At 40.2% G+C, this 56328-nt stretch overlaps 1 protein-coding gene across 1 annotated transcript; it reads right to left on the bottom strand.

Annotated features, from left to right (window-relative positions):
• Positions 1 to 20304: 20304 nt before the first annotated feature.
• Positions 20305 to 55487, bottom strand: Ythdf2 (YTH N6-methyladenosine RNA binding protein F2). Its single transcript, XM_026391633.2, has 5 exons — positions 55260 to 55487; positions 54729 to 54753; positions 54076 to 54155; positions 48694 to 50277; positions 20305 to 21159 (listed from the first exon to the last, which is right to left on the bottom strand). The coding sequence occupies exons 1-5, from the start codon at positions 55284 to 55286 to the stop codon at positions 21136 to 21138; spliced, it is 1740 nt and encodes a 579-aa protein (XP_026247418.1). The 5' UTR covers positions 55287 to 55487; the 3' UTR covers positions 20305 to 21135.
• Positions 55488 to 56328: the final 841 nt, after the last annotated feature.

Genomic DNA, 56328 nt, shown 5'->3' with positions numbered 1-56328 from the left:
ATTTCCCCGTCTTTCCCTCCCAGTTGTGTCCCAGGCCTGGGTTCTAGAGAAGGCCTCCTCTCTCTGCAGCCTCCAAGCGCTCTCCTGAAGTCCCCCAGCCTTGGCCACCTGTGGGTCTGGAGGTCAGAGAGGACTGGAGGGCCCAGGAGAAAGCTGGGCCTCCCTCTGGTACACCAGTCTGCCTTGCCCAGCTTCCTCCCAAAGCCCAGGTTTCCTGAGGCCTCTCTCCTAGGTCAAATCTGGTTACAAAGGGCATTTCACGAGGGTTGGGTCACCAGGGAAATGAAGGTAACAAAAACCTGAAGAGTTAAATGAAGGTCTACATCCCAAGTGAGAGAAATGATTATCAACAGGATAACAATGGATGATAACAACATATCTCCTGCTGTGTGCTCTTTGGCTTCCTCTTCCCTTTCAAAGAGTTCAATTTCCCATCATGGGAGTGAACTGAATTCTATGTGACAGACACTATATACCAATACATTTATAGAATCTCATTTAACACTCGTGGAAGCTTTAGGAGATAGAGATCTTTTAGGCTCATTTAATAGTGAAATTGGGCTCCAAGAGGTCAATTAACTTGCCAAAGATTACACAGCTTATAAGGTAGACCTAGGGATCAAGACAAAACTGTCTGAGACATGCGTGGTGGCACACACCAATGATCCCGGTGACTTGGGAAGCTGAGGCAGAGGAGGGCCACGAGTTCAAAGTCAGCCTCAGCAACTTAGCGAGGCCTAAAGACTTAGACCCTATCTCAAAATAAAACATAAAAATGGGGGAGGGGGTGTCTAGGAATGTGGCTCAGTGGTTAAGCACCCCTGGGTTCAATCCCTGGTACCAAAACCAAAAAACTATCTGATTCCAAAATTCACACGTTGAGACTTGGTGGCGGGGTGAGGGGTGGGGGGCTCAGTGGTAGAGCACTTGCCCAGCATGTGCAAGGCCCTGGATTTGATCCCCAGCACCAACAGAGAAAAGAAAGAAGAAAACCTCACAGCTTAACCAATAAGATAGCCGAGCAACCAGTCTCAGTGCGCTGAACAGCTGCTCGGCTTTCTCCCCTGTCATCCCAGCTTTCAGGCACCACGAGGTTCCAAGTCACCTTTGCTCAGACACAATCCCTCTGTTCTGCCTTTCACTCCTCAGTCAGCACTAACCCTGGCTAATTCCAGGTCTGCCCACTAACCAGCCTTGCTCACAACTTGGGTAAGTCACAGGGACATTGCAGCCCAGGCAAGAAAAACTCCAATGCGAGGCCCTACAGGAAAACTTAAATGTGGACGTGCAGGGGCCTCCCCTCCAGAGCTGCTCAGACCGCCTCTCCTGCACCGGCCCATCTTTCCTGTGAACAAACGGACCCACACCCATTTCCTGGACCTTCCAGAGAAAGAAAACAAGAACAACGTCTACAACCAAAAGCCATTAACCTCACAGCTTCTCTCCCCAGAAAATTAGTCGTTGACTCCCTGTCACCCACCATATTCGCTCTGGGCTTGCTTTGCAAAAGCAGAAAGTCACACAGGTATATGGTCCAAAAGAGGCCATCTCCCTACCACGAGTCAGCTTAGCATGGAAAATGCTGACAATATTTAATATTTAAAATTAAATTTGCTTAACATACAAGTTACCATTTCAGGAGGGACTTTTGTTGTTGTTGTTTGGGGTTTTTTTTGTTTTTGTTTTTGTTTTTGGTACTGGGGATTGAACCCAGGGGTACTTAACCACTGAGCCACATCCCCAACCCTTTTTTATATTTTATTTTGAGGCAGGGTCTCACTAAGTTGCTGAGGTTGGCCACAAACTTGTGATCCTCCTTCTTGAGGCTCCTGAGGAACTGAGATTAAAGGCATAGGATTTATAAGCATAGAGGGCTTGCGTAGCATGTGGACGGAGCCCTAGGTTTAATCCTCAGCACTGCAAAAAATTGAACAAATAAGTAGAACCAGCCATTGAATTCGTAATGCAACCGAGTATGCACACAATACAAGGTTGTGAAATGATCCCATGAAGGGGCTCAGTCAGGGCCAGTTTTTCAGGAGAGATCTGTCTACCCCAGGAAGAGCCCTGGATAAGACAGAGGAGATGAGGCTTTGAGACCAGCACTGTCTCCTCCTGGATGTGTGACTTTGGCAAGTCCCTTCCCTGCACCAAGCCTCTGCTTTCACATCTAAGGTCTCTCCAGTTAAGATTCTTTGCCAGGCTATAGGACAGGCTGGAGGAGAGGGTTCCAGAAGGAAAACTCAGCTGTGAGGAGGGGGCTGTGACTGGGGCTGGGAAGCCCAGAAGGAGCTGAGGGCAGTACAAGCAGGAACAGGTGGCAGAGAGCTGGCCCTTGTCGCCCTCGTCTCATCTGCCTGGAGCTCCACCCTCGTTGCCCACTCAGTCCCTAGCACTTCGCAAACTAGCCTCAGCCCCAGAGCACCCAAAACTGCTCCCTCTCTGGCCTCCAATGACTCAGGCACTGGGGCTGGGGATGTGGCTCAAGTGGTAGCTCGCTCGCCTGGCATGCGTGCGGCCCGGGTTCGATCCTCAGCACCACATACCAACAAAGATGTTGTGTCCACCGAGAACTAAAAAATAAATATTAAAAATTCTCACTCTCTCTCCTCTCTCATTCTCTCTTAAAAAAAAAAAATGACTCAGGCACTAAAGCCCCACCTAGGTCCTCCCCTCCCTCAGTCTGTCTTTCAGGAGCAGCTGACACTGCTGCTCACGTTGTCAGCTGGCCCAGGTCCAAATTCTTGTTACATCACACAACGTCTCATGGGTACCAGATTATTTGTCTAAAAGTGCAAATAGAAACCCTCATTCCCTTGTAGAAGCCTCCGCGGGTCCTTGCTGCCTCCGGGCTCGAGGGTAAATAAATAATTTTTTTTTTAAGAGAGAGAAAGAATTTTTTAATATTTATTTTTTAGTTTTCGGCAGACACAACATCTTTGTTTGTATGTGGTGTATGTGGCCGCATGCATGCCAGGCGAGCCACATCCCCAGCCCTAAAAAATAAATATTAAAAAATTCTCTCTCTCTCTCATAAAATAAAGGTATTGTGTCCATCTACAACTATGGATATATAGAGAGAGAGGAGGCTGGAGATGTAGCTCAGTGGTTCATCGCCCCTGGGTTCAATACCTGGTACCAAAAACAAAAAGCAAACAACAAACAAATAGGTCTTGGTCATTCCCAAGCTGTAAAATAGTTATGCTCCAGAAACAAAGACCCAGCCAGGCGCAGTGATGCACACCTGTAATCCCAGCAGCAAGGGAAGCTGAGGCAGGAGGATCCTGAGTTCAAAGCCAGCCTCAGCAAAAGCACACTTAGCAACTCAGTGAGACCCTGTCTCAAAATATAAAAAGGTCTGGGGATGTGGCTCAGTGGCTTAGCACTCCTGGGTTCAATCCCTGATATGGAAAAAAAAAAAAAGAAAGAAAGAAAGAAAAGAAAAGAAACACAGACCCTACAATATAGGGCTTTATATAAGTCTTCCTTGATTCCTGCCCTAGGTCTCCAGTTTTCCTCTGAATCTGTGAGCTATCTGACAACCTCCTGGCATATTCCTTCTCTTTTTAAGTTACCCAGAATCAGTTTCTGTTGCTTGCAATCAGCACCCTGCCTAATACCCCTTCCTCCCTCCTGGGGGTGCACAAGTGTCTTATGAACAGGAAAGACCAGAAGAAATGTGATTTATCATTCCCCACTGCATCCCCCTCACCCATCGCCTCCCATCATCCAGCCGCCTCCAACAGAAGACAGCTAGCAAAACAACTCCCAATCACATTAGCCAAAGAGAATGAAGGGCCAGAAGAGCTAGCAATAAGGCCCAAAATAGAACACTCATGTTACACTTGATAATTACCTCCCTGACCATGACTTTTGCAATTATATAATCCCAAACATTTTTTTTTCTTTTTTTTTTTTTTTCTGTTTTGCATTGTAAACAGCAAATAATCTCCAAAACCACTTACTAATGATTCCTGACTCCATTAAGGGAACTTTAAATGCTTTGTTTAGATCCTCTGTCACTGAGCCACCAAGTGAGAGCCCATTTCCCCCCTGCAGTTCCTTCTCCACCACGAGGCCTGCTCAGTTCTCTGAAGAGGAGGCCTGCTCAGTTCTCTGAAGGGAGAAACTGCTCCTTCTGGAAACTCCTCTGGCGTTTGTTTTTTCCTAACACAATTTACATAAGGTACAAAAAGTTTAAGTATACTATTAGATGAATATTGGGGGGGGGGGTCCTGGGGATTGAACCCAAGGGTGCTGAGCTACCTCCCCACCCTTTTTATTTTTTTAATTTTTTTATTTTGAAACAAGATCTCATTAAGTTGCTTAGCGCCTTAATAAATTGCTGAGGCTGGTCTCAAACTTGTGATCCTCCAGCCTCAGCCTCCCCAATTGCTGGGATTACACGCGTGCACCACTGTGCAGCACCATGCCCAGTGTGTTGGATGAATTTTTGAAATATTTTGCATATACCCAGGTGTCCACTAATCAGATCAAGGCAGAGAAGGTTTCCAACAAACCCAGCAGGAATCATTCTTGTTTTGCCAGTTCTAGAATTTGATAAAAAGGCATCATGCAGTGGTTACTCTTTTTTGCTTTGGGCTTCTTTAATTCAACAAGGTTTTGAGTCCTTTGGATTTTTTTTTTTTTTTTTTTGGCGGGGCAGTGGGGGGCTGAAGGTATCAGGAATTGAACTCAGGGGCACTCGACCCACATCCCCCAATCCTATTTTGTATTTTATTTAGAGACAGGGTCTCACTGAGTTGCTTAACGCCTCAGTTTTTGCTGAGGCTGGCTTTGAACCCGAGATCTTCCTGTCTCAGCCTCCGGAGGCACTGGGATTACAGACCTGCACCACTGCGTCCAGTGCTTTTTTTTTTTTTTTAATGAAAGTTTTCTTAAGCCCTTTATCACTTTGCATGTGAAATCTTCCTTACTTGTGTATAAGTCTTCTCTACTGGACTTGGCAACCTGGTTCACGTTGGACCCTTCATAAATTAGAAGCTCAATAAATAGTTCCATAAAAATGAATGCACCTTGGGGCTGGGGATGTGGCTCAAGCGGTAGCGCTCGCCTGGCATGCGTGCGGCCCGGGTTCGATCCTCAGCACCACATACAAACAAAGATGTTGTGTCTGCTGAAAACTATAAAATAGATATTTCAAAAATTATCTCTCTCTCTCTCTCTCTTTCTCTTAAAAAAAAATGAATTCTTCTTGGGGCTAGAGATATAGCTCAGTTGGTAGAGTGCTTGCCTCGAATGTACAAGGAAGGCCCTGGGTTCAATCCCCACACCAAAAAAAATAAATAAATAAATAAATAAAATTTACCAATGAGGGTTTAAACTGCTGATTGAACTTCTCTCTCTTCCCCCTCATCATCCTTGTCACATGCTGAACATGAACATCTATTGAGCACTTATTAAAGTACCAGGCGCTCAGAGATGAGCTTCTTCTTTCTTTTTTTTAAATATTTATTCTTAAGTTTTAGGTGGACACAATATCTTTATTTTACATTTATGTGGTGCTGAGGATCGAACCCAGTGCCTCATGCATGCTAGGCGAGCACTCTACCACTGAGCCACAATCCCAGCCCCTAGCTATTTTTTTTATACACATAAATTCCACATACTGCTTACAACAGTCCCATGATGCACATATGGTTCTGTCCTTATTCTCTCTCTCTCTTCCTCCCCACTCTCCCTCCCTCCCTCCCTCCCCTCCTCTGTTTTCTTTTTGTAGTACTGGGAATCAAACCCAAGCCTCATGCATGCTAAGCAAGCATTCTACCACTTGAACTACATACCCAGCCCTTTTAAAAATATTTTTCAACTTTTTGAGACAGCATCTTGCTAAGTTGCTGAGGCTGTCCTCAAACTTGAGGTTCTCCTGCCTCAGGCTCTCATGTTGCTGGGACTATAAGCAAGCACCACATGAACCCAGTTTTGTCCTGTTTTCTACCTGAAGAATCAGAGACTGAGAGATATTATTCCCCAGTCAGTTTACTAAGAAGTGACAGAATCAGACCATGGTCTTTCTCTCAGAACCCAAACTCCTAACCACTGGCCTATACTGCCTTGCAGTTAGAAAAGAAACTAATATGAATGGCCCAAGGGTTCTTTGTAACAGAGACAGCTTACCAACTCCTCAGTGACCCAGCAATGCATGTATTATCATGCCTGACTTCACAGGTAGAAAGGGTAAGGGTCAGAAACATTGAATGACCTGGGCCCACAACTAGGAAGTGAAGACTGGAAAACAAGACTCTCTTTCAGCTTCAAGCCCATAGTCTTAGAGTGACACACTTGGGCTTCCTTTCTGTAGGAAGAGCAGAGTTCTGAAAGGGCTTTAGCAGCAGATCTTCATGCAAGCTGTCAGGAAGATGTCGTGGGTCATCGGTCTCCTTTAAAGCATGGCAGAAGATTGTGCAAGATTTTGACTAGGGTGGCTATATGTGTGCTAGCATTTAAGATGTCATCCCAGAGGGGTGCAGTGGTACACACCTGTAATCTCAGTGACTAGGGAGGTTAAGGCAGGAGGTTTACAAGTTTGAGGCCAATCTCAGCAACTCAGCAAGGCCATAAGCAACTTACCAAGACTCTGTCTCAAAATAAAATATAAAAAGGGTTGCGGGTGTGGTTCAGTGGTTAAGCACTCCTGGGCTCAATCCCCAGTACCAAGAAGAAGAAGGAGAAGGAAAAAAAAATTTATATATATATATATATATACATATATACATATGTATATATGTATATATATATATATACATATATACATATATATATATGTATATATACATATATATATATATATGAAATCTTCAAATGTTCTAGAAAAGCAGATCCAAGTGAAAAGGTACATGCTTTCATTCCTCATTCCACAGTATGTATAAGTTCACGACATGAGCTGAGCAACGTGCCAGGCACCAATGACCAGAGTAGACCTGGTTTTTGGTCTTATGGAAAACTCTGGTTCAGAAAGGGATTTAGACCTGATTCATGAAGGGAGGTTGAGGAGCATGGGAATTCATGACAGAACATCCTAACTGAGCTTGAGAGGTCTGGGGGACATTTCAGAGACATTCAATTTTGACTTGCATGAGGAGCAGGAGGAGTTAGTAGATGAGGGGCATAGAGTGTGTGTGTTAGAGAAGGGAGTTCAGGCAGAGGGAGCAGCAAGAAGACCCTGAGCCAGGAAGAGAGACCCCTGGGGGCTCCTGGAGGACACAGACATTTGCTTTATTCACACCCTAGCACCTCTTACTGCACCTGGCTCATGTGAGGCACTCCTAAATACCTTGATGCCTGCATGAGAGAATGAATGAGTGAATGAATGCTTTAATAAACTTCAAGTTGGCTGAAGCAGAGGGGGAATAAACGAGCTTGAGATGGAACCTTGAGAGGTGGGCATCACCTAGATCATGCAGTATTGAAGGTCATGGCTAACAGCTTGGGTTTTACATAAGTGCAATGAGAGGGTATTGAAACATTACATGTTCCTATTTGCATTTTAAAAAGTCACTTTGGCTACTGAGGCGAGAATGGCCTGCAGAGGAAGTAGCTAGAGATCACAGAAGTGGAGATGGGAGCAGTACAGGTTCAGGATAATTTGAGGGGGTAGGCTGATCAGGACTTGAATCAAGAATGACTCACACAGGCTTCTGGCTTAAGCAACCAACTGGATGATGCTGCCATTCTCCACAATTGGAACCCTGGGGGTGAACAGGTTCTATAGGGAAGATGAAGAGTATTTGCATGTATTGAAATTAAGATGCCTTGAAAAACATCCAAATGAAAAAGTCTGGTAGGCTGTTGGGTATGTATGTGGGTTGGAGCTCAGAAAGAGGGGGTTATGGGGAGAGCTCTGAACTCCAAGGACTGTTGACATCCAAACAGTAACTGAAACCATGGGGCAGAAGGAGATGACCCAGAGACAAGGAAAAGAGTGAGCAGTCGCCAGAAGCTAACAAAGGAAAACAAGAAAAGAAGAGATGTGGGGCAGATTGGAGAATACAAGGTCACATACGGAGAAAGGGGAATATTTCAGGACAGAAGCAGCCCTCTAAATTAAGTAAGAATGAGAATGTCAAAGTTTACAGTGAATTTGTCAACATAGAAATGATGAGTGACATCAGTTCTTATAAAAATACAAGTGGAGACTGGGGTTGTGACTCCGTGGCAAAGAGCTTGCCTAGCATGCATGAAGCACTGGGCTCAATCCTCAGTAAAATAAAATAAATATATATATGACACACATATATATATGACACTGGTTGTGGTGGCACATGCCCAGTGACTCAGGACACTGAAGCAGGAGGATCATAAATTCAAGATCAGCCTCAGAAATTTAGCAAGGCCCTAATCAACTTGGAAAAAAAAAATTCTAGGAACATTAGCTCATTGGTAAAATATCCCTGGGTCCCATCTCTGCTTAAAAAATTAAATTAAAAACAACGAATATACATATATATGTATATACATATATGTATATACATACATATGGTTTATGTGTATATATATATATGGATACACATGTATATATGATTACTATTTGTCTCAGCAGCCTTGAGGTAGGAGACTATGTTCTAGCAACAGGACTTGTAATAAGGCTCTGGATGCCAGGGACCTTACAGGTCATTGCAATTCTTTTCCCTTTGGGATCAAGATTTCTCAACTTTTGTAAAAATAAATGTTATCTGAAAAAGGTCTCACATAGGGGTAAGAATCCTGGAAAACAAACTCTTAAAACATCAGCCAGGGGGGCTGGGGATGTGGCTCGGGGCTGGGGATGTGGCTCAAGCGGTAGCGCGCTCGCCTGGCATGCGAGCGGCCCGGGTTCGATCCTCAGCACCACATACCAACAAAGATGTTGTGTCCGCCGAGAACTAAAATAAATAAATAAATATTAAAAATTCAAAAAAAAAAAAAAAAAAAAAAAAACATCAGCCAGGGCCAGGATATAGGATTTAGCAAATAAACTATCCAGTTTCATGATTCATTCATTCAACAAGTTTATTCACCTCTACTGTCTGCCTGACACATACATCTCAATCCACTATTTCTTGGGTCCCTTCTGTATGCACTGCATTAATTGAACCAAAAGAGTTTTATTATTTTATCAAAAATGTAAATTCTCAGACTGAGAATGTAGCTCAGTGGAAGAATATTTGGTGTGTTCCAGGCTCTGAATTAAAACCTTAAAACTGCAAAAAAAAAAAAAAAAAAAGTAACTCTCAGAGTGGGGGTGTATCTCAGTGATACATGCTTGGCATGCACGAGGCCCTGACTTCAATTTCCCAACACCTTAAAAAAGAAAAAAAAGAAAGAAAGAAAGAAAGAAAGTGAACTCTCAGGGAGCAGAACTTTTTCTCTACCCTTGTATCTCCCATTAATCCCAGGATAATCCAGCCATCCTTGGAAATTTATTATATTCCTCTAATCTTCCATGAGTCCGTTCTCTCTACATTAAACCACATAAATGCTCCTCATTTTTAGGCTCAGTTCGAATGTCATCTCTTCTGTGAATTTTCCCTAAATGCCTCAAACTTAGTCCTCCATTCCCAGGGTTCCTAAGGGAACAATAGCACTTGTCTACCTCCATAGCTTTTAATTCTGTGTGGGGCTGTAGCCTTCCTGGCCCAGCTGTGTCTCTTCTGAAAATTCCTTAATATATTTGTTAAAAATCACTCCAACTCCACCCTGTCTGTTGCCTGGTCAAGATAAGGTTCTGCACCTCAGACTCAAAGGCTTGGGCTGAAATACTGTATCAGAAATGCTCTAGTGTCACCTCCTGGCCATATGGAGTATGACATCTCTTGGTTCTAGAGTTTCTCTGTTCTGAAGTCCTCTCAACTCCTGTGTTTGTTCATTCCTTCACCCATCCATGTCCCCATCCATTCTTTTGTTCATTCCATGCCAAGCTCTGAGTATACTAGTTCCTATACACAAACCCTGTTCCTGACCTCAGGGAGTTTAGAATCTGGCGCAGTCAGTATTGAAATCACACTGTTATAATCCTGAAAGTCTTGAAGCCACAGGGAAGAGAGCTTCTTTGCCTACTTCTGAACTATCTTACCCCAAAGCCGTAAAACATGTGGTCTAAAATGACTATTGTCCTCTTTTGGCTACATATGCTCTCACTTGGGGTAGGAGACTATGTTCTAGCAACAGGACATCTGTGATCAGGCCTGTCCTCTACATCTACCCATCAGAATCTCACTATGTTACCCAGGCTGGCCTTGAACTCCTGGCCTCAAATGATACTCTCCTCAGCCTCCCAAACAGGTTGGATTACAGACATGTGCCATTATGCCTGGCTTTCTTTCTTCCTTTCTTTTTTCTTTTTCACACTGGGGATTGAACCCAGGGATGCTTTACAACTGAGCTACATTCCCAGTCCTTTGTTTGTTTTTTAGTTGTACATTGACACAATACCTTTATTTTATTTATTTTATGTGGTGTTGAGGATCAAACCCAGTGCCTCACACATGCCAGGCGAGTGCTCTACCACTGAGCCACAACCCCAGCCTCCCTTTTTATTTTTTGAGTCAGGGTCTCAGTAAACTGCTGAAGCTGGCTTCAAATTTGCAATCCCTCTGTCTTGCCTCCCAAGTCCTTGGGATTACAGGCATGCTCCACTGTGCCCAGCTCTTTATTTCTTATATTCTCAAAGCCCTAAAATTGGAACCACAATGCTAGAGCTGGAAGAGATCTTCATTCATTCTTTAAGTACTTATTGAGCACTAGTTAGGTGCCAGATATTGTGTTAAATGCTAAGGAATAATAGTGAACAATAAAGGACATGGTGTATGCTCTTATGAACTTAATCATTGTCTTTAAGGAAATAGGAAACAAAGCAAGTATGCAACTTTTAAATATTTATTTTTAATAGGTGATACATTATGATTCAAAACGCAAAAGGATGTACAGTGAAAAGCTCCCCATTCCTTCTCCTAGCCACCTAGTCCCCCCTATAGAGGCAAACAATGTTACCAGTTTTCTCTGTACCCATCCAGAGATAACATTCATATACAAGCAAATATACCCCCCATTATTCAAATGGTGGTATTCTATACACTCTGTATTGTACCTTGGGTTTATTTCACAACATATTGTAGAAATTGTTCTATATCAGTACATAGATTCCTATCTTTTACAGATATAGAGTATTCCATTACATGAGTATTGCACAGTATAAAATAATGTTACATTGCTGGGCAAGGTGGTGCATGCCTATAATCCTAGCAACTCAGGAGGACAAAGCAAGAGAATCTCAAATTTGAGGCCAGCCTTAGCAATTTTAGTGAGAACCTATCTCAAAATTAAACATTTTTTTTTAAAGGACTGGGAATGTAGGTCAGTGGTAGAGTACTCCTGGGTTCAATCCTCAGTAACCAACCCCCTCCCAAAAATACATTGTGATGAATGTTATGATGCAAACAGAAAATAAGAAGCTGATTTTTACTTCTAAAAATGTATTATTAATTTTGTGGTTAGGATCAAACCCAGGGCCTCACACATACTAGGCAAGTGCTCTACAAATGAGTCACATTCCCAGCCAGGGAGGTGAATTTTAAAATAACAAGTGGACAACTTTTTTTTTTTTTTTAAAGATTCGATTTTAGGTAAGGTGGTCAGAAAAGAAGGTCAATTAAGAAATGGGCTGAAGTTGAGTCCTAAAAGGAAACAGTGGATGGCCAATGCAAGAATGAGTGTCCTGGAAGGGCTGAGAGCCCCTCACTTCCCAAGCAGACCAAACTCAAACCCAGGTGGAAAGGGGTGCCCTAGATCAGGCTAAGGAACACAGGGGGTATTCTAAATAAAACAGGAAGCCCCTGGAGGGTTCAAGAGGGAAAGGGATAGGTGCTGATTTATATTGTAAAAAAAAAAAATAAAAATTCAGGCAGTTATGTGGAAGGCAAATGAAAGGAGAAAGATCAATAAGGAAGATGATGCAGTCCCCCAGGCAGGAGATGACAACAACATGGGACGGGTGGTTGGTGGTAGCAGGGATGGAGAAACATTGACAGCGTTGGGATTTATCCTGGAAGTGGAGCTGACAGGACATGCTGATGGACTGGAGGTAGGTTCACCTGAATGATTATTTTGTCCAGAGATTCCTGGGAAAGTTGGGAATGGAACCACCATTTGACCCAGCTATTGCCCTTCTCGGACTATTCCCTGAAGACCTTAAAAGAGCGTACTACAGGGATACTGCCACATTGATGTTCATAGCAACACAATTCACAATAGCTAGACTGTGGAACCAACCCCGATGCCCCTCAATAGATGAATGGATAAAAAAAAATGTAGCATTTATACACAATGGAGTACTACGCAGCACTAAGAAATGACAAAATCATGGAATTTGCAGGGAAATGGATGGCATTAGAGCAGGTTATGCTAAATGAAGCTAGCCAATCCCTAAAAAACAAATGCCAAATGTCTTCTTTGATATAATGAGAGCAACTAAGAACAGAGCAGGGAGGAAGAGCAGGAGGAAAAGATTAACATTAAACAGAGTCATGAGGTGGGAGGGAAAGGGAGAGAAAAGGGAAATTGCATGGAAATGGAAGGAGACCCTCATTGTTATACAAAATTACATATTAGAGGTTGTGAGGTGGGCTGGGGATGTGGCTCAAGCGGTAGCGCGCTTGCCTGGCATGCGTGCAGCCCGGGTTCGATTCTCAGCACCACATGTTGTGTCCGCCGAAAACTAAAAAAAATAAATATTAAAATTCTCTCTCTTTCCCTCTCTCACTCTCTCTTTAAAAAAAAAAAAGAGGTTGTGAGGGGAATGGGAAAAAATAAGGAGAGAAATGAATTACAGTAGATGGGGTAGAGAGAGAAGATGGGAGGGGAGGAGAGGGGGGATAGTAGAGGATAGGAAAGGTAGCAGAATACAACAGTTACTATTATGGCATTATGTAAAAATGTGGATGTGTAACCAATGTGATTCTGCAATCTTTGTAATGTTTTGAATAACCAATAAAAAAAAATAAAAGAAACAGACTTGGCTAGAGTGAACAGAATTAGGTCCATCACTACCTATTGTCAGTCTGCAGCAAGGAGGACAGGCAGTGTGGGAGATAGGGGTGGAGAATATAGACAGGGAAGACCTCCCTGACAAGGTGACAATCTCTGCTGAAAAACCTAAAGGAGGCTAAGGAATGAAATGAGTGGGCACTGCAGATCTATAAGAGCATTCCAGGAAGAAGATGCAGCTGTAAGACAGATCCTCCAGGTGATCTGGTGTATCTGAAGAGTAATAGGGAGAACATGATGAGCAGAGAAGGGAACAGTGAAAGTGTGACAAGAGCAGGAATGGGGTCAGATGGTTTAAGGTCTGTGGATCATTAAAGGCTTTGGCCTCTTCTGAGATATGAGCCAGGAGGTGTGAACTGAGAAATGCTTGATCTGATGTACATCTGCACAGGTTCACTCTGTTGCAGTGTGGAGGGAGGAGACTCCAGGAGGCATATATGGAAGTAGAGACCAGCCAAGGGGCTACTGCAATCATCTAGGTGAGTGTGTGACTTGGCCAGGGTGACACATGGCCAACTAATAAGATGATCTGAGAAAATGGCTGAGTTTATTACTGATGAGAGCACACATGGAAGGGTTTTGAGTTTGGAAGCGCTGGATTGGAGGTGAGATATCCAGTGTAGAGGCTTACAGTTGAATACATAAGTTCAGGAGCTCTGATCTGTCTACATGTGAGCTGTTAGTACGAAGATGCTGTTTGTAAAGTCCCAGAACTAGATGGAATCTATGCCACCAATAGGGCAAAGAGCAGAACTGCCAATCAAGGAGACTTGAGTAGGAACAATCAGTGAAATAGGAAAATCAAGAGGAATGCTGTGCTAGAATCCAAGTAAAGGATAGAAGCATAAACATCATATGCTGCTTATAGGTCAAACAAGATGAGGACAGAGAATTGGCAATGTGGAGTAACTAGTGACCTTGAAAAAAGTGATCCCACTGAAAGGAGATGAAAACCTGATAGGAGTGGGTCCAAAAGAATGGGAAGGAGAGAAATGGCATCAATGAATAATAGCTTCTATTTGGGATTTTGTTGCAAAGAGGAATAGAGAAGTAAGCTGGGTGTGTGGAAAGTCATCAACTGAATGCAGGGGTGGGAGAGGAGGTATTGGAAACTTAAGGAAAGGGAAAGGGTATGAAATGCTTTTCTTGACATTAGGATTCAGTTAACAGGAGAAATGACTTTCTTCCTGAGGATGATGATTATCAGTTAACAATGAGACACTGGAAGCTAGGAGTGTAGCTCTGAGTGCTAAGCATGCTCAAGGCCCTGGGTTCAATCCCTAGTGCCACCCAAAAATAATTAGACAGTGGTTAAATGATTTTCTTCAGCCACTTTGAACTGCATATGTGTAGGTGGGTGGAGAATGAAATGTAATTAGGATTATGGCTCAGTAGCAGGGTGCTTGCCTAGTGTGTGCAAGGTCCTGGGTTCAATCCTCAGCACTAAGAGGAGGGGAGATAAAATGGTCAAGGAAGGCTGGGGTTGTAGCTCAGTGATTGAGCACTTGCTTTGCATGAGTGAGGCACTGGGTTCAATGCTCAGCATATTAAAAATAAATAAATATAGAAAAATTTAAAAAGGATCAAGGAGTTGAGGGTAAAGTGGAATTATGATGGAACATGAACAGCTAGGTAAGGATATAGATACCAGTGAAGGAAAATGAAATATGCTTTTTCCAAAAATGGGTGCTTTCTTCCAAGACCTTACCCAACTTGTCTTCACCTCTCTGGGCTTCTGGTAACATGGCTTTCCCTTCCTCATACTTTGTTACTTTTCAATATAGTATTCATTCTCATGATAAATATTTTATCATTTCACCAGAATTGAAGTCCCATTGAAGGCAAGTCCCATTGCCATAGTCTATGCATAGAACTGTGCCTGGCATGGACTAGCCCCCAACCCTATCGAATCCTGGTCGGCTTACTCCTCAACCACACACCCCCAGACATGTCCCATACTTCTGCATCAAAATGTCTCAAATCTCAAATAACATTCCTCTAATACCTAAGTGCCTAACTCTTCAGACTGAGAGGCTTCAGGGAAGCAAAAATCCTGAAAAGTTTGGCTTCTAATGCTCCAGAGCAAGGTTGGAAGCAAGATTTAAAAGGATATGCATCTGCCAAATTGCTTTTGATGACTGAGGGAGCCCCAGGCCCTAAGGGCTCCATTTACCCCAGGATCCCAAAAGGCTATCTATATCACATTGTCAGGAAAACTCTAGGTCCTTCAATGGTGGGCCAGAACAGAAAACTAATGGAATCATAACTAAAAAGTGTTGCAGGGGATGAGGGTTGTCCTGCATATAGCTTGGCGTTATTCCATTTTTGTAAAATAAAATTGTATGTATAAATTAAAAACACATACACATGCTGTGCACACTGATCTTATGTGTAATAAAGCAAAAGGTTTTTAAGGTTTAAAAGGATAATGAAACTTACACCAAAGTATGTGCTTTTTAAAAAACCTGAACTTCTATTTAAAAAGCATTGCTAGTTAATTTAAACCCCTGTAAAAAACTCAAGTGGCTTAAGAAGTCATTTCCTTTTTCCAATGAAGATATATATGCATAGATTTGCACAGCACTGTACACAGTTCCTTAAGGATGAAACAGTGCCTGTGAGTGGAAACTGAAGCTGTGAAGGAGGGTAGGGGTGGGGAGGAGCCATGAAGAAAAAGCCAATTAAAAAAAAAAGGATAATCTGGGTGGATGCCCCTCTTGGTCTTACAGTACTACGCATAACTCCCACAACTTCAAACTGTGTGTTCAAACTGGACTCTACAATCTTTTTCTTTCTTTCCCCCAGTGGCCATCATTAGCACAGGAGCTTAGAAAATTCAGACTGAATGGCCAAAGAGATGGAAAAAGAGAAATGTTAAACTGGACAGTGCAATAAAATAGCTTCCTCAGGATGCTGCCCCTTAAAGGGGAACTCAATTTTTTCCTTGTGCTGGACATAAACAGCCTCTATGGCCAGCAGGTGGTGCTAACAGCTTTCCAATCTTTAGCCAAGTCTCATATGTGAGCATTATTGAAAGGGCTGAAGAAAGCAATGAACCAGAGTAACCTGCTGGGTGCAAAATCCCAACAGCCAGTTTTTTGCGCAACCCACAGCTCACCTGAGGAGGTGAGAGGTGAGGGGGCGGGGAGGAGGCTTTTGCGCAGGCGCAAAAGCAATGGCAAAAGAGCCAGAGAGAAAGCAGAGAGAGAGAATGCAGCGACAGCAGGGGAATATGGACCGAACCAGGAGAAAGCAGGGAGAGGTTTGTCCTCTTCTAACAGCGGTGTCGTGCACACGCCATCCAGTTGCCAAGCAAGGCGTCAGGCGGAGCTCCAGAGAGGATCCCGGACACCAGGACCCACTGGCCTCAAGAGCATGGGACCTTCTCCAATTCACTTTGCCTCGCTGAGGATGCTTAATTCTGCAGCCACAGGCTTCCCACTTGCAAACCCAGCAGTTTTGTAATGCAGATTACATTTCCAAATAAAAGGGTAAGTTTTACTAGCTGCTCAGAAACCACTAGTGGCAAGCAATAGTGTCATTGCTTCCCAATGCAGAAAGACTGCTTTCTGACAGTTTTAAGCCCTGCACCTCTAATGAGAGGACTTCCAACGTTTGGGACCTCAGGATAAAGGTGGAAGTCAGAGCAGGATACAAACGAACCCATGTGCACTGAGCCCCGTTGTAGGTTAAATATTAGGCCAAGTAAAAGACTTAACTCCAGATATTTTCATATATAGTGCTATTTAAGGGATAAAATGAAGTGATTAAGTATTTTTATTAAGCCAATCCTCCATTTACACACTTTAAAAACTTATAGGTCACAGTGGCACAAGCCTATAATTCTAGTGATCCCAGCTACTGGGGAAAATGAGGCAAAAGGATCATAAAATGTTAAGGCATTCTGGGGTACTTGGTGAGACTCTGTCTCAAAAGAAATCAGGGCAGGGGATGATGACATCCGGTGGAAGAATGCTTGCTTAACATGCAAGGGGCCCTGGGTTCAGCTCCCAGCACTGCAAACCACCACCCAAAACTCCACCTTAACAAGACACTGCAATTTGAAGATTTAAAAAAAAAAAAAAAAAAAAAAAGCAATGGATGGATTTTAAATATTCTCCAATAAAAGGAACCAGAGTTGCTTGGGAAAATGGGGTTAGGCAGGGGAAATGCAAAACTAGCCTGAAACATCCTATAGTACTACAAAGAAAGAGTTCCAAAAAATGTAATGCCCAAAGCCCTGCGTTTGGATCCCTAGCAAGGAAGAAAAGAAGCCATGGGTCAACTTGAAAATGCTCTCATGGTTAAAGCTGGGATAATCTGAGCAACAAATGATAGCACTGACATAAATCCATACTGATATCACTGAAAAAAATTGATGAGTGACATCCTCCTTACAGAATTCTAATTGATAAATGCAAAAGGAATAGAACTATTGAATTAGGCAAACACTACAGTAATATTTGTTGCAGGCAGTAGCAATTCATAGATGCCAGAATTAGTTGGTCAAAGAATTGAGTTTCGAAGTATATCACAAGTTACTTATTAATTACAAAGGGAAAATTAATAACTTTACAGCAGAGAAATCTGGCAGACATCACTTTAATGAAGTGATTGCAGTTATCAGTACTAGTTCATATCAACATGTAATCTGATATAATTCACTGAAAAGGGCACAGTACTTTTGTAAAATAACCACCTCAATCTAATAACAAGAAATCATATGGTAAATATAGTTTGGAGGGCATTTTATAAGATAACTAACTGGCTAGTATTCTCCAAGTATGAAGAATTGTCATGGGCTACAGGAGACTAAAGACAACTAAATGCAATGTGAAATCCTAGATTGGACTGGATGCAGAACCAGGAAAGGGAGGTGGAGGTTAGTGTGACAACTGGCACAATTCAAGTAAGATCTGTATATCATTTAGTAGTACTGGTTTTGATGATTTTACTATGGTTATAAGGATGTTGACACTTGGGAAGCTTAGTGAAGAACTTCCCATATTATTTTTCCCATGAGAACTTCCCATGTTTCTCCCAAAAAATCTAATTATTTCAAAGTAAGTTTTTTTTTTTTTAAATGGAACATATTGGGAGAAGACAGAGCCAATCAAATATAGTTAAAATAAAATTGAGTACATATAAAATTTATGTATTTTGTTCATATTAGAAGTCTTAAAAATCTTTGAATTTTTGACACTGATGGTATAAGATTCAATTTCCCCTCATCTTTAACAGCTATCTTCAACGTTACAAAATTCACAAACAGCAGCAAATTCTGAACAAAGCCTTGGGAATAGTCAAAAGTTAAAAATTCCCAGTAGCAAGTCTTCAGTAAACAACCAGTTCAACTGCATTTCGGAGCCTTCACTAAACCAACTTTGGAATCAACCTCCCAAGAGTCAACAGTCTAATTTTCTTACACTACAAAAATAGAAAAGGAAAAGCCAATGTGGCTTTTGGGTTCTTTTTAATAAAGAAGTACACGATCCTGAACCCCTCACACTCAGGAGGGTGAAATGAGTGATTTTGTTAGGAGGTATAATTCCTTTTCGTCTATTCCCAAAGCCATGAGTATTTTCTACATGTAATATGAAAACAAAGACTGGGAAGCAACTACTGAACTTTTTAACATATCAAATTACAAAAAAAAAAAAGAAAGAAAAGTCTTGAATATATATATATCCAACTTGAATTCAACATAGGAAAATCTAAGTAAAATTACTTTTTAAGTTTTCTTTTCTCTGGATTATTTTCCTGCTTGAAAGCAAAATACTAAACAAGCCCAAGGGAACCCTGTAGAAGTTCCACAAGTTAAGGCTAAAAGTGGAAATAGTGAGTGTTGCTCTCCCCTCAGCCGCCCCATTCTGAGGATTCAACACACCCAGGGACTTGGTCAGGGGCTTACCACTAAGCTATACCCTCAGCCCTTTATTTCAAGATAGTGCCTTGCTGAGTTGCTGACACTGATATCAAATCTGTAATACCCCTGCCTCAGCCTCCTCCCCAGTCACTGGGATTATAAGCATGCAGCACACACCCAGCCCATTTCTTACTGGGAAATCTGGCAAATTCAAACTAATGAAAAACCACAAGGATTTCCGTAATTTTGGGGCGGGGAGAAATGTTACTTCAAAAAGCTTGACAGGAATATCCAGAATATTATACTGTGTCCCTGATATGAAAAGTTGTTGCCTGCTAAGTGTTAACTACAATGTTAATTAAAAATCAGCATTGACTTACTTCATTTGCACCCTTGACAATGTAGAAGAGGATAAGTGAGTCACTTAAGGGCAAAAGTGTCGACAAGTATTAAGACCCATTTTCAGAGTTCTCTTAGTACAGATGTTTTTAAACAAACTACCTCTCCAACTTTTTTTTTTTTTTTTTTTGGTGTTGGGGATCAAACCCAGGATTCAGATATGCCAGCAAGTGCTCTCCTCTTCAGCCACATTCCCAACCCCTGAATTGGGACATATTAAGAGCTAAAAAATCTTTAAGGCACAGAAGCCCTTCAAATCTAGGTGAAAAAACAAGAATGAATTAAGTGTTGTATGGTTATAAGTCAATCCAAAGACTTGGGGTTCACTGGAATTTCATTTTTTTAGGACATGAATCCATGTGGAATACTGTCTAAATAAAACATACTTTGGTTTTCTTTTGCCCCCAGAGATGCTTTACCACTTGAGTTATATCCCCAGTCCTATTTATTCATTCATTTATTTAAGTACTGGGGATTGAACTCAGGGGCACTTTACCACTCAGCTACATCCCTAGCCCTTTCAAGAAATGTCTCCATAAGTCACTAAGACTGACTCAAACTTGAACTTGTGACCCTCCTCCTCAGAATCCCAAGTTACTGCAATTACAGGCATGCACCACCAAGCAATAACCCATATTTTAGATTAAACACTTATATCCTTGGATACTGGGTGCTACCACCTCCCCTACTATCACTGGCCAGAGTTTTGTGGAGTTAGTAGTGCCTGGCACCTAATAAACACAGGTATCTGTTGAATGAATGATTTACCAGTGGCTCTATCTTCTCTGGAAAGTATCCAGAAATAAAGCATTATGAATATTGACCCACCATGCTTTGCAGGGGTCATGGTTATATAGCCCTAGGTACAAAGCAAACCTGAACTATTTCCTCAACACAAACTTTCTAAATTAGTTGCTATCTTGCCTCTTAGAACTCCTTATACTCTAAATCTTTCACAACATATAGCAGATTCAAATAATACTAAATGGTACTAAAAGTGATGCTCAACAGGATCTCACGTTTATTGAGAAGTGATTAATGGTAAAAAGAAAGGCAATGCCCTTTCCTCATTGGCTGAACAAGAAACTGAAGAAACATTCACTACACGTTTTACAATATTTTTCTCTTCCAAAATGCATTTCTGAAAACGAGTTTTTACCACTGTTCTTAGCTTTGAAATCAAATTAATCCTGACTTAATCAGTATAATGTACAAGAACAGAACATTTCTTAGGACTCCTAGTACTTTACTTTGAGTAACAAAGGGTCAGAGAAAATGAACCACCCTTAAAGACACAACCTTGGGTAACACTGTTAAATTTCTCCTAGACAAAAATTCTTCATAAAAAATGTTCTTCCAGTTCGGAAGGGAAAAATCAAATTCCCACTTTCTGGGGTGGACACCCAACCTTTGCAACTCAAGTGTTCTCCAAGTGCAAATGTCAAAATGGGAGGAGGAAAGGGTTTAAAAATTAGAGAAAACTGTATGCACTTACGGACTTAAAAATCCGAAAAACATAGTAAAAGACAAAAAAACCAAAGCATTATGCTCTGAAATCACAACCGAAGCCAAAATAAAAGGGACATTTTTCACCTAAACTACCTAGAGGAATTTTTTGTTTACTTTTTTTCTTTTTTTTCTTTTTTTTTTTTTTTCATTTTCCAGTTAAGTCCTATGTCTTTTGTGAAATTCCAATACTTAAACTGCAAGTCTGCAATCGTCTCTGAAGTCAATGAAATTAAGAAAAAAGTCCTAATTCTCTTGAAGGTCAATTTTCCTCTTAGGATATGCAGATGCAACCGTTGCTGCAGTCTGTTCAGAACTGCTTTCTATTTTCCACGACCTTGACGTTCCTATGAAGATAAGAAAAGAATGAAATGATTAGTTAAAACTTATCTGAACATACTTTAAAGTTTATTTCCACAAATAAACTGGCTTTTATTTCTTTTCTGTACAAAGAATTGAACCCAGGGCACTTAAACCACTGAGCCACATCCAACCCTTTTTGAGACAGGGTCTCCCTAAGTTGCCTAGGCTGTCCTTGAATTTGTGATCCTCCTGCCTCAGCCTCCAGAGATGCTGAGATTACAGGCATGTGTTACCACATCCAGCAAACTGACTTATATTTCTTCGATTTTAAACAGATAGCAACACCCAAGCATCCCAATTAATAAAAATTACTTCTCTTTGACTTTACAGTCCATTTTAAAAAAATTCTTTTGTTGTTGTTGGACACAATACCTTTATTTTACTTATTTATTTTTATGTGGTGCTGAGGATTGAACCCAGGGCCTCGCACGCGCTAGGAGAGTGCTCTACCACTGAGCCAAAACCCCAGCCCATTAAAGTCCTATTTTATGACTAAACAGATTCACTTTATTATTATACTTATTTTAGGCTAATTATTAGCCTAACTTCATTCTAATGTAACTTCATCCTAATGGAAGTAACTTCAAATATACACCAGTGGTCTGAAAAGGGAAGCACCATACACAGGACACACAAAATTCTATGCATACTAGAGTCAGATCAACCTACATGGAAATCCTACACTAATCCCAGGGACCTGAACATATTCATGAACTACAAATTTCTTTTCTATAATGTAAAGATAAATACCTCACAGGGTTGTGAAACATTGATGAACAGACTATATAAAGATCTAACTCCATGGTAGGACAAGAAAACCACCCTCATTCCCCCAGGGAGAGCTTAAATAAATTCACTTAGGGATGGGTTTTTAAAAAACTATTATATTTGCGTTTTCCTTGAAAAAAAAAAAACTAAAGGCTTATTTTATTACTCAGAGTTTTTATGAGTCCTTCATAAATTTCATCTAAAAGCCATCTATTGTACACATTACATCACAGTACACTTTTTAAAAAATGAATGGGGCTGGGATTGTAGTTCAGTGGTAGAGCACTTGCCTAGCATGTGTGAGGCACTGGGTTAAAAATAAATAAAGGTATTATGTCCATCTACAACAACAATAGCAACAACAAAAATGAATTGGGAAAAAAAGCCCACAAGCGGAAAATAGGAGTTCACAGACCTTAATTTATACATTTGCTCCCATTTACCCAGAAGTAACTATGATTTGACTGTCAGTTGCTATTCTTTTTTGGTAAAAATCATACTATGACTTAAGTTTCCAAGATCTAGGCACTGTACATATATATTACAGCAATCTTCATAATGACCCTACTTGGACTGTTATTTTTCCTGTTTATTTTTAGCGTGTGAGGGCAATGCTAGGGAATAAACCCAGGAGTACCTTACCGCTGAGCTGTATCCCCAGTCCTTTCCTTTTTTTGTTGTTTTGGTACTAGGAATTTAACCCAGGGGTATTCAACCACGAAACCACAACGCCAGCTGTTTTTTACGTTTTATTTTGAGGCAGGATCTCACTAAATTGCTTAGGGCCTCGCTAAGTCATTAAGGCTGGCCTTGAATTTGCAATCCTCCATCCTTAGTCTCCTGAGTTGGCCTGGTGGTGTGTACGCCAACAAACCTAACACTTTTACCTTTTTTTTTGTGGGGGGGAGAGGGCACGGTTGTAGATGGACACAATACCTTTAGTGGTGCTGAGGATCAAACCCAGTGCTTCACATATGCTAGGCAAGCGCTCTACCACTGAGCCACAACTGCAGCCCACTTTTCATTTTTTGAGAGGAAGGGTCTTGCTAAAATTGATGGGGATGATCTCAATCTTATAATCTTCCTGCCTCACTCTTCCAAACCCTTGGGATTACAGGCCTGTGCCACCACACCCTGCTTATTTTTTATTTCAGAGACAAGAAAATCTAAAACTCAAAGAAATTACTTGCCCAAGGACAAAAAGGAACCAAAATCCATAACCAGGACAACAAGGCTACCAAATCCATGATCTTTCTACATCATTATTACAAATATTTACACAAAAATTAACAAAGAATGAGTCTGTAATGAACTGACTACTACTCTTATTCTATTAATGTTAAAAGGGGGGAAAAAGCAAATTGCTTATTCAGAAAAATAAGTTATGTTTTTGTGATGTCCCACACTTCACATATCCAGATTTCAGAGAAACCAAGATCTGGGATATTATTTTTAAAAGAAATTGCTTTGAAAATATTAGTAATTCACTCATATTCTCCAGTCTGTGGGAATCAATTATCATTCAAATAACAAAATTAATTCAGTCCCACCTAAAAGAATTGAAAAGTTTTGATGTTCCTGGGCAGGAGTATTCATTTTTTCCCCTTTCCTTCCCATATATTCCCCCCCCCAAGTTTCAATAAAGGATATATTATTTATAATAAGAAAATCTGTTATAAAACAATCTTTGGAGTTGGTCAAACTTTCAACAGCACTTTACTTAAAACAAATTCATCTACCTAATTTTATCTTTCATAAACTACAAAGACCTACCACTTACCTAGCCTCTTCTATTACTGCCAACATCTATACACCTTAGGCTTCAAGTATGTTTCTTCATTAAGTCACATCATTATATTTTATTTTGGGGGACTAGGAATTGAACCCCGGGTACGCTTAACCACTGAGCCACATCCCCAGCCCTTTTTATTTTTTGAGACAGGGTCTCACTAAGCTTAGCTTAGGGCCTTACTAAATTGCTTAGGCTGGCTCTGAACTTGCAATCCTCCTGCCTCAGCCTCCTGGGTTTACTGGCATGTGCCATCACATCCAGCTCATTCCTATTGCTTTTTAAAAATGTGGTGATAATGGCCATAATGGTTATGGCTCAGCGGTAGAGCACTCACCTAGCATGTGCGACATCCTGGGTTCAATCCTCAGAACCACAAGAAATAAAAATAAAGCTATTGTGTCCAACTACAACTAAAAAATAAATATTTTTTAAAAATGTGGTGATACTGCAGATTGACCCCAAAGCCTTGAACATGATAGGAAAGTGCCCTAGCCTTGAATCTGTGATTCTCCTACCTCAGCTTCCAGAGTAGCTGAGATTGCAGGCATGGAACACCTGACAATTCCTCAATTTTTACTGCTTTTATTTTCTTTAAGCAAAGACTGTCTTGCTTCTCTCCTTATGTTCTTCAAGGTAAAGTTTCAATCTCTCTTTTCCCTTCTTTTGAGACTTCTTTAAACACTGCAGCTTTCAACATCCTCCTAAATCTGCATCCCCAACTGAAACTGAAATTGCACTGCCATGTTTCATGGGAGGTAGCCACAACTACATCAAAAGCTCCCAGGAAGGGGCCAAGAGTTTAGTTCAGTGGTACCACTTGCCTACCATGTATAAAGTCATAAATTCAATTCTTGGCACCACAAAAAAGCCTCCTAGAAAGCAAAACCCTGGTCTACAAGAAAACCTCACTAACTACTTGTAAGTTTAGCAGAAGATTTAATTGTTAAATAAAATTGTGCCTTGTGCTGGGGGTGTGCCTTGTGTTCAGTGGTAAAACATTTGCCTGGCATGCATGAGGCCCTGGGTTTGATCCCCAGAATAATGAAAAACAAAATTCAGAGCAGTAACTCAGTGGCAGAGCACTTACCTATAGCAGGTAAGGCCGAGTTCAATTCTCAGCACTGCACCCCCACACACACACACACCTTGAAATTGTGCCTTTTTTATTATTTTTTATTGGGTCTTTCTTCTTCATTCTTTTTGGTACCTTTATTATTTTTTTTAATGTGGTGCTGAGGTTTGAACTCAGTGCCTCACACATGCAAGGCAAGCACTCTACCACTGAGCCACAATCCCAGTCCCGAAATTGTGCCTTCTTAATTCAATCTCAAAAATACAGATTAAATTTGCCCCAAATTTTAATGCTAAATTAGAAAACCTAAAACTTTATAATACTGTCTTACAAAGTCCTAAGAAATACATTAAGTTCACCAGTATGCTTTTAATAACAGCATTTAAAATACTTAGTCTCAAGACAGACTTATTGGCACATGTCTATAATCCCAAGCTACTCTGGAGGCTGAGGAAAGAGGATCACAAATTTGAGATCACTCTAGGCAACTTAGAAAGACCATCTCAAAATAAAACAGGCTGGGAATGTAGCTCAGTGATAGTCCCCTAGGTTCAATCCCCAGTACTGCAAAAATATAAAAAGCAAAGTAATTAACATTCATCTCCTTGAAGAATGTAAGGATAGTTAAGCATTCACATCAAATCATCTTGAAAAGTAAATGAATTTAGAATCAGTAAAATAACTGTAAACTTTTCACAATATATTAAGAATGAAATAAGATTTTTTTATTTTTTTTAATATTTATTTTTTAGTTTTCGGCGGACATAACATCTTTGTTTCTTTGTGGTACTAAGGATCGAACCCGGGCCGCACGCATGCCAGGTGAGCGTGCTACCGCTTGAGCCACATCCCCAGCCCCAAGATTTTTTTTAAATATTGTTTTTATTTTTAAGAAAAGCAGATTGGGGCTGGGGATGTGGCTCAAGCGGTAGCGCGCTCGCCTGGCATGCGTGTGGCTCGGGTTCGATCCTCAGCACCACATACCAACAAAGATGTTGTGTCCGCCGAGAACTAAAAAATAAATATTAAAAATTCTCTCTCTCTATCTCTCTCTCTCCTCTCTCACTCTCTCAAAAAAGAAAAAAAAAAAAAAAGAAAAGCAGATTGAGGGGCTGGGGTTGTAACTCAGCTGTACAATACTTGACTAGCACGTGCAAGACCCCACATAAAAATAAATAAAATATAGACATGGTGTTCATCTACAACTAAAAAAACAATATTAAAAAAAAAGCAAACTGAAAAGAGCAAGAATCAATAGGATCCTATTCGAGGGGCCTTCCACTGGCTAAATCTATAATGTAAGTAAACACTTATCACAGTATTATCTGAATCAGTCAAGAATTATCAATAAATGCTAAAACAAAAGGGTGAAACTTTAAGGAGATACAAGTATTTATACAGTCTCAAAATATTTTCCCATCTATTAAAGGAAAAAATATAAAAACTACAGTGGAGAGTTCTATGGATGATACACAAGTGATCAAAGTTAACATTAACAATGACATAAACAGACATTTTGCACTTCTTTACTGATCTAAGGACAATGTCTCTTGAAGTCACTGAAGATTAAAAGACTGAAGAGACATGAAATAAAATGATTCTAAACTAAAATGTATATTACAAAAAAAAAAAAAACTGGCTGGGATTGTGGCTCAGAGGTAGAGACCTTGCCCAACACACATGAGGCACTGGGTTCAATCCTCAGCACCACATAAAAATAAAGTTATTATGTCCACCTATTCCTATAACTGTTATTTAAAAAAAGCCGGGAGTGGTGGCGCATGTCTGTGATCCCAGTGGCTCAGTAGGCTGAGACAGGAAGATTCAAGGCCAGGTTCAGCAACACTGAGGCACTAAGCAACTCAGTGAGAACCTGTCTCTAAATAAAAATAGAAAATAGGGCTGGGGATGTGACTCAGTGGTTGAGTACTCCCAAGTTCAATTTCTGGTACAAAAAAAAAAAAAAACCTCAATAAAACTGGAAGCCATATGCCATAGTGAATGCTAGTAGTTCCAGCTACTCAGGAAGCAGAGGCAGAAGGGTTGCTTGAGACCACGAGCTCCAAGCAAGACCAGCTCAAAAGAACAAAACATGTACAAACACAACACCACAACTGGAAAAAGTGCTAAGAAGCCAGTCATGAGTGTGCACGCCTGTAATCCAAGCAATTTAGGAGGCTGAAACAGGAGGATCACCAGTTCAAAGCCAGCCCCTGCAACTTAGGGAGGCCCTAAGCAACCTCATATGGTTGTCCATTTTTTTTCCCTAAATTTTTCTAGTTGTAGATGAGCACAATACCTTTATTTTGTTTGCTTATTTTTATATGGTGTCAGGGATGGAATCCAGTGCCTCACTCATGCTAGGCAAGGGGCCTAGTTGTCCTTTTCATGGAGAGAACATATCATACACAAAATAAAAAATATCATACAATGTATCATCATCATAGTCACTATGCAGAAGAGCTGTTAAACTTATTCCTCCAGTCTATCTGTAATTATGTATCCTTTGATCAATTTCTCTACCCAATTTTTTGGGGGGGTTACTGGAGACTGAATCTAGGGGTGCTTTACCACTGAACTATATCCCCAGCCAGTTTTGTTTTATGCTTTTTTTTTTTTTTTTGAGATAGTCTCTCTCCAACTCTCCTAAGCCTCAAACTTTAAATTCTCCTGCTTCAGCTTCCTGTATTGCTGGGATTACAGGCATATGCCACCATGCCCGCCCTAATCTTTAAATAAAGATAAATTTAAAGACATTGTACAGCGTTTGCCTAGCTTAATGTGTGGCCCTAGGTTCAATCCCCAGTATCCCTAAGAGGGAGGGGCATTTAAACAAGGAAAATACATTTTTAACACTCAACCTCTGTGCCTATGGCTTAATAACAAGTAATGCCTACTCCTCAAACTACTCACTCCACCTCAGCCCCTTCTTATTTTAAGCCTGATCATAGGGCTGGGGATATGGTTCAATGGTAGAGTGCTTGTTTAGCATGCACAAGGCCTTAGGTTCAACCTTCAGCATTCCCCTGCCTTCCTACCCCAAGAAAAACAAACTTGGTCTCTAGAGAAAATACCATAAAAACCACAATGTGGTAATGTTACTTCAAATTTATACATATAAAAAGCCGATGCCCTTCATTCTAAGTGCATACCTTCTAAGCCCTTCAGTGGATCCCTGAAATGATAGTACTGAGCCCAGTATATAATGTATTTTACCATACACATACAAACCTATGAGAAAGTTTAATTTCTAAATTAGGCACAGTAATAGGCATGAAAACAACTAAAAATAATCATAATAATTCAATATAACAGAAGCTATGTGAATGTGTTCTCTCTAGAATTTTCCTTTTAATGCTTTAAGAACACAGTTGATAACTAATTAGACAAATTAAAAAATAAAGTAAAAAAAAAAAGAGCACAGGTAAATGAAACTGCAGAAAGCAAAGTCACAGATAAGAGAGGAAAACAAGAACCTCTTAGAAATCTGAAAGCTGCCCCCCCACCACCACCAAAGTACTAGGGACTGAACCCAGGAGGCACTCTATCATTGATTTCCATCACAAGCTCTTTTTTCAGAGAGGGTCTTGCTAAGTTGCTCAGGGTGGCCTCAAATTTACAATCCTCCTGCAGTCTCCAGAATAGCTAGAATTACAGGAATTCACCAGTGCCTGACTGAAACTTGAAAGGTTTTAATGTCAATGTATAAAGTTTATACATTTGGTTTTCCTCTATTTAGTCTAATATCCTTTCTTCTTTCTCCTACAATCCCTCTTCCTCCACTTTTTTCCTTTGCAGTGCTGGAACCCAGGGCATTGAGCATGCTAGGCAAGCACTCTACCAGTAAATTATCCCCCACTCTTCCTTCCACTTTTAAATGGACCGTAAAACTGAAGCATATTAATTTATTTCATTTTCTTTTGGGGAGTACTGGGGATTGAACCCAGGATTTCCCACATGTGAGGTAGTGGGAAAAGTACTCTACCAACGAATTACAGCTCTAGTCCTATTTACCTGCCTATCTATTTATCTATTGGTACTAGGAATTGAACCCAGGGACGCTTAGCCACTGAGGCACATCCCCAGTCCTTTTTATTTTATGGCTGAGTCTAAGTTCCTTAGGGTCTCACTACATTGTTGAGGCTGGCCTTGAAATTGCAACCCTCCTGCCTCAGCCTCCCAAATCACTGGGATTACAAGCACATGTCACCGTACCCAGCTCCCTATCCCTTTTTAAAAATACTTTTGGTTACAAAGTCTATTCTTTCATCCCCTCCTGTTTTTCTAGGTGCAGACCAGACGTTCAGTTGGACTTAAGTTCTTGAAACTGAAGAAGCAACAGGATGATGTATACACATTAATTAATTACGTTCCCTACCATCTAATTCTTTTCCAAGATTGCTCATTTGTAGCTCAAATCCAATATACATTTCACTGAAAGGGAAATAAAGGCTGAAAATATTCAGTACCTGAATAAAACTGGCAAGTAATTTCTAAAATGAGAATAAAGGACAAGTTAGGATTTTGTTTTGTTTTCTTTTAGTATAACTAAAAACTAAGTTTTGAAAACACTTATTTCCAAACCAAATGAAATTGTGTGCTAGGCTCTCCACTAAGAGCTGCATTTGAACTGAAACTAATTTCACAACAAAATAATTTCTCAAAACAGTTTGAGAAATTATTACTTTTACTTGTACTATGACTGTATTAGACAATTGTTTTTAATAGTATGTCAAACCCCAACCCACTCCCAGCCCAAGGATACTCTGTAGTTGATAGGTAAATTTATAAGAATGAAGCAATCATTAGAATATACTTTCCATATACGTGAAAATGTTTTTCACTTCAACTCCACTTCTGAATTTTTTCAATCTCACCATCCACAATAATTTCATTAATTACTTCTCAGTTGAACATCGTGAACTCTGCCACATACTTTCTCTGTGCACTCTCCAGTCCTAATATTCCCAGTAGCACTATTAATATCATGTAAAAGTTTTTAAAGAAACTGATGACTGGGCTGGGGTTGTGGCTCAGAGGTAGAGTGCTCGCCTACCATGTGTGAAGCACTGAGTTCGATCCTCAGCACCATATCAAATTAAAGATATTGAATCTACCTATAACTTAAAAAAAAAAAAAAAACTGATGATTAATCCAAACAAACATGTAGAGGGGCATGTGTATGCCCAAATCCTTCATAAAAAGATCTATGTGCAAATACATCTACATTTAACCATCCTAACAATCCAATCCTACCACTCCACACTTTTTTTTTTTTTTTGGCAGGGGGTGGTACTGAGGATTGAACCCAGGGGCACTTAATCACTGAGATATATCCCTAATACCCCTCCGCTTTGGAGATAATGTCTAAATTGCCAAGGCTGGTCTCGAATTTTACAATCCTCCTGTTTCATTGTCCAAATCACTGGTATTACATGTGTACCACAATGCCCAGGCTATAATCTTTTTTAAAAGGACCCATCATACATAATATACTTAAAGGGTCCTCTCCCCACATTCCAAAATTGACCACCTTCTTAAAGCCCCCCAACATTTTTTTTTTTTTAGTACGGGAGATTGAACACAGGGGCACTCAACCACTGAGCCATACACATTCCCAGTCCTATTTTGTATTTTACTTAGAGAGAGGGTCTCACTGAGTACCTTGATTTCGCTGAGGCTGGCTTGGAACTCACAATCCTCTTGCCTTAGCCTCTCAAACCACTGGGATTACAGGCATGCGTCACAAGGCCCACCAGGCCCAGCTAAAAGCCTTTTTCCCCCGAACCCTTTTTTCTTTTTAAAAGTACTGGGAATTGAACACAGGGGGGCTAAGTTGCTTTAGGCCTCACTAAATGGCTGAAGCTTGCCTTAAATTTAAGATTCTTCTTGCCTCAGCCTCCAAAATTCTTGGGATTACAGGTGTGAACCACCATGCCCAGCTTAAAAATCAGCTGTTAACATCACAGTTTGAGCAATTGCAGAATGGCTAGTGACTGTTAAATCTTCTAGTTTAAAATCATCTGACAACTCTAAAAATAGTTAACATGTTTAGCTGAATATTCTAGCACATACCTGTAATCCCAGCTACTCAGGAGGTTAGGGCAGGAAGTCTGAAAGTTCTAGACCAGGAAGTCTGAAAGTTCTAGACCAGCCTGAACAACTTAGTGAGACACTGCTTCAAAATAATAAATAAAAAGGGTCAAGGATATACATCTGTGGTAGAGAACCTAACGAGTTCAATCCCCAATACTGCAGGAAAAAAAAAAAAGATCCTCCTGCCTCAGCCTTCTGAGGAGCAAGGACTGTAGGTGACCAGCTTTAATAATAATTGCTAATCCTATAAGAAATATGTAGGATGCTTACTAGGTAAAATGTAAAATAGTAATTTATTAACTCTTAATGTAAGGCCTGTTTTGTTTTCTTTCCATGTCAGGAATGGAATGAAGACTTCAGACACACTAGGGAAGTGCTCTACTAGTGAGTTATACCTCCAGCCTGGTATCAATATATCTTTTTCTTTTTTAAAAAAATAATTTTTAGTTTTAGGTGGACAGTATCTTTTTTTTTTTTTTTTTGAGAGAGAGAGAGAGAGAGAGAGAGGGAATTTTTTTTCATATTTATTTTTTAGTTTTCAGCAGACACAACATCTTTGTTTGTATGTGGTGCTGAGGCCGCACGCATGCCAGGCAAGGGTGCTACCGCTTGAGCCACATCCCCAGCCCCAATATATTTCTTTCAAACTTTACATATAGCTCAAAAGTTATCTTAAATCTCTAATATTTTTTGAAATTAGTACTCCAAAGCTCTTCTCCAGGTCCATCCTGCTCCCTTCCTCACCCCTTTCTGAGGTCCACTGACCCCAAACAAACTAACTTTTGCCATATATCACTTTGAATTACCCAAGAACTTGTCTGGACGTCAATGCTAGCTATGCCATTAAAGGGAAGTAACCTTGCAGCTTGTGTACAAAATTGAATAAACTTTCCAATTCGATTTTATAGCCTCTCAATGTACATTATCCAGACCATTTGAATTCTTGACGCCCGTAATTAACCACAACCCTTACAACTTTCAGCAAATGGTCATGGAAGTTATAAACAGTAGATCCAATTTGCTCCATTTGGATCTTGTGATGGGAGATTAAAGTACTTCAATAAAGGTTCAAGTTTCAATTAATTATGTTCTCATATGACCACAAAGATCAGACTGGCTTCAGGTACAGAAGATAAGAACCACTGTTTTGTTTGTTTTCTTTTTTTAACCCTATCCTTTGTGATACTAGGGACTGAACCCAAGAGATACTACCACCAGGCTATATCACCAGTCCTTTATTATTTATTTAGAGACAGGGTCTCACTAAATTGCTCAGATTGGCATCAAACTCGCCATCCTCCAGCTTTAGCCTCCCAAGTAGCTGGGATTACAGGCAAATATGGCCACCATGCCTGGGTCCATTAGCTATATTAAGTGGTAAATGTAAAGGAGCATGACAAAAGAGCAAACAGCTTTGGAGCAAAAAAATTCAATCCTACTTGCTAGGAAAGAATCATGAGAAAGTTATTCTTTTTTTAATCTCAGTTTCCTAATTAGACAAAACAATCTTTTTTTTTTTTTTTTTTTTTGGATGATATCGCGATTGAACACATACTCCAGAGCATGCTGGGCAAACATTCTACCACTGAACTATAATTTGACCTGTTTTACAGGATAATTACAAGAAAATGAAGATATATGAGAAGTGCCTTTATACTGATACCCAACAAATATCTAAATAAGGGTAAATACTTCAAGTGTAAAGAGGGAAAAGGCAAGGTAAATACTATATAAAGTATTATATATTAAAAAGACTATATCATAATCAACTGTTTAGGTAAAGATGAGATTTAAAAAAATACCAAAACAATGAGTGGTTTATCAGAAGTGTTGTGCCCTTTAATTTTTTACTTTTTATAATTGGCAATATTTTATAATGACAAATAAAATTTACAATATAATATTTATATAATAAAAGTTCTAAGGGGCAGTGGTGCACATCCAAAATCTCAGCTACTCTGGAGGCTGACAGGATTACAAGTTATTGAAGATCTGCCTCAATAATAGTGAAAACCTGTCTCAAACTTAAAAATTAAAAGGGCTCTGGATGTAACTCATTGATAGAACTTTTGTTTTGGAGTGCTGGGGATGCCCTATGTGCTATCCATACCTTACCAAAAAAATTCACACAGGGGCAAAATGTTGTATTAGCATATTTTTCCTGAATCACAGGGCTAAAATCTGCATTTGCAGATGGCCCACTACTATCTCTTCAAGAAGCACCAATAATTATCTTAAATACAGCTGGCACCAGTATCAATGGAGGATTGGTTGCAGAACTCTCCACATGTAACAAAATCCAAGGATGCTCAAGTCCTTTATAGAAAATGGTGCAGTATTTGTAAACAACCTATGCAATCCTCTCATATGGTCAAGTATTATGGTGCACACCTAGTAATCCCAGCGACTAGAAAGGCTGAGGCATGAGGAGTTCAAGTTCAAGGAAAACTTTAGCAAATTAGCAAGTTCCTATCTCAAAATTAAAAATAAAAATGGGGCTAGTTCAAAGCCAGCCTTGGCAATTTAATAAAGCCCTAAGCATTTTAGGGAGACCCTGTCTCAAGTTAAAAATAAAAAGGGCTAGGGCTGGGGATGTGGCTCAAGCGGTAGCACGCTCGCCTGGCATGCGTGCGACCCGGGTTCGATCCTCAGCACCACATACAAACAAAGATGTTGTGTCCGACGAGAACTAAAATAAATAAACATTTTTAAAAATAAATAAAATAAAAAGGGCTAGAGATAAGGCTCAGGGGGTTAAGTGCCCCCACGTTCAACTCCTGGTACCAAAAAAATAAAATAAAATGGTGCTGGGGATGTGGCTCAGTAGTTAAGCACCTCTGGGTTAAATCCCCTCCAACAACAACAAAAAAACTCACATATGGTGCCCCTGACCACAAGGCCTGGCACATGCTAGGCAAGCACTACCATGACCCAAGCCCCCCTCCATAATACTTTATTATCTCTAGATTGCTTATGTCACTCAACAGAATGCAAATTCTGTATAAATGGTTGTTACATATACTATACTGTTTTAAGAAAATGACAAAAAAAAATCTAATACATATTCAGTACAGAAGATTTCCTTCACCCCATCTCCATTACTGGGGACTGAAACAAAGGTGAACTCCATCCCTAGGGTGTTTTGTTTTGGGGTTTTTTGTGGGTTTTTTTGTTGTTGTTTTTTTGTTGTTGTTTTTTTTGGGTTTTTTTTTGTTTTTTTGATAGGGTCTTGCTAAGTTGCCAAAGCTAGCCTTGAACTTGTAATCCTCCTGCTTCAGCCTCCCAAGTAACCGGAATTGCAGGTGTGTGCTGGTGGGCCCAGCTCCCATATATCTCTGATCCAGAGTTGGTTAAAATTACTGAAGCAGAATCCTTGGATACAGCAAGGCTGTAAGTGCAAATGAGTTGGAAAGATGCGCAACTGCCTGTATTTTCCTTCGTCTTTCCACTCTTTCCCCACCCATTCTTCCAGACCCAATTACAATTAAGTCTTCCATAAAAAATTCCTAATGATTGTAGCCCTAACTGGTCTTGCTATTCTCTTCTGCTCTCGGTGTCATATTATAAATTAGTACTCTAATATACATGGTTTCATTTGGTATGTCATGATTCCTTGCTATCTTCTATAACTACTTGAATCAGTTCAACTAGCAACTATTTATTTAACAAGAATGAAAAACATTAGAGTGCTATTTGAACTAGTTTTGCTTGCACTGGAATTGTGTCCAGTAGGTGGTGGCGGTATACAAATTTAAACCGCTACCTACTTCAAAGGAGAAAGCCGGAAAGAATTATCTGAGCTGCCACACTCAACCTTTCTCCTTGCTCATTTACAAACTTACAGAATTCAATAGTGAATTTACAAAAGCAGAAAAGAGATCACCTTTGTTTGCCCTAATTCAGGAACAGAACTTTTTCTTCTGTACGTGAAACTTTTCAAGAGATACAAGAAAGTAAATTTATCTCACTGTCCCTTACACTACAGCATTCATTCAAACTGCTGAAGCCTTTCTCTTCTTCTCTTCTAGCAGTAAATCTTCACCCCTAACACATCCTTGCCCCAACTAAACATCACAACATACCTTGAAGAAATGCTGAACTTGCAGAATCCTCACTTGATTTCAAAACAAACTCCCCACCTCTCAGATCAACTTTCAGGCACCATTCCTCCCACCCCAAACTTCGTGTCATCTAGTGTTTTTTAAACTATGCTTCATGGAGATGATTCAAGAATCAAGCTGTGTAAAATTCGTCCTTGTAAGTATTGTTGGGGTGGGAAAAATCCATTACTAATCCAAGACTAGAAAGTTTTAAAACTGATATGAAAATAGGCCAGGCATGGTGAACAACACATAATCTCAATGGGGAGGCTGAAGCAAAAGGACCTCAAGTTCAAGCAACTTAATGAGACCCTGTCTCAAAATTTTAAAAAGGGCTAGGATATATATAGCTCAGTGAGTTCAAAACCCAGTACAACAAAAACAACGCAGTACAAAAAAAAAAAAAAAAAAAACTGCTAACAGAAATAAAGTTACTTTTGACAAAAGTAGAATGTCTCATATCTAAGTGGTTCTTAGTTCAATATATTCTGAGTACAGGTTAAATTATTCTAGCATTGCCAATTAGCTCTTGCCCTACAAATGTTAAGTTTAGAAAAATAGCAGTTCTTTCTGGATCAATCTTTAGCCTTTTCAAGCTTATAATTCAGTGGTAGAACACTTGCCTAGCATTCTAAAGATCCTGGGTTTGATCCCCAGCATTGGAAAACAAAGCAAAGATATATATCAGTTGTACCTGAAACATTGTTACATAGACTAAATTATGCAAATTGTCCATACTAGTGAAACAAAAAGTAGTCTTACTTCTCTCATTAAGGCTTCAAACAGATGGTGGAAAGATCCAGCACATAGGGAAGAGTTGGAAGGATACACAAACAACAAATGCTACTGAATGAAGTGTAGAGATCAAACCTTCACATCCCTAACAGCAAAACAATCTTACTTTGGCATCTGTAACCTCTGTGCAGTCTTCTGAATACGCTGAGTATACATCCATGTTCTTTCTTAAGTTCAGACTACTCCCTCTCATCTTTCATTTGTTTCCTCTTTAACCTATCCTTTGAATTTTATTTCTGGGGATTCTCTCTATCGCCTCATGATGACTCTGGAACCATTCTATATATTTAAAACACCAGCTCTGCTTTCTTTCTTTCTTTCTTCTTCTTTTTTTTCTTTTCCTTCTAGTGCTGAAGTTCAAACCTAGAGCCTCCAAAATGCCAGGCAAGCATTCTACCACTGAGCCACATCCCAGCCCTAACAGCTCTGCTTTCTGAATTTGTGCGACTTTATAAAAAAATTATTCACTCTTTTCCCTGCTTTAGTGTTAATCTATAAAATTGAGAAAGTTGTACCTATTTCACAAGAACACAAGGATGAAAACTTACATAAAATGCATAGTATTCCAGTTAGTATTCTACATGAACTATTCAGTATTGTTACTCATCATTTTCATTATCAATATTCTTTTTTTTTAAGGGAGAGAGAATATTTATTTATTTATTTATTTTTAGGGAGAGAGAATATTTATTTAGTTTTTCGGCAGACACAAGATCTTTGTTTGTATGTGGTGCTGAGGATTGAACCCGGGCTGCACACATGCCAGGCAAGCGCGCTACTACTTGAGCCACATCCCCAGCCCCCATTATCAATATTCTTGAATCATCATGGAATAAATGTTCTATGCCTTTTCCTACACAGCCAAAAACTTCCAAATTCCCATAAGATCTCTCTCTTCCAAGCTCCAAATCCCCATCCTTAACATATATATCGTTACTGTTCCTGTCCCACAGGCAACCAATACTTCTTTCAAGAAGCCAATACAAAGGCTGGGAATGGTGGCACAGCCAATAATCCCAGCAACAGGTAGCTAAGAAAAGAATTCCCAAGTTTGAGGCCAGCCTCAGCAACTTAGTAAGACCCTGTCCAAAAATAAAAAATGCAATGGTTCAATCCCAGGTACCAATAAAAATAAGTAAACAAACAAGGCTGGAATGCAGGTCAGTAATAAAGCATTTGTCTAGCATATGCAAGGCCCTGGGTTCAATTCCTACTGGGGGTGGGGGTGGGGGTGGGGGTGGGGGTGGGGGTGTGCCACAACATTTCCAAATCCTAACCCTAAACTGCTGCTTTTCCCATATTCTCTTTAAAAAAAAAAAAAGTTAAATTTGAAGAATGTGATTAGACATATTTCCTAACTTCTCATTCCCATTATCTTGCTTCAGGTTTTTGCCTTTTTTCCTTCCAGAACATTATTAATGTGTCTTACTCTGAACCACCCATTTACCTATCTTCATTTTATGTATTTAATTTAAGTTTCAACAAGCTGCTAACTTGAATTTCAACTTCCTTATCTATAAGTAAGTGATACTGCCTCCAAGGGGTGGAGGATTAAACAAAAACAATGAAAATGCCTAGCAGGATGCCAAAGTCAATGTACAAGAAGTATTTCAATCTTCCCAGCTTCCAAACTGTCACTCCCTAATTAACTACCTCCTTTACAATCCAATTAAAACAAAAGCATATGAAAAAAAATCCAAACCTTTCATATACTGGGCCTAAGCAACCTCTCCCATTTTAAATTTTAACACTTATTCTACATCATATTAAACTTATCATTCCAAACATGTCACAAGTATTTATAAGACTATCTATAAGCTATTTATAAGACTATTTTTTTTCTTTTTTGGGTACTGATGGAACCCAGAGGTACTCTACCACTGAGCAACATTCCAAGCCACCACCCCCCTTTTCTTTTGGTTCCAGAGATTGAACTCAGAAGCACTGAACCACTGAACTACACATATCCTCATCCCTATCTTGTATTTTATTTAGAGACAGGGTCTCACCGAGTTGCTTAGTACCTCGCTTTTGCTGAGGCTGGCTTTGAACTCACAATCCTCCTGCTTCAGCCTCCCCAGCTGCTGGGATTACACCGTATGTGCCACCACACTCGGCTCTTAATTCAATCTTTTGGGTACCTTCTATTAAAGTGGAAAATGATTTCCCAAATGCTGTAAGAGCAGTTCCTCAAATTACTATTATCATATATATATTTTTAGTACCAGGGATTAAATCTGGGACGTTTAACCACAGAGCCACATCCCCAGCCATTTCTTTAAAATATATTTTTCTTAGTTATAGTTTGACAAAATACCTTTTTATTTTGTTTATTATTATGTGGTGCTGAGGATCAAACCTGGCACCTCACATGGGCTAGGCTGAGGATCAAACCTGGCACCTACATGGGCTAGGCGAGGTTTCTACCACTGAGCCACAACCCCAGCCACCCCCCCTTTTTTTTAACACTTTAGAGACAGGGTCTAAATTGCCTAGGGCCTCGATAATCTGCTGCTGTGTCTGACTTTAAACTCTCAATCCTCCAGTCTCAACCTCCAAAGCCACTCTGATTACAGATACACTTACACCTGACCATTACTTTTTTTTTTTTTTTTAAAGAAGACAGACCTTCTCAGGTATTGTGGCACACACACCCATATAATCCCAGAAGACTGAGGTAGGAAGATCACAAATTCAAAGCCAGCCTCAGTAATTTAGCAAGACCCTATCTCAAAATTGAGGGGGAACAAGACGACCATGGATATAACTCTAGCTCAGTAGTAAAGCACTTGCCTAACAAATTTTTGTTCAGAAAAAAATGTAATAATTACAGACTTAAATATTATCTGCATTAATATTTTCTCCATCCTGCACTCCACCTTTTTTTTTTGGGGGGGGGGTGTACAGTTCTGGGGATTGAACTCAAGGCTTCATAGGTAAGCACTTTACAACTGAGTTACATCCTGATATTCCCAGTCCTTTTCATTTTATTTGAGACAGGGTCTTGCAAAGCTACCCAAACTCGTCTCCAACTTGCCCTTCTCCTGCCTAAGACTGCCTTTACTAGGATCACCCCCCACCTTGGTGAATATTTTTTCCTAATGCAATGATACTTAATTTTATGTAATTTAACTATAAACTGAATATTACAAACTTATAATGTAATTTAACATAATGTATTTAAACTCCTTTCAATACAACGTACTTAATTATAACTTATTTACTTATGACTATACTTTGAACCAGCTCCTAAGTTTTTTTTTTAAAGAGAGAGAGAGAATTTTTTTAATATTTATTTTTTTTTAGTTTTCGGCGACACAACATCTTTGTTTGAATGTGGTGCTGAGGATCGAACCCGGGCCGCACGCATGCCAGGCGAGCGCGCTACCGCTTGAGCCACATCCCCAGCCCTCCTAAGATTCTTGAAAGCTAAACAGCTAGCTTGCAACCATCCAATTCTAAAACATCACTGAAAACTTACGTCTAGCTAGCTGTGAGATATTAAATAAATAACTTCTTCTGATTCTCCTCCATCAGAAATCAGAGAATGATAGTATTAGATTAAAAAAAAACCTAAATTTCTGGTTCCGGTTTACTTAGTGGCAGGGATTAAATCAAGTGCCTTGTGTCATGTACTCTACCAGAACTACACCCCTAGTCCCAAAATAACTTTTGTGTGCACAATGTGCCCAGCACTGTGCTACTACCTGAGTGCTTTTTACTCTTTTTATTACTTATTCTGCATGACCTCCTCTGTAAATCTTAACTTCCCCCCAAATTTATCACTCTCCTCCACAAATTCAAAAATCTCTTCATTCTCCTATTACAGCTCTTATGTCATATTTTATCCATTTCATTGGTCTTAATATTTGCCTGCTCCTAAGGCAAAGAGGATGCCTTGTTTATCTCTTCTATCCTAGCAATTAATACAAACACTTGTGGAAAGATGGATACAAAGGGCATGGTTCTACAAGATTCAAATTCAACATCATCTATTGTCTTGTAGTCTTCATTTAAGGAGGCTGCAGAGAAGACCATTTTATCTGCCAAAAAAGAAAGATGATGAGGAAATCAAAGAATTTCCTCAACCCTTTTATCAGGGAGACAAGTTTATCTACAAAACAGCAGCAGAGCCTCAGAATTTTACAAAAAATGCTCAGTTTACCATTGTAATTAAAACAGAAGCCCCCCTAAGTATGTATAATTGCTACATATCATTTAAAAACAAAAATACAGAGCTGGGGTATGGTTCAGTGGTAGGACTCATGCTCATGTTTGATCCCTAACAATGTAAAAAACAAAAACACCAAATGAACAAACTATAAACACAAGAAAAGGACAGGATGCCTACTCAAGTTCTCAAGAGGCAATTTAAAACAGTGCTGGGATGTAGTTCAGTGGTAAAGCATTCCTGGGTTAAATCCCCCAGCACATGAATGAATGAATGAATAAGACAGTGGCGGGGCTAGGAATGGTGGCACATACCTGCAATCCTAGAATAGTTGGGAGGCTGAGGCAGGAGGATTGCAAGCTCCAGGTCAGCCTAAGCACTTAGTGAGGCCCTGTTTCAATAAATAAATAAAGGCTAAGGCTGTAGCTTAGTGGAAGAATGCCACCGGGTTCATTCCCCAGTGTTTGCAGAGAAAAAGTTTCTAGTAGAGACTAAAAAAGTTTCAATAGTTATGCTACAGAGGGGATTCATACATGAGGCAGTCCAGATCAGAAACCAAGAATGAACAAGGCTTAACTGACTCAGGATGACAAGAAATTCATGAAGAGGAATGGACAGTATTAAAAAGGTCTTTTTAATCTTATTTTTTTTATACCAGAGCCTAAAAACCCTGAAGCACTTAACCAGTGAGCTGTGTCCCCAGGCTTTTTTTTTTTTTTGGTATCAGAGATTAAACTCAGGGGGCACTCGACCACTAAGCCACATCCCCAGCCCCTTTTAATATTTTATTAGAGAGTCTCACTGAGTTGCTCATTGCCTCACCATTGCTGAGGCTGGCTTTGAACTCTCAATCCTCCCGTCACAGCTTCCTGAGCCACTGGGATTACAGTTATGCGCCAATAGCACCCCACTGTCCCCAGGTCTTTTTGAGACAGTGTCTGAGTCCCTAAGGACCTTGCTAAATTGCTGAGGGTGGCTTCAAACTTGTTATCTTCCTGCCTCAGATTTCGAGGCCTCTGGGATTACAGGCATGCGCCACCACACCAAGCTAAACAGGTCTTTTAAGAAGTTATCATTTCCACTGGGTGCAATGGCACATGCCTGTAATCCCAGTGGCTGGGAGGCTGAGGCAGGACGATTGCTTTCAAAATCAGCCTTATCAAAAGTGAGGTGCTAAGCAACTCAGTGAAATCCTGTCTCTAAATAAAATACAAAATAGGGCTAGGGATATGGCTCAGTAGTCAAGTACGCACACCACCACCACCCCCCCAAAAAAGTTATTGGTTCCTTTCTATAATTTCTGACCTAAGTAGATATATTAAATATAGTAAAGAAATAAGGGCCTGAGGGTTTAGTTCAAAGTTAGAGTGCTTGCCTACCATGTGTGAGGGCCCAGGGTTCAATCCCCAGCAGAACATGATGAAAGAAAAGATCAGTTGATGCCCAGTGAATTCAACAACAGATTTGGCATGTGGGTAATTTTTTAAGGCGTTCACTATACAATTATTAATGAAAAAATGGTCATCTAAATTGCACTAAAGACTTGCTTATTAGAAAAATTTAAAGAGTAGGGTGTGGTGACCCACATACCTTAGGAGTTTGAGCTCAGTCAGTCTCCAGTGCTAGGGTAAGAGTACGTGCCTAGTATGCAGGGGGCCCTGGGTTCAATCCCCAATATTGCAAAAACAAATACCTATTCCCATCCTATCTTTTTTAACCAAAAACCGTGCCCTTCATAAGACATTATTATGAGAAACAGACATTTATAAAACAATGTGGTAAGAAGTGTGCTGTGTATTCACTGAAGTTATTATTATATATTTATATATTCATGTTGGTTCACCTCTACTTCTACAAGCTTTCCTTGCCTTCCTGTAAAGGTTACATCTAGAAATTCCTCCATCCTGACTCAAATTATACTTTACTCCTGTCCTTTCACCCTCTAGTTTTTTCGTTAATTTTTTTTTAAAAATATTGTTTTAGTTGGTAGTTGGACCCAATATCTTTATTTTATTTTTATGTGGTGCTGAGGATCGAACCCAGCGCCCCATACGTGCTAGGTGAGCGCTCTACTGCGAGCCACAACCCCAGCCCCATAGTTTTTTAAAAACCAACTTTGTACCTATTGACAGATTTCTGTATCAAACTAGCTGCATGAATATTGCATTTACCATCTTTTTTTCCTAAACTGACCTCCAAACTTTCCTTTGGTATACCCATTCCACAATGCCACAATTAAACTTGTTCTTAAACTATAAACTATTTTCTGTTCCAAGTATCATCTATACACTGTTACAGATTTGGGTTGTTCTGCACCCATATTCACTCTTTACAAAACACCTGTAGCTATCAATAGTTGACATATTCTGAGGCCACTTCTAAGATTGTTCTGTGACTAATTTACCTATACCCCATTCTGGGTTAGGCAACCAATCTCCTTCAAGCTTCCATACTGGCACTTCAGGTAAAATCTTAAAAAAAAAAAAAAAACTTTATATTTTGTACTATTATCCACCACTAATAACATAAGGTTCCCTGACAATACATTCTTCATTTCTCTGCAGTGTCTAGGTCCCAGCAAAGATGTTCAAAGAAAAGTTAAATAGCTCCATGTTGCATTTTATTAGACTATTTAAGAATTAAATATATTTGAAATTACTCCCAAATTACCATTTTTAGGTCGTGAAAATAGGAATAATTCTGGGTCTTAAGGAAATTCTTCCATTTCCACTTAATAAAACATGACATTTTAAATACTATAAACTTCAAGCTGTTGCTGTCATAACCAAATTACTTTTTCAGTCATTCAGAAAATAACTTATCTATATACCTAAGGCTTTAACAGAAGTACAGTCCCTACTACCTCCTCCCTCTACTAGAGTACTTCCCTTATTCTTAACCTGTAGAGGGCTAGAAATACAAAACATAAATTAAATCAACTTCTGATGTTTCTAAAAAGCCATCATTAATGGACAGAATAAGTCTCTCTTGCTGGCAGACTATCCCAAAGTTAGTCAAAAGAGTGGTGTGCAGTGGCCCACACCTATAATCCCAGTGGCTTGGGAGACTAAGGCAGGAGGATTACAAGTTCAAAGCCAGCCTCAGCAACTTAGCGAGACCCTGTCTCTAATAAAATATTTTTTAAAAAGGTCCAGGGATGTGACATGCTCAGTAGTTAAGCACCTCTGGGTTCAATCTCCAATACCAAAAAAAAAAAAAAAGAAAAGAAAAGAAAAAAAGAATAATCAAAAGAGAAGGTTTTGTAACAGGGATTTAAGCCAGGGGTGCTTAATCACTGAGTGACATAACCAGCCCTTTTTATTTTAAGACAGGGTCTTAACTTAGAGGTCTGCTAAATTGCTGATTGGTCTCCAAATTGCAATCCTCCCCTCTTAGCCTCCCAAATCACTGGATGACACGCAAAATATTCTTACTATTGTCTTCTGGATAATAGCTTCCCACCAATTTCCTCAACAACAACAACAAAAAATTTGGTAAGAACAAAAAGACCCATATACCAATATATGACAGCCAAGACCTCCAAAAAGCATATACCCTTGGACCTAGCCTAAAAAAAAATTAATATTAACACAGAAAGATACTCACTATTATTTTATCTGGAAAAGGTTATAAAGAAAAGCCCTGCACAGTGTATACCTGCAACTAGGGAAGCTGAGACAGGAGGATCAGCAGTTGAAAGCCAGCCTCAGCAATTTAGCAAGGCTCTGAACAACTTAGTGAGACCATGTATCAAAATAAAAAGAGCTGGTGATGTGGCTAAGGGGTTAAGTGCACCAAGGTTCAACCCCTCGTACCAAAAAAAAAAAAAGTTGTAAAAATCACAAAATATGAATTACTGGCATTCAACTATAGGGACTGGTAAATTATAGCAAATCTATGACAGGACACTATGAGGTCATCAAAAGTGATGTCACAAAATCATATTTAACAATTAAGAGAGGCTAGCGTTGCTTAAAGTATGAGGCACTGGGTTTATTCTCAGCACAGCATATAAATAAGAGAACAAAGGTCCATCAATAACGTAAGAAAAAAAATTAGGAAAATGTTCTTTAAAAATACAGAAAGCAGGTTACAAAACAGTTTCTGTGGTATACAATACCAAATAAATAACTATCAAAAATGTCACTGAAATTCACTGGAAATATCAAGCCAGACAGATCCAACGCTTGAAGCCTCTATACCACTGAATTAGAATATGTGACAAAATAAGTCAGTAATAATAGATTAAAATGGCTGTGGTTCTGACTGCTTCAGTTTGTTTTGGCAAAACACCAGTCCAATCATAGAATTAGTCCAGCCTAAGCAACTCAATCACAGAATTTTAGACAACTGTGACATCATCATCAGGATCAAGTTTAATTTCTTCCCTACTTATTGTTGAGCCACTGTTCCTATTTGTCATGAATACCTTTTTTGCACACTTGTAAATAATACAAAGGTGTACATACAAACACCCTATCTGTGAGTTTAATGCCTCATTAAGCTAAGTTCCATTCTTATAAAATTTGTTCTTAGAAGCCTAATTAAAGAATCTAAGAACAGTTATGTAGGAATGTTAAGGATACTAGTAACCAATAAGAAAAGTAAGGCAATACTGAATGAAATGGTAACTGGGCTTAGAAGCAATCTTAAGCACCTTCCTGAAACCCCAGGAGCTCTTCTTACAGAAAGTAAACTAAAATATAATCTGACATGAGTATAAAAAATTTAATTTTGGGGGCTGGGGATGTGGCTCAAGCAGTAGCGCGCTCGCCTGGCATGCGTGCGGCCCGGGTTCGATCCTCAGCACCACATACCAACAAAGATGTTGTGTCCGCCGAGAACTAAAAAATAAATATTAAAAATTCTCTCTCTCTCTCTCTCTCTCTCTCTCTCTCTCTCTCTCTCTCTCTCCCCTCTCACTCTCTCTTAAAAAAAAAAAATTTAATTTTTTGTTTGGTGGTTTATTTACCAGCCCAAGAGAAATTGAGATATTCACTGATCAACAGTCTTTTATTAAATGTTTTTGAACAACTATTAATAACAGACCCATAAAAAAACACCCCTAACACACTCCAAAAGTTTTTTTTCCCCCCTTGAACCCAGGCAGGGCACATGCTAAGGCAAACACTACCCCTGAACTACATCCCCAGGTCTAAGAATTAGTTATCTTTTAATAAAGACCTTAAACTTTTATTATTACAAGTCTTCCAGGAAAACATAAAAAAGCTGGTCAATTCTAACATATGCCTACTTTTGGTGGGGGGAGTGGGAGGTAAATGAAGATTGGATCCAAGGGTACTCTACTACTGAGCTTCATTCCCACCACTTATTTTTTGAGTCAGGGTCTCACCAAGTTGCCCAGGCTAGCTTTGAACTTAGGATCCTCCTGCTTCAGCCTCCCAAACAGATGGGAACACAGGCATGTAACACTGAACTTGGTTGGCCCCATGTCTGTTTACAAAGTTCAATTATCATTCACTGAATCACTCGAGAATATAATCCAAACACATCCTTATATCAACTAAGTAGACCTGACATATAGTTGATGTTTTACACCAAGAAACTGGAAATAATGTAATTTCAAGTTGAAAACAGAACTGAAATGCCTAAATACCATGATAGAATCCTATAAAAAGTTATAGCTTCAGAAGAAAAACCTGAAAGGCCCTTTTAAATATGACACCATTTATTGAATCAGGTTCCAACTTTGTTTGCAGCTCTGAAAATGACAGTTAAATAAAGTAAAATAATATTAAAAAAATATATATCAACTAAGTAGCAAGGTCCAGCTGCTCAGAAAGCTGAGGCAACCACAAGTTTGAGGCCAGCCTGGGCAACTTAGCTGAACCATTTCAAATAAAAAAAAGGCTGGGGATGCATCTCAGTGTAGGGTCCCCCCCCCAAGTTCAATCTCCAGTACCACAAAGTTAAAAAAAAAAAAAATATATATATATATATATATATATATATGGATTGGGGTTGCGGTTCAGTGGTAGAGTACTTGTGGTCCCTAAATCCAATTCCTAGTGCTGCAAAATTTTTAAATAAGAGTCAACATTAATTAACAGTACCCAAGTTTGTTTTTGGTGCCCCCCCAAACTTCATTTTGAAACCCAGGTTTCCCCTCTGGGTCATAACACACAGAACTTACCTTTAACATCTATACTATGCATTCCTTTAAAAACAAATAAATAACACTTTCCTCTTTGCCTTCCTGCTTTTAATAAGAGGTAAGACAAACCAAGCACAGTGGCACACTCCTGCATCCAGCGACTTGGGAGGCTGAGGCAGGAGTAATAAAGTTTGAGGCCAGCCTAAGCAACTCAAGGAGACCCTGTCTCAAAATAGAAAATAAAGAGAGCTAGGAAGGTAACTCAGTGTAAAGCACCCCTGGGTTTAATCCAAAGGAAAAAAAAAAAAAAGACAGAACTCTGCCAACAAGAAGTAAAGATTCTTAATATGAAATGGTATAATTTTAATTTAATTGTTGTTTTTTTTTTTAAGTTTTAAGTGGATACAATCTCTTTATTTTTTTTAATGTGGTGCTGAGGATCAAACCCAGTGCCTCATGCATACTAGGTGTGCACTCTACCACTGAGCCACATCCCCAGCTCCTGAAATGGTATAATTTTCAAGTGGTTAAACCAAGCATCTAAAAGGCCCTCATAGATGTTCATAATAATCTGCTATGCCACTACATGATACCTATGAAAATCATGACCTTCTATCTTCTTATCCTGTAGAAACAGGAGCCTGAGAAGATATCTTTAAAATCCTTCAGAATCAGTAAACTATCATTTTCTACAAGATTATATTTTTTTGAGCTTTACAGTTATACATAGCAGATTTATCCTAACAAACCCATACTCGCATGGAATTCAATTTCAGTTCATGATTCCCACCTTACATTAACTTCTAAACTATTAAAACTTTGGGGTAAGAGCCAGGCACAGTGGTGCACACCTATAATATCAGCAATTCAGGAGGCTAAAGCAGAATCTCCAAGTTCAAGGGCAGCCTCAGCAACTCAACAAGACACTTTTTAATACTTACAGTGAGACCCTATCTCAAAATAAAAAACCACTTTGGGGTAAGAGAGGACTTCAAAGGACTATCAGACAATGTTTTTGCTATCAACTTTTCAATAACCTGGCACTCCATTACCAATGCTTTTAGTGTCATGACAAGTGTATCTCCATTTCTTATTCATCTGTTTATACTAGAAAGCAAGATGGCAACTGTCCTTACTTTAGTTGAAAATTATGCACCTCCAAATATCTACCAAAGAGCCCTTCACCCATTGCTCAAGGGAATTATTACTAATCTTGAGGCATGAGGCCTCAGATCCTATACCTTATACAAGATCCGTATGAATTCATACAAATTTAAGGAAAATACTTTTACATGAGCTTAGTAATTTTTTTTTTAATATCTAAAGTTAACCAACCCAGGACTCTCAGAAAAATGTTCTCTCTTGTCCATAATCTTTTCATCTATTTTCTTCTATTTAAGAGTATCTATGTGGGAGCTGGGATTGTGGCTCAGTGGTAGAGCACTGAGCCTAGCATGTGCAAGGCCCTGGGTTCGATCCTCAGCACCACATAAAAATAAATAAAATAAAGATTATTTCCAACTACAACTAAAAAATAAATATTTTTTTTTAAAAAGAGTAATCTATGTCGGTCATGGTGGCTCACAACTGTAATCCTAGGGACTAGTGAATCTGAGGCAGGAGGATCACAAATTCAAGGACAGCCTCAGCAATTTAGTGAGATACTGTCTCAAAAATAAATGAGAAATGGCTGGGGATATGGCTCAGTGGTTAAGTGCCCCTGGGTTCAATCCCTGATTACCACCTCCTCCCCATGCAAAAAGGCTAAATACTAGATAATATCCAATCTGCCCAACCAGTATTTTTTTGTTTAATCATGGTCTCAAAAGTTTACATTTACTCAGTACTATCCATAAAACAAGCATTACCAACTCTCTCAAATAAACACTTCAGTTTGGATTCATTCTCTATTCTGCCCAAGATTCCCACGTTACAGAGGAATCAGTAAAAAGTGATTCTTGGAATACAAAAAAAATGTCAGAAACAGGAGATGAGATTTTTCTGAATATCTATTTACCAAGTTTTATATAACAAAAAGTAGTTTCTATGGCTGCAGATGTGGCTCAGTGGTGAGTACTTGCCTAGCTGGGTTTGATCCCCAGCACTCTGGAGAGCAGAGATTACACTGAAGATCACAAAGAACAGAACAAGAAAGTTCTGAAAACACTGCCAACTGTCACAGGAAAGCCAGAAGATTTCAGGGGTTGGTAACACACCAATTCTTAAAAATAACCACAAAACCCCACCAAGCCAATAATGAATTCCAATGGAGAACTTCCATATTTTTCTCTCCCATATTACAACCTTAATGTCTTTCTACTTTAATTTCCATCATTCTATCACTTCAATTATTCCCTTTGCATTTCACCTTTCTGCATCAAACAAGTACAATTTCTTGGCAGTTTAAGTCCATATTTGTCTCCCATGAATGTTCTCACCTTCCTTCACACTAGGATTCAAATATTAAGACCAATTATACCTCCATAAAGCCTTGAACTGTTAAGTGATGTTATTTACAGAGGTTTTATTAGCATTCACTATAATACCTCTCCTGTTCTCTCTAGTCCCTCCTCCTTCCTTAAAAATCTTAAGAATGGTAAGCTGGTTACCTTTTTAACACTTTCTTCTTCCTCTTGGCGTTTCTCATAGTGTGAGAAGTCATCGAAAATGGAAGTGGTGTGCTTGTAGCTGGCTATGATTTTCAACACCTGCTTTGCCTTTTCCAGAGGCACTTCCTGAGTGTCTCTAGAGTTGGTCACTGGTTTATTCTCGTTGTTCTCTAGACGAATGTGTCGCAGTTGACTATTGGGAACGTCCTTCACAAAAATCCATCTGACATCAAAACGACCCTTCCATTTGTCCTGGGACCACACGCCTGCACATGTGTTGTAGTCCACAGCAGATTTCATTTCTGCAACGCCACAGAAGTGTCCACTGCCGTTGACACTGAAAAGTAAGTAAACGGGGCCTTTCCCGTTCATGGAACGATAAGCAGCATCCAGTCTCTTGTTACCATGCTCTGTGCTGCACCAGATATTATACTTAATGGAACGGTGGATATCGTCCTCAGAGTAGCTTTTAATGATGAAAACCCGGCCATGTTTCAGATTCCAGTCAAAATCCTTGGGGTTATAATTATTAATGGACCGCAGCTTCTCCAACACTGGGTGAGGTTCGGAAGGAGTAGATCCAGAGCCAGTCTGAGACTGTCCTACTCCATTACCATCCACCCCATTATGACCAAACCCTGTGCCACGGTTCCGAGGTGCTACCCAGCGGGTTGGCTGAGCTGCCTGTTGCTGGACTGAGATTTGGGCAGGCTGTGGTGGAGGTGGAGGCAATGGCTGTGTCTGTTGCCCTACTGATGCCTGAGCCACTGGTGGGCTATTGTTAGCCTGCTGACCTACAGGCTGGGGAGACCCCTGGGTTGGCTGACCTATATTCTGAACCAAAGCCTGTGAGGGGGCTTTTGCCACAGGACCCTTGTTATCCCAAGTTCCAATATCCATGTTATGCTTTATTGGGGGTGGTGGAAGACTTGACCCTGCAATACCATTCTTGGTCTTCAGCTTGGGTTGTTGTTTTGCAGGCTTGCTAGCAATATCAGCCCAAGATGCTGGTTTTGGAGGAGCAATGGTAGCCGGAGGCAAACTATTGGAAGCCACGATGTTACTAGTAATTGACCCACTACCAACAGCAGAACCTACAACTTTTGGAACACTGCTTGCAACTTCTGTGCTACCCAGCTTCAGAGCTGCCATCCCTTGGTCTATAGTATTCATGCCAGGAGCCTTATTGAGGGTCTCATTGGCAAAAGCTGACTGTCCATCAATCATGGCTCCACCTAAGGAGCTAGGTGCATAAGCATAATTGCTACTATATCCAGAGCTCTGAGTAGACTGTCCCTGAGAACTGTTATTTCCCCAAGCTGAGAAGTCGATCCCACTAGGAAAAAAATTAAAACCATGCTGACCAAGAAATGGAGTGCTACCTAGGGCTCCTGGCTGCCCAAACATTGCATCTGGTAGGAAGTGGGGCTCTCCGTTGCTCAGCTGTCCATAAGAAGTTAGATAGGGCATGGCTGTGTCACCCCCCGTAGACCAAGCAGCTTCACCCAAAGAATAGGAGAAGCCAATGGAGGGGCTGTAGTAACTGGGTAAGTAGGAGTCTGACATAGCAGTATATGCATTATTCTGTGGAAGAAAGAAAGAGGCAAATCAATCAAAAAAATAACAGGACATTTTCTCCCCCATTAATCAAGTATTTCAGCCAAATCTACCATTAAAAAAAAAAAAAAACAGGAGAACAGCACATTCAATAATCTCTTTCTGTAAACTCACTGGTGTCCTTGTATTCTAAGGAATTTTGGTACGTTAAGTGAAATGTTTAAGCATTATAATTAAGCTGATATGTAGAATAAATATGAACCTTAACTTTAATACATTCAGGGAAAAAAACACCCATTTCATCAAAAGTTATGTCTTGCTCTATGTTAAGTGTTGGACTGAGACTTTTATTAAAATCAATTATCAATTTAGAAAGAGAAAAAAAACTATCAGAGGGAGACAGGAGAGGAACCACTGAGGAGTAAAATAAAACAAATTATATTCCATGCATATATGATTATGTCAAAACAAACTCCTTTATTCTCTATTATGTATAACTATAATGCATTAACAAGACATTTAAAAAATAATAATTATCTTTGGATTTAAGGAGTGGGACTTTTGGAAGAGCAGGAGTATTTATGTTTCCTACCAAAACCAGATTAATAGGTCCATGAGGGGGGGGTGGGGGGACTGGGAATTTTAAGATCTAACACAAGCATCGGTCATAAAATTTTGTGCTATCCTCTTGGAAAACCATCTAGGAATGTCAAAAAATGCCACTATAATTATAACCTGGAAAGAAAATGTTAAGTGGCTTCCAAAGGACTTAAAATGAGAAAACTTTTATTTCACCTATAAAATCAAAGATCTGTAAGTTGAGATGCACAATTTTCTATTAGAAATAGGAAAAGTATAATTAAAGACAACATATATCCACACTCCTTTAAAAAAATAAGTAGTCAAAATATGAATTCATGTACAATTAATCTTCATATTAGGATATAGATTTTATTACAAAAACCTCAATCACTAGATCTTTAGTTTGTGCCTAACAGAATTTTTAAATAAATCTTAAGAGCTTACAGGACACCCCTTAAGTGAAAAGCCAGAAGTATGTATACCTTGACATAGATAAAAATCACCTAACTCGAATAGTTCTGATAATTTAAAGATTCATTAACTCGTCAATTGAATCTTAAATAAGAGTCTAAGATAAACGTATCTACCTAAGCTTGTATTACCAAGGTCAATAATACTCTTTAGCCATAAAAAACACATCTCTTCAATATTAAAAATTTCCAGGGCTAGGGTTGTGGCTCAGTGGCAGAGCACTTGCATCGCACATATGAGACACTGGGTTTGATCCTCAGCACCACATAAAAATAAACAAAATAGGGGCTGGGAATGTGGCTCAAGTAGTAGCCATTCGCCTAGCATGCGTGAGACCCTGGGTTCGATTCTCAGCACCACATAAAAATATTGTGTCCACCTAAAACTAAAAAATAAATATTTAAATAAATAAGCAAAATAAAGATACTGTGACCCTGTATAACTAATGTTTTTTAAAAAATTCAAATAATGGGATATGATAAAATGGCTGCATTTTCCTTGGCCAATTAAATTTGTCTTTAAAGACAAAGTTAAAACTTTCCAACACATTTCCTCTCAAATTTAAAAATTCTCCAAGACAGTGTTAAAATTTTAACACAGACCCAAATCCATTACGTATAAGAAACTCAGTACTCAGGAGGCTGAGACAAGAGAATTCCAAGTTCAAGGCCCACCTAGGCAATTTAGCAAGACTGTCTCAAAATAAAAAATAAAAGGGGCGGGACATAAAAAATAAATAAAGTTGTAAATGAATTAACATGTGTGAAGCCCTGGGTTTCAGCCCCATGCCAAAAGAAGTACACAAAACTATTCTTGATAAACTACAAAAAAAAAAAAAAAAATCTTTCTTCATCTACTCATTCAACATTTCTATTTCTCCCCCGTTTTTTAAAAAACGGGCATTTAAGCTTTTAAAGAAAATTTAAATGCACTTAATATCAGAGATTATGCCAAACTATAGCTGAATGCCTACACCTGAACTGGCAGGTTCCTATGTACCCCTGAGCTCAAAAAAATCTGAATTATGCAATGTTTTACAAGAATTACCTCAAATTATGTTTCTAAATGTTCCCACTCTCCCTGTTATAATGATTATATAAGTAAACTACTTCAATATCAGGAATCTATAGGTAGTTCATTCCTCTACTTCCTTCCCTATTTTTCTTCATTAACTGGATGCCTTTTCTGAAATTTTTTCCAATCACTTAGGAGGTTTTATTTTGTTGCAACACTAGGGATCAAACCCAAGGTCTCATGCATGCCAGCCACTGAACCAGATTCCTAGCCCTACTTAGATGACTTCTATACTTCCAATGCAAAAAATCTTAGAGGAAATCTAAAAGCTTTATGTATGTAAGTATCAGGTCCAAATATGGCTCCGCACTAACATGTCAATTATTGAACACTACCAACTGCATTTCAAACAGCATATGTTCAGAATTTATACAAATGTTCCATGAACTTCTTGATCTTTTTACAATCTTAGAGATCTTGACTTTTCTCCTTTTGATCTATTAATCTGAAGTTATATTAGCTAAAATTTTTTGAGTCCCTCTGGGACCTGAAATAATAATACAAAAGAACTATTGAATCAAACAAGTTTCTACATGCACAGGTCATATTAACAGTATGTGAATAGACATGCAACTAATCTTCGCATTACAAGGCTTTACACTGCAAAAACTTGAATCATTTTTGGGGAATGGGGGTTGTGGTGGTACAGAGAATAATACAGGCATAACTATTATTTTGTATTTTGTTCGTAGTTGTAGATGGACAGCATGCTTTTATTTTACTTGTTTATTATGTGGTGTTAAGGATCGAACTTGAGCCTCACACATGCTAAACAAGTGCTCTGCCACCGAGCTACAGCCCCAGCCCCAGGCACAACTCTTGCACAAGCCCTCTACAACTGAGCTAGCTCTTTACTCAATCATTCTTAGTCTGACTTTAGTTTATGCTAAGCAGCACTTTATTTCATAAATCCGACAGCTCCCTTCAGTGAGAAATGAAAGGTACACAAAGTCTGTCTCTGTAGATGTTAAGTATATCTCAAAATACCAAGTAGCTGCAAATGCAGCTCAGTGGTAGAGCACTCGGCTGAGCATATGCAAGGCCCTAAGTTCCTCAGTACCCCATGCCCACCCCAAAAAAATAAGTATTAAAATCCAAAATAGTTCTGATAAACTAAGAGCCCATTAACTAGAACTACAGAGAAAGAAAAAAGCCAGCTCTAAATGAAGTTGAGGTGATTTTGTTAGAATTATTCCCATGGGTAGAGGCAGTAGGTACCAAAGTTCAAGGCCAGCCTCAGAAACTTGGGAGACCCTGTCTCAAAATAAAAAGGCCAGAGAATGTACCTCAGTAGGAAAGGGCCCCTGGGTTCAATTCCTAGTACAAAATAATAATAATAATAATAATAATTCTAACACCATTATTAACCCAATTTTCCTAAAACAGTTTTCTGGAATTTTTCCAGAAAATTTAGCACTGACAAGTAGTCTCATGCTTTGCACTGAAAGACCAATTACTCTAACAGGTATTGCAGTTAGTATACAGAAAAATGTTACCAAAGTAGTACAGTCTCAGTACATTGTTTGCTGACAATACAGAGCTAGGAAACTAACAGACTATAACATTTGTAACAACTGTTTTAATAACACTAATAAGTATTAAGAAAGTGACTCTCCCCTCAAAATGATTGACAGGACAGAGAAAGACCAACATTATGCTACACCCTTTGATCAAATATGTAAATGGTCAATTACTCACGGGCCTTGCCTGTGGACTCAAGTAAGGTTCAAAATCATCATCATTTAATCCATCCTTTTGATGTACAGATCCATTTTGTACTAAAGAAAAAAACTGCAAATTAACAAGTGTAGCAATTCTACAATCTCCCTCCCAAGTCAGTCAAATATATCCTAGCGAGAGAAAAACATAACTAGTTCAGACAGCAAATAAGTGTGAACTTCAAAAGGATAAAGATGAGAGGGCCGAGGCAAGATTCCTGAGTGAAAACGCCTCCCTCCACCCAGCACAAGTTGATCTAAAAAAGGTCATTTTATTGGCTCTTCTAGATTACAATTCCTTCCCGCTTCCCCTCCCCCATCACGTGTGAGTTACTTCCAGAAAGTGATCCACGAGGATGAAAAACAAAGGCCTTCTAAGACCTACAGGAAACTAAGGACCGGGGGCATTTCAAAACCAAATCCACCCCCACCCTGAATGAATTACTCCTTGTTAGCGAAAAAGCTGTTCGCCAGCTGCAAGAACCCTCGGAAAGGGTCAAAACACTTAAGCGGGAGGCACCTGTGAACTAAGCGGCTTCCAAGAGGTCCCCTCCCCGGGGCGCTGTCCCGAGACCCCGCCCCCACCGCGGGGTCCCCCTCCCAGCCCGGGGCCACCGGCGGAGCGGGGCTTACCTTTGTTTCCTTGACCTTTGGGTCTCTGCGGACGAAGGGAACGTCGCGGAGCAGCAAGTTGTCCGGGGGAAAAAAAAAACGGAAAGGGAAAGACAAATGAAAGCAGGGCCCGAGAAGGGAATAAAGAAGCAGGCCTGAGGGGAGGCGTCAGGAATGGTGGTGAGGGGGAGGCTGAAAGCGGGAGGCGGGGAAAAGCGCTAGGCCGGCGCGGCCGCGGGAGAAAAAGCGGGGGACGCGCCAGCTGCGACGCGAGGGAGCCAGGGCTTCAAGGAAGGGGAAGGAAACGAGGAAGGAAAACCAGGCCCGCTGAGGGGAGGGAGCGCGGCGCGGCCGGTGGGTTCCGAGGCCCGGGGAGAAGCGGGAAGAGCGGGCCAGGCGCGAGACACTGGGCGCGGCCGGCCCGAGAGGCCCGAAACCCAGTCCGCGAGAAGCGCCGGCGCGGCTGGGCCAGACCGGGGGCGGCGGGCCCGGGCCTAGTCGGGCTCCGTCTCGCCTCACACAATGGCCGAGGCATGCGGGCTGGGCCTGTACCTGCTCCAAGAGGCTGCTGGCCGACATGGCTCTCGTATCCTCACGGGTGGCGACGGCAGCGGACTCTCCTCAGGGCGGCAGCGGCGGCGAATGAGCCCCGGCGGCGGGAGCAGGCGGCGCGGCGGCGGCTTTTGTCCCTGACACTCGGGAGCCTCGGCGGACGCAGCGGAGACACAGCGCGCGGCTCGGGCTCCGGCTCCGACTCGGCGACGCTCTAGCCCGAGAACTCAACGCCCGTCTCTATGCTTTTACGCGCGCGCCCGCCCCTCACAGCCGGAATAAGGGCGCCGAGCGGCGGAGGCGGGCGGCGCGCGCGGCGCGAGCGCTGACTCTCACATTCACTCACCCACGCGGAAGGGCCCGGCGCGAAGCACCCCGGGAAGGAAGAGGCTGGGCCGCAGCGCCCTCTGGTGGACTGGAGGAGCGGAAGCGGCCTCCCCACCCCCACCACCTCGGGACTGGGCCTAGGAGGATGCGGGCAACCCGGGTAGCGCCACGAGGTTTTGACTAACACCTGAAGAGAGGATCTCTAGCTTGAGGAAACCCACAATGGCCGGTTTCTCAATAAAAGAGCGGCAGTTGAAGCCCTCGAGACCTTAAACAAACCCGCTTCCCAACTACAAATAAAACCCCACCCCCATTTTGGAGGGAACCTGAGAGCCCTCCTCACTGAACGCGCGCGTCCCCCACCGCCGCCGCTCCAGGGAAACTTAATGGAACCTGGCTTGGAGGGACATCAAGCACCCATCCCTCTCAGGAATATGTCATCCCCTGTTAGACTGCAAAAAAAGTACCCAAGAGAGCGATACAGCCCCCCCCCACACACACACAAAAAAAAAAACCCTGCTCCCTCACCCCCCCACAAAATAGAGTAGTCACACCTTGGCATTAGGGGATTCCCTTTTCAGAGAAATCGCTGACCCCAAAATCCGTTAAGTTTATTTCCAGGAAAAAATACACCTCACACATCACATTTTATAAGTACTTCGAATAAGTCCAAAGAACCTATAAATCCATGGACCTTGAGAAGGAACTCAAAGCCAGGCGAGGTGGTGCACGCCTGTAATCC

This window comes from Urocitellus parryii, chromosome 11 (assembly GCF_045843805.1).
Source record: "Urocitellus parryii isolate mUroPar1 chromosome 11, mUroPar1.hap1, whole genome shotgun sequence".
Classification (NCBI taxonomy): Eukaryota; Metazoa; Chordata; class Mammalia; order Rodentia; family Sciuridae; genus Urocitellus; species Urocitellus parryii.
Note: the sequence above shows the minus strand (reverse complement) of the source record. Positions and strands in the feature narration are given on the sequence as shown.

Coding starts and splice junctions, on each gene's coding strand:
- Ythdf2 (XM_026391633.2), bottom strand. CDS start 55,286: ATGTCGGCCAGCAGCCTCTTGGAGCAG. Junction 54,156..54,728: donor CAAAGGTCAAGGAAACAAAG/GTAAGCCCCGCT, acceptor TTTTTTCTTTAG/TACAAAATGGATCTGTACAT. Junction 50,278..54,075: donor TGAGTCCACAGGCAAGGCCC/GTGAGTAATTGA, acceptor TTTCTTCCACAG/AATAATGCATATACTGCTAT.